Source organism: Electrophorus electricus, chromosome 5, assembly GCF_013358815.1.
Source record: "Electrophorus electricus isolate fEleEle1 chromosome 5, fEleEle1.pri, whole genome shotgun sequence".
Classification (NCBI taxonomy): Eukaryota; Metazoa; Chordata; class Actinopteri; order Gymnotiformes; family Gymnotidae; genus Electrophorus; species Electrophorus electricus.
In genome coordinates this window covers 13,267,982-13,340,070 of record NC_049539.1, presented here as the reverse complement: position 1 = coordinate 13,340,070, position 72,089 = coordinate 13,267,982, and the positions used below count along the sequence as shown (strand labels likewise).

Sequence of the window (72,089 nt, the reverse complement as noted above, 5' to 3'; positions counted from 1 at the left end):
CACACACACACACACACACACACACACACACACACACACACACACACACACACACACACACACACACACACACACACACACACACACACACACACACACACACACACACACCATGAATAAAATATCATACTGATAAAGGCCAAGCTTGTTATTCAGGCATGTATGGTTCTAGAAACAATAACCTCAGTAACCGGTGTCACATTCTCATGGTCTATGGTGATCACTCTCATTTTCATGTTCCTAACAGTAGTGCGTGTCAGGGTCCGGACAGACCGTGTTTTGGTAAAGCCCAGGGGTCGGATGATTTTTATGATGCTGTGCATTGTTTGTGCAGTCTGACTTCACTAAATCATCATTTTCTAAAATTATATCCCTTGTGAGGACTGATTCTTGACTCAAAACACTCCCTTGCTTGGTTCCTGGTAGAGGGGTGGACTTGTGCACACACACACACACACACACACACACACACACACACACACACTTACTACTCGGGCTCGGAGACGAGATCTAAAGCCTTCATCACGTCCTCTAGCAGCGTGTCTGGAATGAAGCCGTTATCTGGGGAAGGGGGGTAGATATTAGTCCCACTGCTGGGGTAGCATGGAGACAGACCTGTAAGGTAACAACCCACGGTCACTCCTAAGCCATGCAGCCGGAGACCACACGCACACGAAGAGCAAACCAAGTGAACTCAAGCACACAATGCATGTTTCATAGCCTCCTGCCTCAAAACATAACCCCTACACCACCTGCCTTCAGTGTACAGAGCACCGTGTTGTCCAGATTGAGAGGCTGATGGAGAGGGAGAGAGAGAGAGAGAGAGAGAGAGGAGAACAGGCACGTGGTCATCCATGTTTTCAGCTGTGAGTGTGTGTAACAATATAACGTAGGCAAGCTTTACATATTTGGCTTCCGAAATTATTTTCGTCTGCCTGCAATATGTGGGCAAAACATCCCCCCCCCCCCCAAACTATGGGCGGCATGTCGTCGAGGTCTGCGTGCGCACGTAGCCCACTCCAGCAGATAAGCACGGCGCCCTAACGCGTTTCCAACAGCCTCTCAGTCACACTGGATCTGCGGCCCTGCCTGGCAGCCTGCCCTGCCTTACAGGCATCACTTGACTACTTGACCTCTAGTTATTACTGTAGTAAATTTGTGGAGTTGGCGGTGGTCCGCACAGACGTATGCGTGAACATTTAATTCCTGCTGGAGGCGTCCTCTGCTGGGTGTGCGTCTGTGCAGTCCGGCTAAATAAATCCTCTTTTACTTAACGTTTCCGGGTAGGAGCGTGTTAAGTGTGTGCATGCGCACAAGAGGGATGCAAGAATGTTGTTTACCATTTGAGACATTCCGTCTTTGACAAGCCGTTGAGACCGAAATCGTTCCGGGTTTAACTCGCAAACGTGCATGCACGCACGCATGCACTTATCGTGATCAGAACGAGCCAAAGGCCCACCGTGGTTTAAGAGTGTGTGTAAGTAGGCAGGGGCAGTGGTTTTAGGAGGAAGGTTAAAGGTCTCTTCCACCCCCATCATTCAGTTCGACTTCTGCCTGTGCACACATCCCTCCACAGGGAGCTCCTGTACCGAGGCCTTTACTACCGCCAGCCATAAATAACCAGAACTACCAGAGAGCGTGCGACCTCCACTCACCAAGATCCCCAAACCAGATACCGACAGGGCATGGCCTGTCCTTCCCAGGAGGCGGGGTAAGACGATCATCGGACCGGACGGAGCGCTTTCCGAGGGACGGGTGGTGAACCATCGGGGGTGGGGGTTTAGCGCTGGAGACCCCACAGCCATTGTTGGTACTCTGTCTGTCTGGACAAGCCATTCCATTTGGCTTGGGAGTTACATGACATGTGAGCTACACGAGGCGCTGGACGACCCCCCCACCACCGCCAAAAGCATGGTACTGTGAAGCTGAGGTACAGGACCTCGCTGAACACAGGCGCCACGCTCGGGAGAAGAGGATCGGGGTGGCTGGAAGGAATGTGTGAAAACTTTGGATGAACACACAGATGATGAAGGACCTGGATGGACCAGCTGTAACGTTTGGGGTGGCAAGAATGTGCAACACTATGTAATTATGTTTAGGGAAAGTGTGTGTGTGTGTGTGTGTGTGTGTGTGTGTGTGTGTGTGTGTGAGAGAGAGAGTAGTAGCAACACACACAGTGCTGGCTCTTCTCTCTATTCAGTACACCACAGAGCAAGCAAACCAATAAGATTCTCCTTCCTGTGTGCTGCTGCCCTCAGGCTGTATCGTCCAACCTCCGCCCATCCAACCGTATGACCTGCCCCCCTGGGCTATCTTGGTTCACTGTCTATTGTTCTTCCTCTCCAAAACACAAACCAACAGTGCAGTGGGGGGGGGTTTGGGGAAATGTCCTTTGCAATAGCATTACCTTCCGGGTCAAAGGTCTGGAACACTCTCCTGGCCTGTTCTGATGGCGATTCGGGGGCTACCAGAGACATCTCCTACACACACAGACAGACAGAGAGACACACATTAAGCTGCAAAACTCAACAATTCAACACTGGCCACTGTCAGCTGGTAAGTGAACTGCTCAGCTCTGTCACTGTTTAATCTTTCTGATTAATGTCATCTGCATGAGACACGAGCCAAGCTTCCCTCCAAAGAGATCTGGTGAGTTACGATGCATTTACGCACAAAAATAACAACATCTTATGAATGGTAGTCAGAGGACCCATGAAACATCTCTCGCACGACAGACACAAGAGGCCGAGTTTTGCGGTCATAGCCGCTCTGGGAGGCAACGGGAAACTGCCGTGGCCCTCCGCGGCCCGACACACACGTTCGTTCATGCGAGCCCTAGCCTCCGTGTGACACACAGGGACGTGTGACAGGAAACAAAGCTTTGAGAGAGTTTCCACATGAACCAACCGATACAAGTCACCATAGGTTGACGTGTAGCAATACACAGAGTAAACTTACAGAACGCACCGTGCGCATGCGCCTGTGTGTGGCGCCAGGGAGCAATAATTAAGTACTGTGTGTGAGCTTGAAATCAACAATAGGAACATATGGAGTTGATGCAGGCACAGTGCATGTACGTGTTTGTTTTTCGGTCTTCAGCAGCTTAGCCGAAGATAAACTGAAGATAATTCGACCAAACTGTTGTCACATCTGCAATCAAGACTCAAAGCACTCAACTCCTCGAAACCAACCCCCCCCCCCCCACCAAAAGAAATCTGATTATTAGCATGCAAGCCACTCGTGCGGTGTGCATGTTCAGAATTACACTGTCCTATCACTGTTCCGTCCACAGCAGTGTGCTGCATGTTCATGTTTATTGCAGGTGGGAGACTGATGTAATTCTGTAGAGATCTGGGTGGAGTGTAATGGGGTTGGCCCTGAACCGTGTGTGTGTGTTTTTATTTTATTTTTTTTAGATAGATAGATAGAGAGAGAGAGAGAGAGAGAGAGAGAGAGAGAGAGAGAGAGAGAGAGAGAGCCTGGTAGGCCTTCCGCAGGCCTGGGTTCAGTTTTGGCCCCCCCGAGCTGCACCGCGCAACCCTCTGCTGGTCTACAATATATTTCTCTGGGTGCTGTGTGTAATGTGATCTCAGTGCAGGAAACAATGCTGACCTCACAACAACCCACCCCGAGTCTCACTTCCCCGCTCCCCAAAACACACACACACGCACACACACAGAGACAAAATTAATTATTAGAGGGAGAGCCTGAAGATTACAGGGTTACTGCATTCCCATGGTCACCAGGGTGACAGTACATGAGGTTGCTCGTAGGCCAGCGGCAAAGGAAAACACTGACGACTCCAACTACTGAATATTACGTCGCGCACGCCATCACTGACCAATCAGGATTGAATCCTCCCCGGCGAGATCGACTCTCCCAGTGGCCAGCCGCAGTTTGTCTAATTACGGCACGTTTCCATCCCCGCGGTCACGTCCTGAAGGCGAGACCCGCGGGGTGAAGGTAGACGGCGGACGCACGAGCGCGCGCACGCGCGAGAACGAAAATAAACAGGGTGCGTGTGTGCTCTCCCAGCATGGGTTCAGTGAGACATTCACAAACAGCTGCTAATGTTTCATAAAGAAAATATACTAATATACAACACAAACTCGGGAGAAGAAAGGAGGAGGAACTGCAAAGTAACGAAAATAAATGAGACGAAAAGAGGAGACTGCGGACCAGCTGGAAGATGTTCCCCAAAAGCGCGCGCGCGCGCGCACACACCTCCCTATACTCAGGAGAACAGCGGGCACTTAAAATGAAATAAATGAATGTCTTGTTTGAGGCCAGCTGTGAAAGTGAACTCTCATTCTCCCGAAAAGATATGTTAGTTTTAAAACGTCCGTAAAATCACGCAGCTCGTGGGTGAACATTCCAAGTGGAATAAAGACGGAGAGAAAGAATGCAAGAAAAGGGGGAAGTAGAGAGGACAAGAAAACCAACAACTTGGATGCATTATGGGTATATGAGTGTGTGACAGACCGACGGTCTCTCTCGACATTTCGGGGAAAGCCTGCTCCACCAGCCGAACTCCATTTGCTCACACTCAGCCTGTGAAACATCGCAGACAGACCGAGCAAATGGTTTAGGTTACCTCTGGATTTCTGTGAAAAACGGGGGATACTAAATCAGGACGCATTCATTTACTTGGAGTTTAGTCAAATCTGCTATGAATGTTTCATAAAAAACAACCCCAAAATTCCGTGGCGCTCTCCCAGGTCTTGTGAGGATGTAGTACCGCAGTGCTCCACGTTGGCTGTAGCGGTGCGGTAATTTAACGTTCGCGTACGCGGCCGCGCTAGGGCGCTTCCTCCCATGCGCCGTCGCAGCGGCGGCGGGGATCGGGGTTGTAAATTCTGCGTTCCCTCCTAAGCGATCGCCTTCACACTTGGCGCTGCCTCGTCTGAACGCGAGAAGCAAGCCTTTATTCAGAACGGACCGGTTGGGAAAACTCCGGTTTATCTTTCCCATTTCATAACCCTCTCAACTGAGCAGCCTGTGGTCGGATCGTGTCCGGCAAACCTGGGAAAAAAGGCTTCAAAACAGCCCATTTCAACCACGAATTAAACGCAGTGTGGAGATACTGAATTCTACCATTCCAGATTAGTTTTTTCTTCAAATCCCCTACAATGTACCATAAAATGACCAACGAAAAGTACTGTTAAAAAAGACACACACACACACACACACACACACACACACACACACACACACACACACACACACAAAAAAAAAAAAAAAAAAAAAAAGTTCTCTTCCACTCCTGTTTACACAAACACTCCAAAACACCACAACCAGACCTTTAATCAACCCTGCAGAGTCAGCATTAACACACACACGAATTACAGAGTGCTGAACCAGGGCCTCAGGGTAGGATGGTGCCAGCCAAGCAGAAAAGTGCCAGATGTGGACAGAGACAGACCTGCAGAGCGGTTGGACTGCGACAGACCTGCAGACAGACTGTGCTATAGGGAAACACAGGCATCCTAGACAGTCAACGCACCATCCTCTACTACACTGAAGAATTTACCATATGCGCACACACCCTGTCTTACACAGAAAGGCCATGTTACCTTGTCATGTTAAAGAGAAAAGCTTTCTGAAGCCTGTAATTAACCTGGTGTAGTCCATTTCTCTCACACACACACACACACACACACACACACAGACAGACTGAGTGAGCACACAGTTGAGTTGACTGTGAAAGGTGATGTATGTCTGAGAACACTAAAAGAGGAGGTTCAGACCAAGATCATAAATCATAAACAGCCTGAAGACAAATAAACAGTGCTGGGGCGGAGCCTTAGGGGTGTCACCAGGGGGAGGCATCCTAGTGGGGCAGGTTTAAGAAGGCACGGGGTAGCCTGTGCTCCGAGAACTGTACGTCTCACCACTTATCGGAAAGGGAGGTTGATGTTCCAAACTAAGAGTCTGGAGTCCATTATTTTACACACACACACACACACACACACACACACACACACACACACACACACACACACACACACACACACACAGGCAATAGGAACCGAGGGGCCACAGAAGCAGATCAGAGAGGTAGGAACCAAAGCCCAGCCAACACAATCTGATGACCGAGCCCCAGAAACACCCCCCCCCCCCAAAGGGTACACATGGTTTTACAAGACAACAACAACAACATGACAGAGGACCAAGAAAATGGAGGACTGGAGACAGACACACACAGACCCCTACCCTTTAATCACCTTGTATTGGGCACCTACGTGCAGAGACTTGAAAAAATAAAGGGAATGTAAAGAGCAAGTCAATAAGGTGGTCAAAGTGGTCACACACACACACACACACACACACACACACACACACACACACACACACACACACACACACGCCTGGCATCCATCAGAGTGGTCACAGACGGACACAGACAGGTCTGGCGTCCTTTACTGCTGTCTTCAGGCTGTCCTCGGCAGGAAATCTCAACAGACTTCAGACAGGCCAATGCAAAGCAGACCCAATACTGGCTTATATTTCCTAATACAAGCGTTCAAAGCAAAGCTCTTTGGTGATGTTTGTGCACAGGCGTGTGCAAGTTAGCCATAAAAGGTTAGTTAAAACAGTATGCATGACAACGCTTGATGCAAGATATGGCGTGTGCGCCCGACGGATTTAGCCTTTTCGACAGGTCTGTCATCCGCACGAGCTCCGGACCGTTTTGACACGATCCAGCGCTCATCATGACACGCTTTGGTTTTTTTTCCCCCCTCACGCCACTCTACCGTGTCGGGAACAGAAATCCTAAATGCGGTCTGGCGGCCAGCTCTGTGCATGCGCTCGACAGGGACGAGCTGAACTGGGCCTTAAGCTGAAAACGTACACGTACACACACACACACACAGCCTGATATTGCAGATCCGGGACAGTTGGACACAACTGTCCCCCACCCTTTGAGATGGTGTGACTCGGTAAGGCTTGATCTCAACGCCTGCCCCGTGGTCTCTGCCTCGGCGGGATCGCTGCCACGGTAACCCGACGCCTGGCCCGCTAACGGGAAAGCCAAACTCCATTATCGAGCGCTCGCTTTAGAACCTGGGACAAAAAGGGGCATCGCGGTCGGTGAGCCGGGCGGGGCGGTTGAGCATGAGAAAGCTCTGCTCCTTCTCGCTTTTGTCTCGCCTGTCCAGACACTGTCTCCCTCCCCTGTGTCACTTTCCGGGTCCGCAGGGACTCCGGCTGGGTTTGTTTGCCTGTTCTCCCAGAGTGCGGACCTGAGCTGAGAGAGGCGGCTGAAGAGACTATTGTTGGCCCTTAAGAGGGGATGTTGGGTGTTACAAGACCCTTGGGTGTAGGGGTGTGTGTGTGTGTGTGTGTGTGTGTGTGTGAGAGAGATGCTAATGCATTACAATGGAGTAAAGAAAGAGGGATCAATATCAATCTGTTACGCTGGGAAAAAGGGATAATACGACACCAACAGATCAGATACAAGCAAAGCAACGACTAATGATATGACAGGGGGCACACTGTCTCCTGGAGACCTGCAGTGCGTGTGAGGACAAGGTGCGCCCGTACACACACACACACACACACACACACACACACACACACACACACACACACACACACACACACACACACACACACACACACACACACACACACACACACACACACACACACACACACAGGGGAACTCTGCATCCATGTCCTGCTCTGCTCTTCAGTGGAGAGTGTGGGACTGCGCTCTCGGACTCTCCTCTCCCACATCCAATCAGGTGTTGACTGATGCGTCTCAGCCACAGAAATCATAGCCAAGATAGTGCTCAGTGTACCCGCCCGCCCGCCAATTTTATTGTGTGGCCTTCTTCTGAACATCCTTAGCTTTGAGCAGGGGACCATACAGCGGAAAAAGTGCTCCCCTTACACTCAGTGCAGTCTTTCTCCCCCGTCTGTGTGTGCGCGCGCGCGCATATACACAAGTGATCGCAGGAAACAGCATAGATCTAAACCTACCAAGAGAGATGAGTGGAGAGATGGTAAACTCATCTGAGAGAGATGGGATGGGAACCTCATCAAGCTTCAAAAGAGCAGATAGCATAAACCCCCAGTGGGGAGAGGAGACCTGGACACAGTGGTGCGGGGACTCAGAGCGGCACCATGACTACAGGCCTGCGTGTGCCCGCAAGCACGCGCGGCTGCGTATGTGCACATCTATGAGTCTGCATTTGCATTTGCACGCGAGTGCATGCATGTATGCAGGTCTGGAGTCTGCTGATAAACAGGAGGCCCCTGGCTCAGGACACACAGATCACATTACCCTGCATTATACGGCTATATTTACAATGCCATTGCGTTAAAAAGACCTATTCCATTACACACTGCCCTCAGGGTTTGTGTGTGTGTGTGTGTGTGTGTGTTTCATTCAGCCTTTGGACCTGCTCCATCTTTTTTCTAGCCAGATCATTCCTTTGGAGTCTAATGTCAGAGTGTGTGTGTGTGTGTGTGTGTCTCTCTCTCTTGGGACGTGTGTGAGAGGTCATTTGCGCATTGTCAGGTGCTTTGTGTGAGTAAATCAGATAAGAGTGGAACACAAGCCCCATTACAGGCTAAAAGCAGGAGGCACAGGAGTGACTGTCCACTAGGAGACTTAAACCCCGCCATTAACGAGGCTCTCGCGCTCTCCCTCACGTCCACATGCTCTCACCCGGTGCTCGTTGCCGTGGAGGCATGCCAGGACACGGCCCTTCCCCCGGCATAACCTGTCCCCCATCCTGGAGCGCCCAGCCGGCCGGTCCCGTCCGCACCCGACGCCCGAGAAGCGACGCGGGGTTCGGTCGTGAAAACCCAAGGCGAACGTTTCAGCCGCTCCTCCACCCGCGGCTCCGCACGGCCTCACGGGCTGGGCGAAGGGAGGTCGGATGTCAAGCCACCTGGTTTTAATTTGCCCCTCGTCCAACTCCTTCTCCTTTTCCACTCTGAAATAAACAGGCTAAAACCCTTAAAGAAAGAAAAAAAAAAAAAAAAAGCTCTTATCTTTTACGCATTCACAGGCAGCCTTTGAGGGGCCCGACACGGCAGTGGTGGGGTCCCAGGGAGGTCAGGGGGTCAGCGGGCGGGGGCTCAGTGGCTGCATCCCGGGGGGGGGGGGAATAACGCTTGCGAGGGCCTGTCTGGGGCCCCGGGACACGCCTGCGGGGGCTGAGGGTGGAGAGAGCCAGGTGGCCGGGGGGGGGGGGGGGGGGGGGTCTCGGAGCTCTCCAGGAAACCTGATCAGCTTTTCTAACGCCACAGTCCCAGAGCGGCTTGGCTAATGCCAAGCCTACACTCGCCAGCCGCTGCGAGTGGGTGTGGTGTGTGCGTCAGGTCTGACTACTTGAACATCAGGGCATGACCCTCAGGGTACAGGAAGCGAGCGAGCGAGACACCAGATGAAGATAAGGCACAGACAGTAATGGCCCACTAGACAGTAATTAACGCTTGCCGTCAATCTCTTTCCTCCAGGTGGAAATCTTTGACAAGAACATTTCCCCCTTTAACAAGGAGCAACACACACACACACACACACACACACACACACACACACACACACACACAGGGGAGAAGCGTGGGCTTGCCATGAACAAGCTGCTAGCTGCCAGCAACCCGCGAGAAGGGGCAGGACTGGTGGGTGAAGGAGGAGGTACAGACGTGCGCATGGACCTGCTCGCCGCTCCCTCAGCACCCGACCCCGCTACCACCACACAAACCAAGTCAGGCACACGCTGTCGTCTGCCTCGTCACATCCATTCCGCACGACCACAGTACAACGTGCCTTATAAGTCCAAAAACTCCCCCAGTCTGCCCTCATCTCCTCCGCTTTCTCTTACAAAAACAACGAGAACGCTGCATCTATTAGCAAGCACATTCCTGTGGCCTTCAGGACCATCACGTAAGGAAATGAGAGAGAGAGAGAGAGAGAGAGAGAGAGAGAGAGAACGCTGTGAATGAAATGAAGCGCTGTGGATGTGAGAGGAGGCGAATGTAAGGGAAAAACAGACTGGCATCTATCCCCCCCCCGACCTCTGTGGGTAGTTCGATAAAGCAGAGGAGAGAGAGAGCGAGAATGCGCACGCGGGTCCTTCTGGCCTCACCTTGCCGAAGAACACAGAGAGATGGGTCTCGCTGCCGAGGATCCATATAGGGAACTTTGGAGATTTGAGTAACGATCCAACCTGCGAAAGGAGAGGGAGAAAGGAGAGTGAGAAGAAGGGGGGGGGGCCCAACCTCCATAGCGATGATATGAGCACGGAGGCGTCTGTGCTCTGGAACAAGAGCTGCCACGACTGTTTCTTTGATTGGTGAGCTTAGTATCGGCCAAATGTTCAGTTGCGCGCACACACACAGACACCTGTATTATGTTGGTCCATGAGTTAATGTTTGGAATATGGAATCCAAGCTAATTTTGTACTGTGTTATATGGGCCCCATGTCCATTTGTGGCCAGTCTGGCGGTATTCTGTACGGAGGGGGGCAGTTTTTCTGGGTGGTTGGGCTTCAGCCCAGCTGGAGTAAGAGGCACCAGGCGAATGGAATGCCAGACTGCTGAACCGTTCAAGGTCGATACCCAGGATGTAGGCGTGAAGAAGAGGAGGAGGAGGAGGAAGATCTCAGTGTGTCCTCTGCGCATTTAAACCGCAAGATATGAACCGTACAAGCACGGAAAGGGCGGGCTCCTGTTTGCAAAAAAAGCAGACCATATAAAACCTGCAGAGTTCTGGGACGACTTCTGACGCAGAGGGAACAGGATTAATGTGGAGAAAGAGGAGGAGCTCTCGATCCACAGCATCCCAGCGGATTCCAAACACTCCAGGTATAAGTGTGTATTAACACTTCTATGCGCCTCGACCAGGGTCATGAACCACACTCAGGCGTCATATCCAAGAACAGCTCCCGGTTCCAAAATCACAATCCCGTTCCAAGGGGTGGCTTTTTTAATTATTATTTATTTTGTTTTCAAGGATTCAGCAGCTTGGGAGATGATATATGAGACACATTCTGCTGAATACTTCCATTTACGACAATCTCTCTGAACCGGGCCCAGGCTCCTGCAGGCTGGAATCCAACATCTCGGAACCACTCCAGTACCTCCATCACTCGACAGCTAGGCATTAAACCCCTTATACACACCCAACCCTCCCCCGGATCTGACCCGCCCCCATTCCACCCCTGTGGTTGATGGGTGAAAGACTTCACGGATATTCCGATGGAAGCTCGGATGCTGCTAAACATGAGGCGGATATTCCGATGGAAGCTCGGATGCTGCTAAACATGAGGCGCTACATTCCAGTGGTCCGGTGGTCCGGACGGAGTGGGGCTGCTTGTGTCCCACCACTGCACTGCAAGAGGTGCCGCTCCAAACAGAAGCAGCTCTCAAAACACACCGCTCTGCTTTCAACTTCCCAACGCTGTCCTCAGGTTATGACAACACGCTCAGGGGAGGGCAGGCAAAACCTGCGTGTGGGCCCCTGGACCCAGGCTCCCCAACCATCTCCTGGCAGAATATGGACAGCACCAAAACGAGACCAACAACGACTGAATGAGCAGAGGACAGCTTCAGCAGTTATATAGACACATTTCTGGTGGGAAAATCGGCGACTACGAGTGGACCGTTCCGGAACAGACTGGAACTAGGGATGTGGGAGTGATCTCTGGGCTATCCTCCAAACAAACAAAAAACAAAAACACGCACCACCCAAATGAACCAAAAGTACTCTTGGGAGCAAGTGTTTACGCTTACAAGACCAAACACTGGCTGTAATTGACATGGCATTGTACACCATTATATTCTACATACTACACTCCACTCTGGACATTACCTGTAGCGTACTACAGTCACTGCAGCGACGTACCTGGTTTACCCATTTGTCGGCTAGCCCTGGACCTTTTGCTTCAAACTTTGAGCAATAAAAGTTCAGCACGAAAGCTTTTTTTTTTTAATTTTTTTAAACCTTGCAGTACTTGAAATGCACATGCATATTCTACCTCACGAGCTATATGCCTTTTTTTGTTGTTGGAAGAAACGTTGGAAGTGGCCACACTGCATTGGGGGATGCCATACACCAAGATGGCTCTAGATGGATACTGGAAATTCTGGCCAGGGTTTTTGTCGCCATCGGGGTGTTTTTGGTATACTGGAAAAATTTGTCTTGGTCACATTTCTGTACACTACATACCAATTTGGCCACAGTGTGTATGAGTAGTTTATAGCATTATGAATTCAGCTACTGTCTCTGAAAGCCTGCCTAAGCTAGTCTGACTGGCAGCCTGGTCAGCACTGCTAATGACACGAAAGAGGGGACTTTTATTATGCTGTTTTTACTCAGTGTCTGCTAAGGAGGAAAAGTCACTTCTACTACAGGCAGTGTTCAGTATATTATGTTGCCATGGGAACGCATCTTTTCCCTCTAAATGTGATTAGGTCTGCCCCAGTCTTCCTCATTCACAAGAGTTTTTTTTATTTTTATTTTTTTAATTTAATATTATTTTTTTTAAAACGCCACTTTAGACAACCCAGAAATGATGGCGGTTTTAGAAGTTCTTTTATAGTAGGAGCGATGGCATGAGTGATTAAATTACTCATTTTTAACTGAGATTCAGCTCCTTCAAAATGACTCCTTTCATCTGGTATTTCCATTACTTTGGCTCTTGTGGTTGGACTACTGTGGAGGAATTTAATGTAATTTCATTTTGCAGTTCATATTGTAAAATTTGAGTTACCAAATTAACTGGAGGGCTTCGGTTCTCCAACACAGACTCTGGCACGCTGGGCTTCTGGGGATACAGTTCAGTTCTGACTGCAGTTTTATGTAAAACCCACAGCAGTTTAAGCGGAACATAATTCGAGAGAGTCCATCATCATCGTTAAGCAAATAAACATCATTATTTTTATTATTAGAACACGATTTGATCACCATCTAGTGGTGTATTTGTGCATGAAGATAAATGCATCATTTCTCCCCCTCTTCCTCTCTCCCTCTCTTCCTCTCCCTCGTGTGTGCTCACAAATGCAGCTCCCAACCACAACAAAGGCATGCAGCATGGAAGTGTGTGCTGGTGTGTACTGTACCGTGCAGTACCGCAGCGACTCCATTAGTGTCAGAAAGCCAACAGAAGCCTGCTCATGGATCCCATGGAGCTCTGGGAGGAATGAGAGCGAAGCAGACAGAGATCACCATCTACAGATGTAATGAAATGCTTGATCCATGTTCATTCAGTCAACAAGATATCACAGACCAACATACAAATAACCACCATTTGACATTTCAATCTGTAGCATAAACCTGCACAATTAACACACTGCAACGCAAACCTGTTCAATTAAGACACCTTAACACAACCACAAACCCAAACAACTAAGACACCTTAAATAATGGAGGTATATTATATGCAATGACAGACATTGGAGCTTGCCATGCACATAATCACATTACAGCCCCCTAGCGGTTAAACCTAAAACAGCAAGAGGAAACAAAAACAAACAAACATCCAGAAGGCAATGACAAAGCTCCACCAGGCGACATGCTTGGTCACGCACTTGCTGAAGGCAAAAAAGGTGGAGCGCGCGCTTACTCATTCCGGAGCATTCCCTGTCCCCGTCCCAGACGTTGGACACGGCATGTCCCGTCACCAGCAGGTTGATCAGGCTTTGACTTCAGGACGGGAGAGAAAGAGCACGATGGAAACAGTACTGTGAACCGGCACTCGTCGTGTGAGGATACAAGGCACGCCAGCAGACGCGGACCCCTCGCGGCTCGGTTACGGAGGGCCAAACGCACTTAACGCTGACCTCTAGTGGATGCGCTCGTGTTTGTACGTGTGCATTAAAATATGCAGACGAGCCCACTAGGGCCATTTCTAAACATATCTACTTATCTAACTATTAGACGTCTTAATTTTTCATTTGTTGTATGACGTGCGACATGATTTAAAGAACTAGTTTTCTTTCGCATTGCTTTGGTGTGCCGTGATGTCTTATATAGCGTGAAATCTCAGCGCCTGGGCGCGCCGTACCTGCCGTGACCGTACACAGGGTCGATGAGGGGCTCGGTCGAGTCCTCGATCTCGTTCTTTATGTTCTCGATACCCTGAGAAGAGTGTCAGACAGTCAGAGCACCATAAGAGCCACCGTAACTCGCTGCGGGTTGCTTCCAGAGAGCAGCTCTGCTTTTGGCGAAAGTGAAAACATGAGTCAGTAATAAGGTGTCAAAGTGTAGAGGGTTGCGTGTCCTGTTCGGGATTCCCTCTTGGAGGCGATTGTGGGACACCACTTTTTTTTTTTTTTTCGACTGATGCTTCAGTGTTATTAAAAGATGATTCAGGTTTTTAAAAGAGCCACGCCCAAGTTAGGTGGACACGTCAAAGTTGTAAGTCGAGGGTACATTTACCTTTGTAAGTATGACAGAGTACAGGAACAGCAGGACGCCAAATTTATTCCTCCAGGTGTCGTACAGCGAGAGCACGGATTCCTTTAGCTCGGCGACAGTCTTCAGCGTCCTTTTACTGGACACAAACATACCGACGCACATACAGAGTTTTGGACTTTACGTTTTTGACCTTCACATCAATGTAACCACAGTTCAAATCCTCAGTATGGTCTTCAACGCTTAAAAGACGCATTATATGAACAAAGACAGGAGACACACAGCATAAAGGTTTGGAAATACTGCTCGTACCCAAGAGATAATTCCTTAAGATGACAAATGTTTCCCTCCTAAAAGACGGCTCAAAGAACGGCCTGTGTGAGGCGTGTCAGCGTGAGGTAAAGCGTGTTAACACCGTTTGTAGCCTGTGGAGTCAGTCATTCTCTGGGTGTAGCTTTGTGCGGTATATTCGTGGTAGAGTTAATAGTGAGCACTTACTGTACCATGCTGTGAAATCTCTCAAAGCCAAGCTCCTCAGCAGCCAAAGCAGCTACACACACACACACACACACACACACACACACACACACACACACACACACACACACACACACACATTACACTGAATTCCATTAGATGACACAAAGTCAGTATATTAAGATTTTGATTTTCTGACTGTTCTTCTGTGAAAGCCTGGTCTTGCACTGTGGGGTTTCTAGACAGCACACAGACTGTGCTGAGCACTTTAGAATCCACGCCATGCAGACTTACATGCACTTACTAGTGATCATTAAGACAAAGAGACCATTTGAGTTATGTTCTCAAGAGGGGTGCTAAATCGTCACTTTACTATGAAATATTACACCAACTGGAACTTTACACAATTACCAACGGTTTTTAAAATCTGCCTTATGTATTTACAGGCAATAACATTACCAAATGTAGGAGATTTTTCCTAGATGGTTTTTATAATACATAAATAACCCAGTCCCATGTCTGGACGCTAAGCTGGTATTTCAGAGGACCACGCCGTAGTGCTTAGGGTGGGTACACTGTGAACGGTGCTGGGAGGCAGGGCATGCTGGGAGCTCAGACCCTCACTAGGCAGCTGCTGCTGGGCGTCGGCGGGCCGGCTGGATTCCGGCTCCGGGGGGCTGTCCGGGATGTCTGTGACGTCCGACGACCCCTTGCCGCGAGCCCACGTGGCCAGGCAGAAGCTGGCGCCCCGGCCTCCGCACGCCGACTCCAGGATCTCGGCGAGAGTGGAGCAGAGGGCTGTGCGCTGCTCCTCCTCTGAGCAGACAGACAGAAGAGTGCACATCATCGCGTGCACCCCACCACTGCTAGAAAGCTAGGCAGCTGAATGTCGTGCTGTTAGTCTTTGTAAGAGGTTCGCACAGGGCAACATTCTATTCCAGTATTAGCCACATACCTTGAGTTGTGATGGCACTGCTCCTTTGCATTTACTGGTAAATGCTCCCTTGCATTTACTGTCAAACTGCATGTCATTGCTCTCTACCAGCACAGTGTAGAGAGCAATGATAAAGTTCCTTCCATCTGTCCATCCATATTTATGGCATTTAGCTGCTGCTTTTATCCAGAGTGACTTAGAATAATGACTGAATACAACTTGAGCAAATGAGGTTTAAGGGTCTTGCTCAGTAGACCAACACTGGCCACTTGACAGTGGTGGGCCTGAAGTGGCAAATCTTCTAATTACAAGTTGAATACCTTAACCACTGAGTGGGTTAGATACATCCATCCATTGGAGAGGTGAGAGAAAAAGAACCACTAAACTCTTCTGTAAGGTGTTGTGTTTTGTAGATATGTGAACAGTGCTGTAGCAAACACCCTATATATTCTTGTTCTTTATATATATGCATTTACACTCTTCCCATTCTCAACACTGCATCGCATGTCGCTGGTCTGAATAGAGCCCCGCCTTCCATTATAGTCACACCTGGAGTGATGTGCAGAAGTACATACCTGAGACATCTCTCCAGTTTGAGCTCTCTCTGTTGAACAAGATGTTTTTGAGCAGGAATGCCTGAGGAGGAAAAACGGTTTTGGAGAAGGAGTGCCAATATGAAACCACAATTCACACTGTAACCATCATCGTATGACATCCTATCCCCACATTTCCTATTGAGGCAAATGAGTGTTAAATAATGTGTATAAAGTCACAATGTTTGGCTGCTATCATCATTTATTACAAAACTTTAACATTAACAACTTTAGCAATAGTAAACCATGAAAATAATCTAAAAATATTGAAGTGATTAATACCATTATTGGATCACTACTCTGCTACATTTGAAGTGATTTTTGTTGAAGACCCATAATCCACCTGGAGGGGACTATGACGAGCTAGATATTTTATTTTATATATATATATATATATATATATATATATATATATATATATATATATATATATATATATATATAGTATGGTGAAATTGTCTTCTGTAGACAATCCCTTATCCCATTAGCTAAATATGATTAAAATTGAATAATGATGGTTCCTTACAGTACATACTCCAAGCAAGAGACAGACACGTTAAATTAAAAGGCATTTGCTATATTCCAGTAAAAACGGCATATGATTTAACGGTAAGCTGACAAGCATAAAAAGTACCTGCACAGGTGCGATGACAGCACATGGTCCCCCTTCAAACTGTTCCAGTGCACTGCGTTCCGTCTCACTGAAAACAAAGCCTGCAAAAAGGAAACACACAGACACACACAAAAACCAAAAACGGTTACTAATCGGTTCACATTGTCACAGTTCGCTTCTAGGTCAATCCCCTCGCTGGTGAGCTACTGACGCTGCAGTTCTAGCGAGGTCCATCACTAAGCACACACACTCTCGCCCAGCTAACCTCCGCGCTAGAGATAACGCTGCAGTGTTTACCCCGAACACCTTGCGTAGTTAGTGAAGTGCGGTCCCACCAATCCGAAACATCTTAAGAGACTGTTTCACGTCTGGTTGCTGAGAAAGTGTCAAGTTTATGGGTCACTGCTGACAACCACAGCGTCGATTAGCCCGGAGCTTGGGGGTGCGTTTACCTTGGGTCCACCTGCGGAAGAGAGATGCCGACACGCCGGTCGACTGTTTCCCCCATACTAGATCCACAACGTCTCTGTTCAAGTCCGACATTTCAGTTTCCCTTGGTTTTCTTCTTGCACAATTTCGATCCGCGCATACATACAAGCAAACTCGTTCCGTGAGCTAGTTAGCTAGCCACCGACCGCAGCTACGACATGCAATGCAGTCCGCACGTTAAGCTAAACAGGCAGCGGCTTTCAGATCCGCCACTCTGGTGACATCGGCCACCGAAATCTCACTTAGCCAGGCGGCTGTTACGCTGAGCCTGATTACTGACAATAAGTGCTCGTAGGTCTGTTTCAGTTTGTCGCACAGCCAGCTAAGCTATGCAAGCTAGAAGACTAGCTGGTTAGCCAGCGTTAGCTGGGTACACGGTTACTGCTGTATAACGCCGCTTGTACGCACAGTCCGATGCTGCTAGCTAGCCTAGCCTTCGCTAACTAAATGAATAATGGCTAACGCAGCTAGCCAGCCTTAGCTAGTTAACTGTGTTTGCGCTCACAGTGCGTCAAACTGTAGCGCAGCTAACGAATTTTCGCTAGGTAGATTCGCGAAGTGCTATTTGTGTAAGATAACCGAACTAATCCATCAATCCGCAGGTAGCGAGCTTAACGCTAAATGAACGAGTCAGCTAAACTGAGCACTGTAGTGCAAAACAAAACCGCCGTGCTAATCGTTTCCTCCTTGTGTAAATAAATCCAATAATATAGATTTGCCGATAGCAAAACATTTGGTTTGCAAACTAGCTAAACCTACCCATATCTAAAAAAAAAATAAAAAGCGAAAACGATTTAGGCAGTTTTTTTGTCCAAAACAAATGTGCCAAGTGTTTGGTTGGCTGGCTAGCTGGCTAGCTAGCTATACCAGTCATTTTAGCTAAGCCACCCGCTCAGTTTATTTACTACGTGCGCTCAGTGACGTCATCGTATACGGGATTGGTTCAAATCCGGAACGTACCGATGACGCTGGCAGTGAGAGACTTTCATTGGCTAATTTAAACATCACTCTCATGCTTTACGTTTTCGCGGTTCACCAGATTGTGTTGCTATAAAAGAGAGAACGGACATGGATATCTAAGAGTGCACCTGTCCAAGGTTGAAAAAAATGAAGGAAATAGATTTCTCATGTTAGATTAAGATAATCGCTATCTGACTGTTTTATATCACGTCGGATAACTGAACATTTAACAGGAATCACACACAATGCACACAAACCTCCAGTTAAAAAAAGCCATACTTGCTGTGAAAGTGCAACATTAGGGTAGTGCCAATGGTAGTTTACATGTCATGATAACAGGCATCTGTTAAGGAAATCTGACAACTCTTGTTTATTAACGGATTTAGTTGTGAGTGGGCCTGTTACAGCAGGGAAACAACGATGTTATATGAAACCTACACACTCGTCACACCTCCACAGTTAGGATTCAAGAACTGTCTTTTAATATATGTGCACAAAGAGGATAACATGTAGGCCTATCATTGAGCAGTTCACTCATCAAGAAGTTCAATGGGACAGTGGTTGATGTACTTTACTAGTAATCAGAAGGTTGCCAATTCCCACCATCGGCACGTTACTACATGTTACTAATACTACTGTTGGGCCCCTGAGCAAGGCCCTTAACCCTCAATTGCTCAAGCTGTATTAAGTCATAATTCTAGGTCGCTTTGCCTCAGCTAAATGCTGTAACTGTAAACTGTTCAATAGAAATACCAGGAGGTGGCGACGTTGCTTAAGTAGTGATGCTCTGAATCACTTTATTGAAAGGAAATGGGACGTCTTGCAGTCACGTTTGTTTGGTCGACAGGGGATGGTTAAGTTAATACCAGAAACAAGCACCAACAGTCCTTATTAAGTTGCATCACGTATTTGAGCACATTTGTATCCGAGGAAGGGTATGAAGACACTGTACGGCTGATTTTAAATCGCCTGTTGAGCAACAACGTTTGTGTGTGCTTCTGCAAACTGTTGTTCGCTCGCTGAGCAGGCCGTCATCGGGGAAATCCGAGTAGTCCTTCAGTGGGATCCATACAACCAACGACCTTTATAATGAAATTGGTTTACGCTCATCGACTTTCTGTCCCGCTGTCAATTCACTTCACTTTTTATTTGCGACTGGGTTCCGCAATGCATCCTGCTAGGAGAAATCCACATGCTCAGAACTGGTAAACTCCATGTGAGTCAACAGTTGGAGAGGCTGAAGACTGGCCTCGAGGCGTAATACTGACCCCTGGCACCAGTGGTTTATATCAAAAGGTCTTCCGCTGCGAAAGCACTACTCTCGGTGTACGTTAGTCCAAGCCTAAGATTATTCTGTGTCTCTGGGTGCCGTAGAATTGAGTACGTAAAATCATGTCAAAATTACCAGGCCTTAATAATATGTCCTTCATTTTTAAAAATATGCTCTTCAGAAGTGACATTACAAACATTTAACACACACTCTTAAATAGCAACATGCTGTTAAAAGCTGTTAAAATGATGCTTCATGAAGTTTTAACCAGTGGCAGTGGTCGCCAAGTTGGTTCTTAACGATCAGCCTTCTTTCAGAGTTCAGCACCAACCCACAGGTGGTGCAGGTCATTTTTGTAGTGTTCAGTTTTGCAGCTGATGATAAGGTTTACAGCGGAACTCTTGTAGGAAGGTGGGTCGTCAAGAATCGTCTAGTAACCTAGGTAGCTAAAATAGCTAATTACATAACGTCATTACAAGTCAGGTTTTCAGAAAGTGAATATTTCGATCATATTTGAATATCAAAGACTTAATACCACTTGCTATGCCTGCATTATTAGAAAACGGCGAGGATAAATAAACGTACGGAACTTTTTTTCTCTCTTTTTTTTACGCGCAAAATTAAGCGCCTTTGACTAGGCATGAATGACGCCCCAGCCGCACAGTTCTGATTCCGTGCACAAATAAGTTTTGCAAAAGGTCTACAGAGATCCGTGTTGCAAACCCGAGGCGGACAGATTTAAAGTTGCGCTGTCTTGTTTTAAGAGGTTCCTGACTCGAATTTGTGGTTGTACGTTCAAAAATGAGTTCGTGCACACATAAATATAATTGTGTTTACTTAATATTCGTTCACACATTGATGACTTTTTCCTCTGAAATCAAGTTTAAAAATACAATTGTGGCAACATTTTTGAGAGTGAAAATTGGAACATTCACGTCAAGTGCACATTGTAGTTTATAAGGTCTTGCATCAAAAGTAGAAGTACAGATTTTGTTTACAAGTTCTCTGATCAGGTCCTCCAGTCTCTCGAGTTTTGCAACATAATGAGACAACCACCCCAAACGAGCTTCTGCTTGTCACACTGCTGTAAGCAGGGATTTGACTGGGCATAGTCAGACCTGCAGCGTACCTACGCTGTTTTAACAAACCTGACATCGACAACATTCCTTTTCTCCTAACAACGATTCTGGGCTTAGGTTCTTTCGGAACAAGTTTGCGAGTAGCGAGACTTTTCATGTCTTTGTAGCGGAATGAGAAATGATTATTGATCAAGCCGTTACGCAAACGCTGTTTTTTTTTTCTCGGTTGCTGGAGGTATATATCTCTTTACGAGAGTCGTTTCTACCAGATCGCCACGTCTTCTCTTTAAGTTTTTAAACGGGGCCTATATGGGCCTCTTTACTTCGTGTTCTTCCGTGAGCTCCGTCCCTGTAGATTGAGTGAGAGAAGTGAGGAAAGGGCGACACGTTTAGCGGAGGAGACCCCCGTCGTGCAAATGTCAAGGCCCTTTCCAGTTTTTATCCGGAGACTTCTCAAAGCTTCGCATCTCTCTCCCAGACCGCACGACGTTAACACGCTTGGCCCTGGCAGTATTTCACTTCTAACAAACGTTCACATAAAATGCTACCGCTAAAGCATGTTGTATCAACCCCTCAGTGTGCCGTACTAAACAAGGACATGCCGGTCATATCGGTCTGTATTTTTGTGAGTCAGCTATATTCGCTTCACACTCGTATTGACTTCGGCATTCATTGTGTAAACCGCTGCATGTAAAGCGTAGAACTTTCCGGCGACAGAAAGGCAAAAATGCAGAACTGCAAAAACATTGCTTCGTCACAAGTTCATAAGCCGCACTTGTCTGTAATTATGGTGACGTTGTGTTCATCACGGTGTACAGTACTGTAAGTACATTGAACTTTTTGTACTTTAGTACTTTTTGCAACGTATGTTGGGATAACTGAATACTGTAATGAACCCTTATTTTCTTTTTCATATTTGTATATATAGGACAGCCTTTTGTATTATTAGCAACATTATATACACAGTCTGTCTGGTTTGAATGCAAATAATTAGTATAAGTGAAAAACAAAAAAACAGATTTACAGTTTTCCCTCAGTGCTTTACACATGTTTCAGAAAAAAACAGCATGTCTGCTTGAAAATGCAGCATCTCGGCTTTGGAAAGGTTCTGAATCTAGTCTGTGTGGACCTTCTCGGCCAGCCCAGGTTTTCGATCTGTCCCAGCTCCTTACACTCTTGAAGCAGGTAATGCAGATCTGCAGACCTCATTTCCTCGCACACGTTCCGCACACGTGGAGAGAGCCAAAACGAAGCACAGAATTCAACACCACAAACAACACAACACTCTCCTCAAAGTGACACATTCAGATCAAAATGTGACACACATGGATTTCTAACCAAACTATGTTTTCAGCACTGCACAGATAAACTGAGAGGTAACTGTCACATTGCAAAGTGCCACCATGTTTATTGAACACAAAGGCTAGAGAAAAATGACATATTTACAAATTTTATGGATTTATTTATCTGCTTAAAGTCAGGTTTGGGTTGGGCCATGCTCTGATCAGAATCGCAGTCTTAGACCTTGAAACTGCAAAAAGGGAAGAACCATCAGTTAGAGTACTGTAAGACATTGTGGAATAACACTTCTGCATTACATCACACATGATTCAACACGTCTAGCTGTTAAAAGAGGCTTCATGAAATGTTTTCATTTCTAAAAGCACCAAATTATAGGCACAAGTGCAGACACTGCACACATTAACTTGCCCCTCATATCCAGATTTTTCCCTCATATTCAGACTTTTGCCTCATATTCAGACCTGCCCCTCATGTTCAGACCTGCCCCTCATGTTCAGACCTGTCCTCATATTCAGACCTGCCCCTCATGTTCTGACCTGTCCTCATGTTTAGACCTGCCCCTCATGTTCAGACCTGTCCTCATATTCAGACCTGCCCCTTATGTTCTGACCTGTCCGCATGTTCAGACCTGTGCCTCATGTTCAGACCTGCCCCTCATGTACAGACCTGTCCTCATATTCAGACCTGCCCCTTATGTTCTGACCTGTCCTCATGTTTAGACCTGCCCCTCATGTTCAGACCTGTCCTCATGTTCAGACCTGCCCCTCATGTTCAGACCTGTCCTCATGTTCAGACCTGTCCTCATGTTCAGACCTGCCCCTCATGTTCAGACCTGTCCTCATGTTCAGACCTGCCCCTCATGTTCAGACCTGTCCTCATGTTCTGACCTGTCCTCATGTTCTGACCTGCTCCTCATGTTCAGACCTGTCCTCATGTTCTGACCTGCCCTTCATGTTCAGACCTGTCCTCATGTTCAGACCTGCCCTTCATGTTCTGACCTGTCCTCATGTTCAGACCTGCCCCTCATGTTCAGACCTGTTCTCATGTTCTGACCTGTCCTCATGTTCTGACCTGCCCCTCATGTTCAGACCTGTCCTCATGTTCAGACCTGTCCTCATGTTCTGACCTGTCCTCATGTTCAGACCTGCCCCTCATGTTCTGACCTGTCCTCATGTTCAGACCTGCCCCTCATGCTGCGATCTACCTCTTACATTCATACCTGCCTCTCATGTTCAGTTCCGTTAGCATTGTGTAACCAGTCGAGAGAAACTGTATAAAATTAAAGAAAGAAGGAAGGAAAGAAAAGCTTTTGAACGTCCGTGTGAAGCTGCATCATAACCTCGGCTCTGCAGGTGACGTGACCTGGAACGATCCTGTCAGAGTGGCTTTACAGATATGAGTTCAGCCATCAGGAAGAGAGAGAGAGAGAGAACTGCTCCCATTACCTGTGACAAAAAAATCACTTATTTACGATGTTACAAAAACCGGGCAGACACCGACTTACTAGTGTTAGGACAGAAAGGCCTAACGGTATCTTGTGATTTTTATGTTTTTATTGTGTGTCCATGAGTTTAACACGTTTAGGGGGTTTGTACAGAACTGAAAATGGATAAAGAGGAAACCTGTTGCCCGTTACGGCCGGTGATGCCGCTGAACAGGGAGAGTAGTGATCTCAGCTGCAGTGGCGGGCAGGGTGATGTCCGCATTGCCTGCCATGATTCATGTGACACTTCGCAGAGAGAGAAACTGTCACTAGGGGAAGGAGGGAGGGAGAGAGAGAGATAGGGAGGGAGAGAGAGAGGGAGAGAGAGAGAGAGAGACAGAGAGAGAGAGAGGGAGTGAGAGAGAGAGAGAGATAGAGAGTGAGCGAGAGAGAGAGGGTGCGAGGGAGAGAGAGAGGGAGAGAGAGAGAGAGAGAGAGAGGGAGAGAGAGGGAGGGAGAGAGAGAGAGAGGGAGGGAGAGAGAGAGAGAGAGAACAAGGAAGAAAATGAGGGAGAAAATGTCACCGATAGACAAGAAGAGAGAAAGAAATTGAAAGAGTCACTAAGAGAGAGAGAGAGAGAGAGAGAGAGTCGCTGAGAGAGAGGAGGGAGATGATTGGAAACAGAAAGACATTACAGTCACTGCTTTAACATTTCATCTGTGATTTATGACTCACTTTTCTCAGCACTCAGTCTTGCCTGGATAGCTGCATAATTTATATTAATCACACAAAATTTAGATCATTACTTTTTTTTTTTTTTTTAAAACACTTTTTCTGAGAGGTCTGGTGCGCTTTGCTTGGACCGGTCATCAGCCTGAGGAATGGCTGAATTTTAAAACTGGTCTATTTTTAGACCCCCACCTCACTCACCGTGTACTTAGAAGCACATCTCGGAGGACTTAATGGGAGTCCCGGACCTTTAAATTCCCCTCCGAGTTCAAACGCGTCCTCCCAAAGAGTCGACTTCCGTAATAACAACCGCTGAATGGACATTAAAAGAGTGGGATGGAACGATACCTAGAAAACAGGTTACGGGAGGTTAAATACCTGCCAGTCACACTCCCTGTGATTCGGCTATGATGAACCTGGATTGCTGGCGAAGCCTTTAAATCATACCCACAAGTCTGGGCGTCCGGTCATCCTAATGGATTTTTATAATGAATTGCTGCTTGGGGAAATTAAGCCGTTGAAGCACTGAGAATTTATTTAGATCAGGGTAGAGCGGAGGGTTTGGAGGCCGGCAGGAGGCCGTTTGACTCGCCTGCGATGACGAGTTGAATCAGTAACGGCTTTAAAAAAACCCCGCTATCAGTAAAGCTCCAAACACTCTTAAGATAATTCCATCCACGAGAAGGCTACCTAATATTAACCTCTGCGACTTCTGCGTCATCTGGCTTCGATTAAATTGCCCCTAGTTTAATTATTTGCGGTGCGCTATGCATGTTTGTGTGTGTGTCTGAGATACAGACGAGAGAGAGAGAGAGAGAGAGAGAGAGAGAGAGAGAGAGAGAGAGAGAGAGAGAGAGAGAGAGAGAGAGAGAGAGAGAGAGAGAGAGAGAGAGAGAGAGAGAGAGAGAGAGAGAGAGAGAGAGAGAGTGGATATTGATTGTGGCATGCTGTGACGACCCTTAAAAACTCAAATGTTGTATGTTATCTATTTATGCTTTTTAAAATTCAAGTCTTTATTAAACAATGCCAAGGATACCAGCCCAACCTGAAAATGGTGATTTACCCTTTACCGCACACCTCATTTACCCGTACTTATCTCTGGCGTATTAAATATTTAAAACACATTCTCCAGCAGTCAACAGTTTAACAATACTGAGGTGGCCTCAGCGGGTTGCAGAGTTCAGTTGTCTTACTGTAGTGTCTGTACAGTCTGTACAGATCTGCAGTTGTACTTTATATTTGGTCACATTTTTCCTTATTTCCTTATAGACTCTGCTGGTTCCAGTGCTGTGTCATTGCGTGTGTGTGTGTGTGTGTGTGTGTATGCCACACTACCGTCTCTGTCATTTTGGCCAGACACCTTCTCGCACGCTCAGATTGCTTTTCTCATGTAATGTTTGTGCGATGTACAGCGAAGTAAATCACAATTTTCCTCCGATTACCTCTTTCCTACGCTTTGTCTAGCTCTCCCTGTGTTGTATATTGTGCTTCTCTTGTCTTGCTAGATATGCCAGAAAGTTCTATCACATCACAACGATGGTGGCGAGGAGCCTGAAAGTGGATCTGGCTCTTGGCCTGAGAGTTCACGTTCTGCTGGAGCCATCGGGAGTGAGTCCAGCCCTCTGGCCCAACGCTCTCGTTGTGTCGGAACCTTCAGGAGTGGATGTGGCCATCGGCCTGAGAGCCCCTGCTCTGTTGAAGCCATCGGGAGAAGGTCCACGGCCCAGAAACCTCTCGTTCTGCTGATGCTTTCGTTTTCAGTCTCACGGATTTTATTTTCGCCCTTTGCCTGTCTTCCTTACCGGACTCCTCACCCGGCTGGCTGAGGTGATGTTGCGGATTAGGGCTTGAATTAGGATTTTGAAGCAAGGCATTTCCTTCAAGCACTAGAGTAAAGAAACTATTCCCAGCAGTGGCTCACAGAGCTAAGTAGAGCTAATTAAACCTGGCCAAACAGTGCCATGGCTTTTGTACACAACGACGCCGACTAAGCTGTTTCCCCTCTTTTGTTTCTGTAGTTTGACCCCCTTGCCCCGTATTCCTTTTCCTGTTGTTAACAGTTCTCAGCAGAAGACCCAGGTTAGGCCACACAGCTGTCTCCGGAAGCAATATGCCTGCACAGCCCCGAGGCTCCCCGCATTCAACGATAAGCCATAAACAGCCTTCGCTCCCTAACCCGGGGGGATCGTGGGGAAGTGTCTCATCTTTGGGTAAAGCATCCTGATAACTTCTATCCCAGGAACAAGAACAGGATAGAATCTTTTCAAGGTGCCTCAAAATCTTTGATACCTCTGGAACCATTTCTCTCTCTCTCTCTCTCTCTCTCTCTCTCTCTCTCTCTCTCTCTCTCTCTCTGTTTTGATAAGTAGTTCTGCAATCTCCGGTTGTGATTCGCAGACAATTAGTATGTTTTGTTAGGCAAAAAGACGTCCTCTCGCGGAGAACGCTGCGTCGGCGAACGTTTTCCTTTGTGTACAATTGCCATTCCGGCGTCGAACAGGCACAAATGTCAGGAGGTCTGTCAGAGGTCTTTGAAGTAGTCACTAATGAGACGTTCAAACTGCAGCTATTTCTGGTGAAGCTGTCTGGAAAGTTCACAGCTACGCTTTCTGACAACAGGAGAGGACGGGTGGAAAAGCTGTGAAGCACTCGACTTTAAGAAATGACGTAAAGTCTGACTTTCGGCTAAGCGAAGCCATCTGTGGGTCACGCGGGCCGATCCGTGCGTACAAACGTAAGCACCGTGTTGGCTGAAATTAATTTATTTAATTTCTTTGAATACAGTTTTTTTTTTTTTTCTTGCTTTGGAGCCTTTCTCAGATCAGAATTGAAACTCACAAAACCGCTTGTTCAATCTAGACATCTAGTCGCTTGTGCGTGTCTTGAAAACGATTTCTGAAAATGCAAATGCTTCAGCAAATTCTTGCAAATAATGATGTACAGTTGTCTGCCGTTCTTACATTATCAGTGGCTTATGCCCTGATGATCAGAATTCATTATGCTTGTCCTCTGTTGAATAGTCTTTCCCCCAAAATATCTAACTGCTAGGCATTAATTCATGAGTCATTACATTCAAAAGTGTTGTACCAGTTGTCACAATCTATCAAATATATTGTGCACTTCTAGGCATCAGCATTGATCCCTGTATTCTACAGTATTCTAGTTCATTGGTATGTTTAATTCTAACCTACTATACTGTACTTGGATATATTCTATGAGTAAATGACAAAGCACTTTTGTAAGTCGCCCTAGATAAGAGCGTCTGCTAAATGCCGTAAATGTAAATATATTGTTTTGTAAATGTATACTTTGGTAAATATTTCTTGAGCTGATGAATCGCTTGTAGGTGAACCTTTAACTTATGAGGGGGAATGTGTGTGTAAAGGGGAATGTGTGTGTGAAGGTGGTCTTGCACAACAGCCTGAACTTTCTTTTCTGTATCGCAATGACACATCTATTAACACTGCAACACAAACAGTAAAAGCATAAATGTGAATTCTGTCCAATCTCTTGCAGTCTCCTACAATAATGTGTAAGTGTATTGTTTAAACTGATAAATTCTTTGTGCATTTTCAATCATTGTCACCCTTTAGCCACCAGTAAATTCCTACACTGGTCCACTGGTATATTATTTTGACCATATTGTCCATAAACAATAACATACATTTGCTTGTGGGATGTTGAGAACGTTACAGGCTTTTGAAGGTAATCCATGTTGTGGTGGTCTTTGTACGAATTGTTTTAAGAGACAATGTTGATTTGAGAAATGTACTAAAGTGACTGAAGAAAAAAAAAAACTGTAATAAGCACAGAGTTTATATTTATCAATTCAAGGCCAGTAAGTTGAGAAGAGATGTGGGATTTTGAGTATGAGAAGCAAAGTGATGGTGTATTTATTTATTTTATTTTTTTAGAGATATACCTAACTGACCTTGAACTTGAAAGTTCCAGACAGAACTCGGAATGATCCGACATTTTCGGATCAAAACAACTGTTCTGCAACCCTCACGGATCCTCCCTTGCCTAGTGTCTTACTTTTGGAAAAGGAAGTGTGGTCAATTAGTGCCCTCTGAGACAACCTCCTCTTTCTCTACACACACACACACACACACACACAGAGTGGTGTTTGAAACTGCTGTGTTGTGCTATCTGAAGACATGAGATGAGAAGATGACGACACTCTCCACTCTCCCTTACACCCCCCCCCCCACACACACACGAACACACACATTCATATCACCATTTAAAGGATGCACAAAGGATTCCTTAAAGGCTCAGTCCTTATCTACTCCACTTTCCAGACACCCTGAACCCAAACTGTAGCCATGGTTGGGTCAAATCCTGATGTTACGTGTTGATGTTCCAGCCTTCCACCAGCCAAACAAGACTGGACCTGCAGTCAGCTGCTTCTGTGATCCGAGACCAGGCGCTGGCCCAGAGACTGGGCCAGCTGGTGTCTCCGAAGCCGAGTATGGAAGATATAGACTTGTTGTGTGGCCACATGTATCTGTTTCTGCCGTGCAGGGGCACAAAGTCATTATATTAAATTTGAACAGAGAAATGGGATATTTTTCAGCTCATACTTCTCAACCTTTATCAACCTTGTTGATAACTTTAGCACTGGCATGTCACTGCCCCAGTGAGGAAATAGTTTAATCTTTCAGAAACTACAAAATCTTGTTTATTCAGAATATGTTTTGAAAAACTGGAGGCTTTAATATTGCTCCATTACATGCCAAACACTTTTGCCCAGTTGAAGTCAATGAAACCTGATCCAAATCTTGGTTTGTGATGACTTCTTTCCCCACAGTAGAACATCGAGAGGATATAGGTGGCTATGCTGTTATTTTCCCATTTTTGAAAAGGAGATTTATCAGGGCTTCTTGACAGCTCAAACGATCATGCCATTGGACGGTGTCTAAGCTCAGTGAGAGGCTCCAGGGACAGAGGTAAGTCTCTCAGTACTAAAGCTATCGGCAAAGCTGTGCTGGGTGTGCTTCTAAATGGTGGGAAACAACAGTCTTAATAAGGTTTGTGTTGGAAAACAGCTCAGCGGGGCAGACGCTTCTGAATACTGTCGTGTGGGTTTGCTTGAATGGATGGAACTCAGGCAACGCTAGATGACATCTGACGCTTTGCTGCCAGGCATTGTCGTTAAAGTAAGGACACTTTTTTGTGCTAAACTATTTGAGAGAAACTATGTTACACAAGAGAGCCTCTTAATTCAAACGACCTTGTCGACAGACATTTTGGATCAAAGCAAAATGCTCTGTGCAAGCAGAGAGGCCACAGTAACAGTTTACTGTAGGGCTCCATTTAGAAGGCCACACGACACTCACGTAAGGCCTTGGTTACGACCAACTTAAACAAACATAAACATTTATAAGCGTTTATTCCACCAAGCGTCCGGTGCCAAAATGCCTGCTTTTGTCAACACTGAAACCAAGTTGACAGACAGCTATGTCACGCTCAGGCTGGCAACCAGCCAGCTCTCACAATCCACGCCCGCCAATCAGAGTGCTTAATTCACCTCTCCGCAATCACCCAGGGACCAATCACTTGCTGATGATCATCTACACCGGTTCCTCCATTGTTCCCACCTTAATGAATCCCCACAGGTGCCCCCTTGCAGAGATGGTGCCGAGCCGGCCGGCTGCAGCTGTTTCTTAAAGACGAGCTTTTTTTTTTTTTTTTTCGTTTGGTCTTCGTGAAAATAAAATGATTTCGAGTTATCACTCGCTCCTGCTTTGTGATGTCACAACAATGACAAGCGATGCAGATTTTTTTCTTTTTTGTGATAGTAGGATGTCAAGACAATGTGTGGAGTGAAATTCGGTTTTTAGAATTTTTTTTGTTCAACTTGAAAGGTTGACTGAGCACAGTTATCATTGTTCACCAACTATAACATTTTATGTTGAAGGGTAAAAAAAATGCACGGTGATTGACAAAACCCATTTTGCTGTTTAGGGGCAATTATTTCCATATCTTATGTTGTGTCAGCATATCTTCTTTTTTTTTTTTTTTTTTACATTTTTAACAGTGAGGGTAAAAACTGTCAAAAGCTTGACTAAAATATCTGTTAGCTGGCAGTATTTCATGTCATTGTTATGACAGTACAGTACTGACTTTTATTCGGTTTCACCTGCAGCCTCACTTGGCAAGTTGTGTTATCAGCATTATGTCATCCTGACATCCCCCAGAATGCTGAACTGCAAAGTCACTTGTCATAACGCGACGTCGTTCTATCCCACTCGGCGTTACGACACGTCCCAACGTCATGAAAGAAAACCCTGTGACTCGGCGTAGTTGTTATATCAACAAAAGCGGCGTTCAAGATAAGCCTTTCGAGATGTTTCTGTCTGCTTGTAATGAAGGGCGTATGTAGGTGTCATCTAGCCTTCTCAACGGTGCCCTTCAGTAAAGTATCACCAAGGACGCGCCGAATAAAACGACAGATAAAGGAGAAAAGTTTCTAACAGTGTTGAGAAGTTTGACACAGTTGGGTACAAGGTCACATGGGCACAAGAGGGAATATCGAACCTCCAGAGGGAGGGAGTTCATTTGTTTCAATTGGTTTATGAGATTGCTTTCGCGCAGCTGGATTCCTCTTATCTGACTTGTTGCAAAATGCAACATGCTGATTTATTCAGGAAGCCCAAACAAACAGAGGGAGCAGTTCCTTTCCGTTCGAGGACAGCCTGAAATTAGGTGTTGTTGTTCCGAGCTGTACAGTTTGCTGCTTTTAGAAGGCTCGCTGCCAGTTTACCTTTCAAGACAGAAAAGCGAGAACAAAGTGTCAGAGAGAAAGACAGAGGGTGAGAGAGGGAAAGAGGAGAAAAAGCCGAAAATGACAGCTGAGTCACAGACTGTGTGTGAGAGTGTACTTCCATGTAACGATAGGGTGAGGGATGGCACTAGAAAGGTATGTGTATATGTCTGAAGAAGCAAGAAACAGGAGGGAGCGCGAACAGGCACACCAAAGACAGAGCGCAGTCTGAATCACAGTTGGAATCACACTGTAATCTTGAATGACCTGTTTAGAAGCCTGGCGACGCACCCCAGAGCAGCGCGGCTAACGGATGGCGTTCCGTCACGGGAGCCGAGTCGATGGCACCCACAGGAGCGGGGCGGCCGAAAGGAAGAGGGGGGGATAAAAGCGGGAGATGTCGTTGGAGACCGGGACGGGATGAGCAAGGGACGTGCTTCAGACACCTCGTCGGACGCCGGCATTCACAGAGGCAGGGCTTTTTCGACAAGGTCAGGGAAGCATGGAGGAGTGACAGCACTGAGAATGAGTGACGGAGGAGAGAGGGAGGAGGGAGGGAGGGAGAGGGACAGACAGACTGAGAGAGAGAGAGAGAGAGAGAGAGAGAGAGAGAGAGAGAGAGAGAGCTATGCTTGTAATAGGTCTAGACACTCCGAGATGTGATATGTCTGGTTCAGCTCCCATGCAGTCACTGTACCTTTGTGTTACTTTTTCCTGCAGTAGATGGAATAAGCTCTATTGCCTTTCACAGAGAAGATGGATTATGAATTGAAATGCATTTTTAATACATCCTTCAACACACACACACACACACACACACACACCCCTTTGCAAAATGCCTAATCACAATGGGGGCGTGGGGCTGGCGGGGAGAGATGGGTAGTGATGTTGGGCAGTAGGCAACGGCCTTGCCTGGAGGGAATGAGGTCTCTGAAATGGATTCAGCCAGTTGCTCCAACGACAGAGGACGGGAGACGGGAGCAGAGGGGAGAGGGTGGGCCGCACGCTGCTCAGAGTGATGGGGCCATGCTGGCTGTAACCTTGACCACCCGACTGAGCAGGAGCGCACCAGAGACATATCACACCGCCACCTTTCTCTGCGTTTGTAAAAGAACGGCACAGAGCTCAAATAGAAAAAAGAAGAAGATTGAAAATATGGCTGGGGAAAAAGTAAGTTATTGGAGGAATCTCTTGGAATTCTAAAGGGCTGTATATCTTCTTCACACCTTATGTGCATGCGCACACACATACACACACACACACACACACACACACACACACACACACATACAGAGTACATATTTAGCATGAAAGAGCATGGGAGAAATGCTTCAGAAAAATTGAATGCATTGTTTTTTTTCCTTGCAGACTCTGCTCACTAAGAAGGTTTCCTGCGAAGAATAGACTTTCTTTGAAAAGATAGTGAAGTTCGGCCCTTGCATTGGTAAGCCTCAGCAAATACCCAGCACCCAGCCCCCAGAAACCCAGTCACCCAGCAACCCAGTCATCCAGACACACAGTCACCCAGCCCGTAGAAACCCAGTCACCCAGCCACCCAACCCCCAGAAACCCAGTCACCTAGCCACCCAGTCACCCAGCAACCCAGTCATCCAGCAACCCAGTCACCCAGCAACCCAGTCATCCAGCCACCCAGTCACCCAGCCCCCAGCAACCCAGTCATCCAGCCACCCAGTCACCCAGCCCCCAGCAACCCAGTCACCAAGCAACCCAGTCACCCAGCAACCCAGTCATCCAGCCACCCAGTCACCCAGCCCCCAGAAACCCAGCCACCCAGCCACCCAGTCACCCAGCCACCCAGTCACCCAGCCCCCAGAAACCCAGCCACCCAGCCACCCAGTCACCCAGCCACCCAATTACCCAGCCACCCAGTCACCCAGCCCCTCACCCATCCCTGAGAAGATCTTTGAATGCCCCTTATGTTCAAATTCATGACCAATTTATATCTCTTTATCCTTTAATGCTAAAGTCACATGGTCTCTTGGACCAGCTTCATTGAACCTTTCCCAGTGGCATCTGCTTCTGCCTTACACCCAGACAGGGCTGGTAACATGTGCGGTTTGTGTGTATGCGTGTGTGAGTGAGGCAGAACGAGAAAGAGATGAGACTGACCGGGTACCTTGTGGATTAGTCTGCGACTGGTTCTTTAAACGCTGCTGGGAATGTTTTAGAACAATGTCTAGCGTGTCAAAGGGGAGAGACACAACAGACACCGTAGGACATCCATGGGGCAGGGGCAGAACACACAGAGAGCTGTTTACTGCTCAATATAGAAAAATGAAACTGGATCAAGAAAAAGCCCCAAGCTTTACTTTCTTGCTCTGTCATTCGGTCTGTCAGTCTGCCTCTCGCGCTCTCCACGGGTCTTTCTCTTTGTCTCTATGGGAGCAGGAAAGTGGCCGAGCGGGGTCTGTGGGACGAACAGGGAAGCCGACTGAACCACACAGTGATTTAAATTGGTTGCACCTGTGCATGATTTGCGACAGCCTACTTATATGTGGATTTCACTCCTAGCAGGTGAGCTGGAGAGAGAGAGAGAGAGAGAGAGAGAGAGAGAGAGAGAGAGAGAGAGAGAGAGAGAGAGAGAGAGAGAGAGAGAGATTTATGTGTGACAAGTATATGTCAAATAGGAGGATGTCTAAACTGCATATCATATTATCATCTGCCACTTTACCCTGACCCACTGGACAACCCCCCCTGCAAGCGCCTTGCAGGTTTACATCAGAATACACGAATACACCACAGAGGCTGCTCTGCTTTCACATACTGTTCTCCTGGTGTTAGTCCCGTGCTGGTCACTTTCCAAAAGAATGACAGGGGTTGTGACAGGGAAACACAGAGCCTGTCACCTAGCACCTTTACTAAGAGACGCATACACAGCAGTTTTCATCTCTTCCAGAGTAGCTTTGTATCCTGTCATCTTGTGTGTGTGTGTGTGTGTGTGTGTGTGTGTGTTTAAAGTTTCATGTTCTACCTTGGCAGATCTGCTCTTTCCTTTCTTTTCAGAACTCAAAACAGATCCATCAAATACTGCCCGCCAGGTGCAGACCTGTGTGATCTCATTAAAATGAGTGTGTGAATGTGCTCTCTCTCTTTCACTCTCTCTCGCTCTCGTCCTCTCATCTCCTCCCCCCCACCTCACACACACAGACACACACACACACACACACACGCTTGCATCCATGCACACGTGCCGCATGCACACATCTAACTTCACAGGTATAACAGCAGCAAACCAGTTCAGCGTAAGATGACTTATTCATCGGGTGAGCGGTTAGCCTTGTGTGTGTGTGTGTGTGTGTGTGTGTGTGTGTGTGCGTGTTATAGAGAGAGACAGATAAAAAGAGGACATTTGAGATAAATAAAACCTCTGACCGGATGAGCACAGGTGGAAAGATGGAAACAAATGGGAGTTCCCTCTCAAGCTGACCACATTTACATGGGGCTGTGCACTACATGCTCATATCAGAGCAGCGCGCTACTTTGATTTGCACTGTGAGTGTGCTTGAAGCTTTGATAACTAAAAAAGCAATTTGTCTATATGAGGAAATTGTCTGCGTGTATGTTAAAAAGGTGTGTGTGTGTGTGTGTGTGTGTGTGTGTGTGTGTGTGTGTGTGTGTGTGTGCGTGCGTGCGTTTGCTTCTTTAAAGCATTTTCTCCTTTGAGTGTAAGCAAAGGTTTTGTCTCCAGTGGTACTCTGTACTAGATTGGCCATTAAGCCTGAATATCGAAGAATATTACTGTTTTAATTTGATTTTAACTATGCTTGTGTGAGCTTTTATACACTTCTGTGGAAAGGTACTTTAGACTTTATGTAAACAAACAAACAAAAACCTCGCAAAATATTACTGAACTGAAGCGGAAATGTATTAGAGGACATTATTATTGTTATTTTGATTTGATTTGACATTTGATTATATGTGCGTATGTGTGTGTGTGTGTGTGTGTGTGTGTGTGTGCGTGTGTGCGTGTGTGTGTTGGTTACACAGCTCAGTCCATTATATCGGAGCTTGATTTTCCAGAGGCTGAAGGCAGATGCAACAGGCGTATGTTGCAGGTTTGCAACTTTTCTGTCCGTGTGTCTGAGGTTGTCCCTCATGCTGAATTTCAGTAATTTGCCTTCATTCCAAGTAATCAACACAGAGGCCAGTAAATGCAGACTGCTGTGGCAGTGGAGAAGGCTCCAAACACTGCCTCGCTGTTAAGCCTCACTGCTCCGGTTAGCCTCACGCTGTCCTGTTGTTTCCCTTGGCTCCTCATTCGATGGCAACCGTCGACTAACCGTCCAGCCGACCAAGTCGTAAACTCCGCGTCCAACTACGTTCTGAAAAGACTCACTCTAGTAAATAACAGCAGGCTTGGCCCAAGGCACTGGAGAATAACCAGAGGCAAACAACAGAATAATGTCGGGGTAAAGTGCGTCTCTCCCACGCTAAACTGTCAAAGAGAAGCCCAGTCGTTTGCATCTATTATGAACGAGCGGTTAATAATGCATTAGGGGTTTTGTTTCGGATGGAAAGAGCGGGAAAGAGTGGAACTGTTAAACGTGGAGATCCGGTTATAATGGTTAAATGGTGGATTGGGGTTCAGTGAGGGACAAATCCTCTTTCATGTTCCTCCATCGCACGCGCACATCGGGGCGAGTCGTAAGGTTGGAGTTATTGCACGGAGGCATGACGGCAAAAAAAAAAAAGAGAAACGCGTGTTGGTGGAGACGAGGCGCAGTCAACCCTGGAAGCTGTGCGTTTAGGGCAGCAGTCTCCGCTTGAATTCTCTATCTCAATATTCGTTTTTTAATGGGATATTCAGTTACGCTACCGCATCCGGTCATTTTCAGCGTGTGTGACGTGAATACGAAATTCAAACAGCGTTCATTTGTTTGAATTTCACATTTACGACATCGAGTGACTTACAGTTATAACTCAGGACAAATTGAGCAATTGAGGGCTAAGGGTCTTGCTCCAGGGGGCCCAACTGCGCTGGCACTGGGGCTTGAACTGGCAACCTTCTGAGCAGGAGTCAAGTAGCTTAATGTTTCAGCTCTCACTGGAGTACCAGGCTGAGATCTCGGAGAGCTGAGGTTGGAGTTCAGACCAGCTTTATCGGTGGAACTCAAGGACGAAGAAAGGGGTAGGGCGCAAAAACGTTATCACCCAGAGGAGCGGAGAAGCTGGGAATATATTGAGGTTTAAATTTAAGTTTCTTACACTGTCAAGGGAAATATCTCCATTGAGAAATCCAGAAAAGGGATGAAATTCATGGGTCGTCCTTTGCCAGTGCTCCGGAGGGAGCGCAGAGGGTAAAATAGGTAAATTACACCCTGCAAGTTACTCAAATTTTATGGTTACAGAGCTACAGAACAACATAAGGGCGAGCTATCAAAGTGTCGTACATCCAAAAAGACGTGAGGAGCATATCAGTGGTGAGACTGCACCAGGGTATTGTGAAGAAGAGGGTACATGCAGAGATCTGTGCTGTACTGGAGGAACTCCTGCGGGAATGAGGGCGCTGACCATATCGAGCTGCACAGTGACAAATATCAGAATAAAGTACACAGATCACATACTCTAGTGAAAGTCCAGACATCCTCAGTAAAACATTACTCAAATTAGGGTAGAAGTCCTCTATTTCTAGTTTAGTTAAAGTTCAAAAGTACTTGGCTTAAAATGTGCTTACCAGAAGAAAATTTACTGGGAGTTATTAGAATTGTTATATTGTTTGATGAAGAGTTTTTTTTATTAAGGAGTCTTTGCGAGGTTTCTGCTTCTTAACTGTATCCTTGATACCAGGCCAAAGACCATACAGTGGTCAGAAGCTCACAGGCAACACGCCGTAGTCCTGCTTGGTGTTTTTCTGAGCTGTTCGTCCATAGCTAGCTTGCTCCATGATTGGCTAGCTTCAGTCTGAACGTCTAGAATATGTTTAGAAACACTCCTCCCACCTCAGGGTTACGAGCCTTGACGAGTGCTGCAGAAAAGTCGTGACAGCAGCACAGTTCACTCTGAAATGTGGTGGAATGAACGAAAAAGCAAAAAGGGAACTATTGTAACATGCAGAAACTCGAAAATGTACTTGGGTGCAGTAACTAACGATAGTGAAATTACAACGTAATCGGAATTTAACCAGAATCGTACCAGCTACCTTGTAATTGTACATCGTAAGATTACATTCCAGCGCCGCTTTACAGTGTTTTCAACTTTATGAAGATGACATAGAAACTGTAACAGTAATGACTGACGTAAAGAAAACGTGTAAGAGAAGAGAAGCTGCAATAGGGCTGATCTAAATTCAGCATTGCGACGGGGAGCGGCGAAACAACGGGCATAACCGACAAGGGCTAACGGTTCAAATTCAAGTGGGTAATTGAAATAATAATAAAAAAAAAAAACCGAACAAAAACAGAGTGAAAACTATCCAAGAACAAGAAAGTGAGACTCCACAGAAATAAGGGTGTAGAATTTTCAAGGAAGCAAAGCGAGATGTATACGGCAAAGATACAGGTAGCAAACTATATATACACTGGCGCTAACGAGTCCGCTCCGTAGTACACAATGGGAGAAGGTGATTATTAGCCGTTAGCGGTGCAGGAAATGGCCAATCATGAGCGGAAGAGTCCATGTAACACTCGTGGGGGCGGGAGTGGAGGGCGGTGGTGGGGAGGGGTGGTCTCTGTGACACTTGCGGTGTCTCTTTGAAACATTTCTCGTCCTTTCATCAGGCAGTGTAATTGAGAACTTGCTCTCTCCCGCGTTGCAGCTTGGGCGAGGAGGGTTCGCTGACACGGTGATAATGAGAGAGTCGTCTTTTCATCCTCTCAGTGGGAGCGGCTGGCCAGAGTTTCTGCTTAGAGAGCTCCCCTACAAAGACTTCACACACAGAGGCTGCTTAAAGGACTGCATTCAGAAATTATGATCATAATGGTTGAGATCTAGTACCCAACAAAGAGCTTTATGCAATTTCAATTATGCTAATATCATTACACAGATTTGATTATGCTAATCAGTAGTGGCTGGTCTTCGTGTGTTTATAGTCCAAGAACAAGATGGCTCTGAAAGCAGATTAAATTATAATGCTTGTCATTTATTGTGATAAATCTTAGTAAAAAGATCGGTGAGAAGGTGAGGTGAGAAAACGGAAGGTCATACCAACATGATATCAAGCTGTTTTTTTTGGTTATTTGGTAAAATGTGCAAAAATCCATGGAAGTGACTCTGGATTTTTACCGCCCCGCTAATGTTATAAACTGTGTTCAGAGGAGTTCATTGCTCATGCAAAGTAGAAAATGGTAAACATGCACATTGGATTAAAAAAATTCACCTCCTTCAGGAGTTTTTTTCAAGTAATTACCAGTTAGTGAACCCTGAAAGAGCAGTGTTGTGGTGTCCGCGGTCAACTGCGTTCTCCTGTTTGCCCGAGGCCGTAGTGGCCGAAGGGGATATCGGAGCTGACCCTGCATAGAAGACCCTGGCTTCACACCCCTGTGGAAATTGGTGCCTCATAGAATCTGACTTAACAGCCCTGGGACAACACATAACCACGTGGCTTTCTCAGAATGAAATTGGAATAAATGAACATGTGGTTGTGCTGGAGTCACCCTGACCCCATTACAAAAACCATCAGGAAAAAAGGAATTGAACTGAATGTTGGGGGGGGGGGGGGGGGGGGGAATCAATGAATCAGGTTTCGTTAGAGTAGAAGGCCTTGAGAAACATTGTGTGCCCCCCAAGGACTGGATTTGTGGAGGGCTACAGGTGTCACGACTCCTACCTCAACTCACCCCACCCCCACCCCCACCCACCTCCACATAAAGTGCCAAAAGGTGCAAGATTTTAAAAAGTCTGCTTCAGGTGACACTACGAGACCAGCAGGAATGCTTGAGCACAGTTCAATTTAGTTGTTTTAAAACTCATTTCCTGCAGTGAACTGCTGTTCAGTCAATGCCCCATGAGGGTGTGCGTGCTTGGAAACAGCTATTTAAACTTGTGCACGGCATGCTTAAAAATATACTTCCCTGTTGTAGAAGTGGATAATATACGTCACTTTGTAGAGAATGAAAGTTATAGGAATAATAATAATAATAATAATAATAATAATAATCTGTCAGATGTTCTGCTAAATCTTTTAGACAAATCTCAGGTAAAGCTACAGCAGTAATATCACTGCTGTGTCATATATATATATTTGCTATTAGAAAGAATTACACAAGTTTGAAGATTTGTGCTTCTGGTGCAATTTTTGACAGACAGATGAAAAATTAGCTCTGCCTTTTCTCCAGTTGTATAGGTCACTATCCTGAAAGTGGAAAGTGACAATGGTAAGGGCGTCTGCCAAGAATTCTTCACTTTGTGTGTGTGTGTGTGTGTGTGTGTGGAAAGGGAAACAGAGTGAGACGGAGAGAGAAAGAAAGAGTGTTGTCGTTTATTTGCATCTCTGAAACGAGGCCAACGGCTTTCTGCTCAAGAAGAATAGTTGGACCTTTTACAAGAAACACATATAACACCTACAAACCTGTACATAGTGCAAGACACACACACACCACACACACACACACAGAATCTGAATTCTCAGCACCAGATCCCCCCTGAGAGAGCAAAGCCAAACAATCTTTCATCATACCTGTGTGATGATGCTTTCTATCACCTGAGAGACTTTTGTGCTGATACCTTAAGAGCCTCTCGCATCTGTGTTTGTATATCACTGGATCTTTGATTAGAATCCCAAGGGACTCTGACTGAATTCTATTCAGAAACCCATACTGCAGTTCAGTGGACCCTGTACAGACTTTCACACGGCTTCATTTTTTAAAACAATAAATCAATTCTAATCTCTCAAAACTATAGATCATAAAATGCAATTAAAACTCTTGCACAAAAATCTTTACTCCTTTCCCTCACAGTTTGCAATGCTAATAGTCTGTTCGATGGTGATATAAACAGTATTTATTTATTTATTTTTGCTTTGTAGTTCTTTAATGTATGTGTGGTCTGTTTGTCAGTCAGCGCGTTAATCTGTGATCGCTGCAGATATGCCGAGCTTGGGTTCACATGCAGAGCTGCTCTACCACCAAGCTTTCCTGAATGTTCGAAAAAACATCGTTTCCCAAGTGCCTGTCGTTGGTATGGATCAGGTCATGTGATCAGTGCCTGAAAGGGCTCCTCCTGGCAGCCTTGTGTATTAGAGTGCGGGTCGTCCCCATTGACTTGGTCTGCTGCTGGTGCGATCAGCCCCAATTATTTAAATTCAAGTTCGCCTTAACCTTGAAGGAGGGAGAGAAAAAGATGTATTCCAGCTCAGCAGTCTCCTGACACTTACACCTGTCATTGTATTACATTTCTTTGTATTAGCATTCAGCGTTCAGACACCCAACAGCTGTCAGAGAGAGAGAGAGAGAGAGAGAGAGAGAGAGAGTTCATAAATCTCTTTTACAGCATATCAATTATTTTCTGCACTGGGACCTGGATCTGTGTCTGTGTATGATGCTTTGTGGGGCACAGATTGTTTGAATAAGGTCAGATACGTCTGTCAGATATGCACATTTATTAACAGAGAAATAAGAAATTCATAGAAGATGCCTCTTGGAAAGAAGGGAAGTTGCTTTTTTGACATAAATTGACAGAAAGGTTCAATGGCCTATAGTGCATGAACAAAATACAAAAACATAAAGATATAAAAAGTCCACAGAGCTGTATAGTGTTGTTTCACAACGACGCAAGACGACAAACAGAACACCCTTGTGTTTTGAGTCAGCAATCCTGTGGCCAGATCAAAAAAGTTCAGAACCTCTGCCTGAGGCTCAGCATTGCGTCCAATTTTAGAAGAGTGTGCAGTGATCTATATACACCGCGAAGTAACATCTGTCAGTCAGGCAGCCCATCCACAGTCAGTGTGACTTCAGTGGTGCTGTGTCTATATGAGCCACAGGAGGACTACCTGCTAAGCCAATGAGCTCCACTTTTGACTCACTCAGAACTTCTGTAATAGAGAAATCTGAAACTGAAGGAAAAAAACAAAACAAAAACAAACCCCCCCCTCCACCAACAAGAAAAACTGGCCAACGAGGTGGCGGAGGGGGAGCTTTGGTGTCTTTTTTTAATGTCACGGCATTTCTCCAAATACAATATCCAACAGGGTTCAGGGAATTTGATAAATTGCACTTTCTACTCAAAAATGCCATGTAACCGAGTTAAAATAATAGTGAATATTCCTGCACGGCACAGTAAGGCATAGCAATGCAAAACTCCTGCAATGCACAGTCAGTCACAACAATTTGCGAAATTTGGCATGTCGTAAATCACATGATAGAAGCGATGTCAAATCTTAGCTGAAGCCAAAGCCCTGAGAGACTGTCATGCGTGCACGCTTTTTGACCCTGAAAAGATCTCAACAGTCCCATTATGTCACATGTTATTACATGTTATTAAACACAGTGTTATTATTAAATGTTAATTATAAAAATAATAATTGGTTACATTAACATCCGCTGCATTACATGCCAGACTCCCCATATTAGTAGAAGGTGAAGCAATGAACCGAATTTTTTATTATGGGAATATTTTACTACTGCAAAATAACTTTCGTTTCAGTGGTTGTATTGCTACTCACTTCTCTTCTTAATCTAAAGAGGATAAAGAGGATAACAGCACCACTGAATTCTGGAAAGGACTACTAGGCGAAATGTTCGCTGGAAGAAATTTTAACTAGAAGACAAATTCACAAACAATAAGACGTAAGGTTTTCATGAGAAAAATCTTTGGCTCACAAGATTATTGTTATCAGTATTTCAGTAACGTTTGCTTCAAACAGTAAATTTAAAAAATGAACTCTATTTTCTTGACCTTCTTATTAACCGTATTCTTCTTGACCTATGCCCTTTTCTAATCCGCAGAGCAAGGAAAATAGACAGGAGGTAGACGCAGAGACATGCAGAGTGGGAAGATACTGCCCACTTCTGGGTCGAAGAAATCGCAAGAGGACGATCCGCCGGGGAGGAGCAGCTCAGGAACAGTGGGACTCAAGAAGATATCGTTAAACGCCTTATCCGCTACAGAGACCCGTGCCATAAAAAAAGAGTAACAGTTACAGAAGACCCTGCCAAATCCTTTAGACTGTCAAAAGCGGCGAATATTGTTATTCACGAATATTCTGCACGACTCCTTTACCAGCGCGAATCAATGTCCGGATATCAAAAAAGGCTTAAACCTGCATGCGTTTTCATTTTTGCGTGCAATACTGCCTAGCTATAACAAGAGGACATACGAGACCGAAGCAACGTGGTGACTTTAAAGTAATCAACAGGAGAGAAGAACCTGTGTCAGACTCTTATTTTAATAAGTGGGGAGAGATTATCGGGGTTTTTTTCTCCACTGGAGGACCGCTGGGTTCCACTAAGCGCACCGTCGTCACCACGAAGTTCTCACAACGTCTACAGAATGAGTGGTAGGTGGTTGTTGGCGTTGTCTTCAGGGGCACGACCTTTGCCCTCCCTCTCCCAGCCCTGCCGTATGCGGCCGACGGCACGGTCGACGCACGGCGTGATCAGCACCGCCTTCAGCGCTAACACTACGCAGGGCACCACCAGGGCCAGCATGTAGCTCCTTGGCGTCAACCACTTGTAGGCGGACGGCTGCAGGAAATTGTCCCAGCCGTACAGGAAGGTGTGAGCCGTGCACAGTAGCAACGTCGTATGACCTAGTTTAGACTGGGCAGACACGGGACAGGAGGGAGCTTTTTAGTCACAAATGCTAACGAGTTAAAATCTATTTGCATAAAACCCCCATTTAGCGTTATGCTAATTTTGTTATTCTAATTGGTGGGTACTAGCTTCAGTTCATCGCTATCCACACTGCTGTCATTGGTTGAGCTATTACTTTAAGGCTAAAACAGAAACCAAAAGCATTCCGCCCAGCGACAAGAACACATTGTGTAATCACTACAGCTTTCCTACATTTGCATACACTGAATCTCACTGTATAATTGCTAATTTCACCACTAGTCATGGTTTATGGAATAGCGATAAAACGTTGGTCTAGATACCTGTATGAAGCCGAATTCTCTCCAGTTGAGAGAGTTGCTGACGGATGGGAGGGACGTGATTCCCAGTAAGACAAACAGAGCGAATCCCAGCATTCCCATGGACAGGTAGGCGTCGGAACGCCATGCCATCACGTTGTTGAACTCTAAGGTCTTATTCTCTTGCATCTAAAACAGAGTAATTTACCAGTTTAAGTCTGGCAATTATCAGTCACATTAGAAGTAATGTGTATGGGAATGCCCATGCATACCCATGTGAAAAACCCATGTTTAAAACTGGTATCTGATTCTCAATAAAACCATCTACAGTAAATCATGACACTTGCATTCACAATACCTTCTTTGTCTCAGTTAAACCTCTGACAATCAAAAACTGTTGACAAGTACCAACTGTGGTTGACTTTTACGTTATCAGTTTCAGTCACAGCTTTATATTTATTTAGCTGTATTTATTTAGCTGTATTTTTGCACTGCATTTTCAGTCATGTATTATTAAGTTGTTTTAGGGTAAGGTCCCAGATGAGTGTTTTTAAGTGATAGCACATGAGGAGCATTTTGGTTCATCCAAAGTCATTATGTGCTAATTGTAAAAAAATAAAATGGAACAAAAGACCTCCTACAACAATAAGCAGCACAGTTTCATTCACAGCTAAAAGCCTCTTGATGCCCTTCCACGCACACACCCCTTCTTTCCTCAGGCTGTCATCGCTTGAATTGCTTTGGAGGCGTTTTGGAGCTAACGGAGCCTCAGCGATACGACAAATGTGTTACAAAAGTGCCGCACCGTAAATAAAACAAAATAAAATAAAATACGGAGCCTCTCGTGACGGCACGCAAAACCCTGCATTCACCGCGGCGCTTTGCTACCGGCCGACCGTGACGGGATCCTTCCGCCCGTGCCGGGCGCGTCCTCACCAGGCCGACGTAGATGGTAGCCCTGCGGTAGAAGACGTAGTATCTGATGGGAATGACCAGTGTGTAGAGCACGTGCAGAACGGCGAAGGCCAGCGCCAGCAGGCCCAGCTGCTTCCTGCACAGCATCCAGCGGTCCAGCCAATCGGGGAAGCGGCGGTACTTGGTGCTGTTGCGCAGCTGCAGCACGGCCGCCATGGCGCCCGGCAGGTAGCACAGCGACAGCATCACCAGGGCGACGTCGGGGAAGGCCTTGTTGGCCAGGGAGATCATGATGCGGAAGGACCTGTCCTTGCCGTCGGTGACGCGGGCGTGCACGACGTCGCGGATGACGTTGTAGGTGAAGAAAGCGGCAAGCAGGCCGGCGCCGAGGCGGAGGGGCAGTCGCCACAGCGGGAACAGCTGCAGGGGGATGTCCTCCAGCTCGGACGCCGCACGCAGGGAGCCCCGGTCCAGCGGGGCGAGCCCCAGGCCGTGGGCGATGTCGGCCACGGCCTGCTTAGCACTGGCGCAGTCGCCGCAGATTAACACCTGAGAAGGGATGGATATATGCAGATATCAAGATACGGAGATACATGGATGGATGACAGGACAGACAGACAGACAGATAAGCTCAGAAATCAGCACTGTTCTTCTAAATAGCAGAGCAGTGAACATGAGAGAAATAGAAGTCTGGCCATGTTATCTGTTTTCCTTTCCTTCAGGCATTCAGTCCGTCCACCTTTATTGCGTTCGGAACAGCGGACATTTGGATTTGGATTTCTAATGTGATGACCTAGATTGTTCCTCTCTGCTTCCTGATCAGCCTCAACTAATGTCCAAATCTATTTGTGATAGAGAGACTGTGCAGGCATGGTAACTGGGTAACTGTTACCCAGTTACCCAGTAACCATGCCTGCACAGTCTCTCTATCACAAATAGATTTGGACATTAGTTAATTTACTACAGATAAACTAGTCAAGCTAGTCTTTGTTTTCCTTCATCCTTCACATAAACTAGTCTAGCTAGTCTTTGATTTCATTCATCATTCACGCACACACACACAAACACACGCACACACACACAGAGTGATAACAGACTTTGGTCAGTGACTCAAAGACTCATAATTGCTTGCTTGGGTTAAGACTTCATGAACCTTATTCTCTGAGCCCCCCTAAAGATGAGTGTGATTGTTCCATCACGTTGACCTCATTTCACAGATTTAACAGCACGCAGCTACAACAGTAACACACACGCACACACATGCACACACACACACACACACACACGTCCATGTTGCCCTGGCATTGCGAGTGCTTCTTTGTTCTGCTCGGGGGTTCTATGCTGTATTTCTGCTCTGCTCACTGCGGTGATGTGATAGTACTTGAAGCATGAAGGCTGAATCTTTGGTGGCTCCATGACAGCTGAGAACAAAATTTGGGTCTCACGTTCACTCTCGGCAGATACGGCCAAAGGTAATTTAACATGCGTGACAGCGTGCGCCATGCTCAGACAAGAGCTCCTCCATAAATACAGGAGTAGACAATACCAGTGGACTATGTCATTCCGGGAGAGCAGTCTAAAACCCAGGGGTGTCAGTCTTTCATTAATTATTACACCAGTCTGGCCTGTGAGTTCGTTTTGGGCTGGTTATATTTTTAGATACTTTGCACTTTGACCCATGAACGACTGGCAAAGTTTTTGGATGGAATAAATGAGTGTTTTTATTTGATATTTGAAAAAAAAAAAAGTATTTATTTGTTAAAGTCTTTGCAGTGCATTTTCCACTGACAGTAACATTGTAAGTAGGTATAGGCAAGGCAAGGCTATTTGTGTAGCGCTTTTCATAAACTGTGGCAGTTCCAAGAGCTTAAGTAGTTAAAGCATGACATTTAGCCTGATAATCGAGTTTGTGTAATAGCTAGTCTGTGCCTGACACCAGCATGTGCACACAGCTGTGTGTGTGTGTGTATTGTGTGTACACCGCTGTAAGACTGTGTGTGCATTGTGTGTTGTGTTTATTGTGTGCGCACTGCTGTATGAATGCGTGTGTATTGAATGTGTGTGTGTGTGTATTGTGTGCACGCCACTGTATGGGTTTGTACCTGTCGGTTGGCATCCAGCCCCCCTGCCTGCAGTGCCCAAGCTGAGATGGTGTTGAAGGCTTTGATGACCACAGCTCCTGGGACCAGCTTCCTCAGGTATTCAGCATTGGACTCTGGGTACTGACCCCTCCTCACATTATTACTGATATCCACCAAGACTTTGCCCTCCAAAGCGGGGCTCAGCGATGCCAGGAAACCGTACTGCTCCCGGTGGACTGCCAGGAATATCACCTGTGCCTCCTGCAGTGCCTCCTCATGGGTCGTGACCTTTGCTCCCTTGGGCAGCAACGCTGATTTGCCTGGGTGGCGGGAGCCGTAGGTGACCTCGTAACCCGCTTGGAGCAAACGGAACCCCAGCGAGCGGCCGAAGTTGCCCGTGCCAAAGATGCACACGGCACCTTGCTTATGCAGGCCACTTAGCTCCATCATGGCAACCGAGTCTGGCTTCATAGCTGCACATATAAACAGAGGTTTTTTAATTAGGACTTCATGAACCATGAGCCATCCCACTTTAATGCTACGGAATAAGCGCCTGTTCTACCTGCCAACATTTAGCACAACTACAAAGGCTGAGAGGTTATTGTCGAGTAACCAGTTTATCACTTAGTTATATGCATGCGGCCAAGCTGAATTATCAGTCGTCACTGCCTTCTAATGAAAAGAGAAAAAGATTTTGAAATAATCTGGAGCCGCATTCATACACAGTCAGCCAGGTGAAGAAACCAGACTCCCTAATCCTTTCTCCATACTCAACACTCCGTACTCCGTACTCCATACCTTAAGAAGTTTATCCGAGGCACTCAGTTTGGGTTGGAGTGCTCCAACAGGTTTCTTCTAAGGCTCTAAAAAATGTTTCAGAAAAAGTTTCCCACTGCTTCCCTGGCAGAGCTCTTCGTGCTGGAAGTTGTCGGCTGGCTGCTTTGTTTTATTGCGCTGCCTCTGAGTTACAGTTGGCATTCATTTCCTTCAGCGGTCTGTCGTGCTGGCGCTGTGGTTCCCAGGGCCTCTGAGCTAGTTCCTGCTCTCCTGCACACAGTGATTCTCAACTGGGTGTGTTTTTCCTCCTGCGTCAGCAGTTTGCCCTACACACGCGCACGCACACACATCTGTGGGTTCCCTTAAAAAGCTTTGGGCATGACTGAAGGTTGCTTTCCTCCCCCCTCAATGTTCGTGTGTGTCTATATCTGCCTGGGGTGTTTGTTTTTGACTTTTGGTACTGCCCAAATGGGACGGGTTTAGGGGCGGTATTTGGGAGCATGTTAAAATGGCTTGGCTGGGTCCTTGGCTGCTGACCAATGTGGGAAACTCCAGATCTGTGTGCGTGTGTGTGTGTGTAGGTGTGTGTGTTGAGGAGAACACTGTGTCTGTTCTCTCGTGTTTTTAGCCAATGCTCTACTGGAAGTGGCATTGTGCAACAGTAGAATGTCAGCAGTACTAAAACCTGCCAAAACACAACAGTGCTCAGGAAGGTTACGTACACAGATTCTCTTCGGCTTGCATCATTTCCTACAAATTCCTTTCAGTCATAACCATCGTTTTTAATCATCTTAGCCCTCCGTGTCTGGCAGACATGGCGTGACCGGGCATTTATCCACCCGTCCTCCATCCAAACCCACAAAAAAAAAAAAAAGTTCTTCTACAAGAACCCGTCAGTGACAAAGAATAGAATCCTTTTATTTCTGCTCTGGATCCACAATGCACTGCACCCCTCAGCCGGCATGACCGGCCAACCAGCCGCGAGAAGAGGCCATGTTTTGACAGATAATTGTAGACTTAAGTTCACTTCACGGTTTCCTACAAAGGATCCTCACGTGTGTGGTACAGTCAGCCTTTTTTGGTGTATTACGGAGCCTGTCCTGGTCTAGCCACAAATTTGAGCACGTGTGCGAGCCTATTCAGGTGTTTAAGCTGGTAATAGCAGGCTGGATCAACCTCAGGTCAACCTCACCTGTAATCACGGATGCTCACACCCCATCTTCTTGCACACCATAAATGTGTTTAAGAGTGTTACAATGCATTCATGTGTAACGAGAGCACCAGCATGTGTGTGTGTGCTTGTGTGCGTGCTATGTAGTTGTACTACATAGCACACACATTTTTTCCCCCTCCTATGTGTATATTCCATACACACACACACACGCAAACACAACCTTTCTTTGCATGAAAATCTGTTTGGAAAAGCAAAAGTGTCTCCACCGACGTGTGCAACAAAATGTCAGGATTGTATCGATCTTTACGAGTCCAGCTTTCATATCCAAACTTGTGGCACACTGATGCCTAGAAAAGAAGGAATTAACCGCAACAGTGACATTTGGGGGCTGTTATTAAGGAGTGACACTGAATCACTGCCGTGAGCAATATTGACTGAGCTGTCATATGGAAATATGACTCGTGTTGCCGGCACCTTTAATCCTCAAACTTTCCCTTCCATAGTAATGCTACAGTAACGCCATCAAGGTACTGCATCCAGACTGACCCCCAAAACCACATTTCCTTAATACCATTTGTGTATGTCCCAGTAAAGCTGTTTGATCAGACTATGCTGCGTGTTACATGTCGTGCAAATGGGACAAAGTGTTTTTAGATAAACCTGAAGAAATAGAAGAGGTGAAGATGGATTGTTATTCATGCCATGTAACAAACTCCTTGGCAAAGCCTGCCATTCATCCATGTTCATTAGTTCCATATTAATCTGTGTGCGGTTGCCTGGAGCTAGCAAGCTCCGCCTCTGCCTGAATATTCACCGATATAAACACAGAAGATTTGCATAAAGCTCTGGAGTTAACTGGTGTGTTTACACATATTTGCATTCTGATACCCAGGCCTTTATGATCTAATCACGAAAACAAAAATGCATGTCAGTGTCTCTTTAATCTTAACCATGAAAAGGAGAAACTTCAGCAGGGGGCCCGCACTTAAACTCAAGCGCGCACACACACACACACACACACACACACACACACTCACACACTCACGCACGCACGCATGCACGCACACATGTGCACACACATCTAAAAGCCTTTTCTAATAATCACATTGCATTATTATCCATGATACAAAAACTTTCCTCCCTTAAGATGAAACATGTGCCGCACAAACAAAAGTCTTTTTTCTTTCTTGTTTGTACACGTAGCATTCATTTGCTGGACAGTGTGAGGTAATGTTATCCTCATTCTACTCACACACACACACACACACACACACACACACACACACACACACACACACACATGCATACACACTTAACTAACCCCTCTTCCAGGGTTTTCCTTCTGCCAAAATTCGCCACGTTCCAGAATCCTACGTGCCCTGTGGAATATTATACAACAGGCGGCAGCAGCTCCTCCCTTCCAACGCCCCCTCTGGGATGTTGTCACTCTCACTGCATCGTGTGCGACAGCAGGAGCTAACCATGACAGAAGTGCCACATGGTGCCGTAATCGCATGGCACCTGCAAAAAGACTCACTTGAAATTATGACACAGACACACACACACACACACTCAAAAACATACAAACATATGCCAGAATAACGTTGTGAAAGACCAGCTGGGATATTATCTCCCAGCTTGACTGACGGGTTGCTTGTTTGTTTGTTGTTTGTTATCCTCGTGCTTCTTCCCAGTCGTATGTATCTGGGGTGGGTATGTGGAGGATGGCTTGTTATGTTCCCGTGCCCAGCAGCCCTATGTGCGAGTAGCAGCAGTCCCATCCTTGGATAATTAGTACACTTACAGATAAAAGGGAACAATCACAAAGTCTGCGGTCCAAGTCACATAAGACTCAGGGCAGTGTTCGCCCTCACGAGCACACGCTGCTCTGTTCTGAACACATCGTACCGTATCATGGCTCAGAGCTGTCATACAGCTCTCCTCTGTAGCATATAGGATGAAAAAAATAAGACTTTGCTTTAAAAACAAATAGCAAGTCATCGGAAAGTTTTGAGTCCGAAGAACACGGCTAGTCCAAGTGCAGAAGAGGGTAGTGGAAATTCCTTTCCTGGCGGAATTCCTAACATCTGTTTTTGTACAGAACTGCTGGGAAAATATAACAAATTTACACATGGGTGTCCAGACCGTCCTGCAAACACGGACTAGAGTGAACACCATCCCATTTTCCCGGGGCTGATTCATTTGAGCAGGGGGCGTTAAAGGTCAGGTGAACCCTGCATGTCATATTTACAGTCCCTCACCACAAGGCTTTCCAAGACACATGCTGACCTATGACCTTTCTCCACATATACACGTTTATAGTCATAGAATGGGAAGAAACTGAACCTGGCATGGATTATTTGAGAATGTTGGAAGTTCTGCACAATTGAGTAGATTTGTTTTTGAGCTGTGCAGAATTTCTATGTGTCTGAACGGTGCACGTGTGTACATATGTGCGTGTGTGTGGATGTGTGTGTGCGTGTGTGTAACCGTGACACGACTCTTACTTCGGATTCTTACTCCAGCACAGTCGATCTGACACCAAACAATGATCATTAGGTTCAAATGTGGCACAGCAGGCTGAGGATGTTTAAAGCTGAGTGAGTTGAAGCCAGTAGGAGCTACAGCCTGTATTACACACCACACCATAACATCAGAGAACAAGAAAGCAACGGATGATGAGCATGACTCAGGAACAGGGTATTGTTTAATAGCTGGTTTTAAATCCTTTTCCGATCATTGACTGGTAGGAATGTGCAAGCCACAGACATTCTAATGTGTTAATACTCCATGGGGGGGAGTCCCTGCTTCAGGAAGTGCAATAGCTGGTCTCTGGGCACTGCGTTCAGGACCAAACACCACAGTCATTTTGTTGCATCTGCCTGTACAGAACAGAACATTCTGGCACAACATGTGCTTACAATGAAACAATAAGGGCAGTTGGAGATATTTATTTTCTGAAATATCAGAAAAAAAAAACATTGTTTATGTGACGGACGAAGGTTAAGCAGGATGCGGGGACGAGGCACGTTGAACACAAACATACATTTTTATTCAACACAGGAATCACACACAGACTACTTAGATCAAACACCGACGACTTTTACGATAGGAAATGAGACTTATATACACGCATGATATTTACACACAACAAGGATCAGGTGCACAACACAAGAGGGCGTGGCAATACGAACACACACACACACACAAACGCACCTGCACGCAGACTCAAGGGGGGAGGAGCCGTACCGTGACAGAGCCCCTCCTCAAGGGCGCGACTCCCGGCGCACCAGCCTACCGGGCTGCGGCCTCGAGACCCACGCCAAAAGGTGACATTGAAGGACCGGACAACCCGCCGCGGGCCAGCGCAAACAGGCTAGCCGGGGGAAGGACAGTGACCAAGACGATGCCAGACAAAGGGACGCACACACTAACGGGCATGGGCACACAGGGGGACAAAGTGACCGGTACATTTATTGTAATCGGGACAGACACGGTGACCGGGACAGACACATGAACGACACCACACACATTCAATAGTCCGGGGAAGGGGGAAGGAACTCCAGCCAGTCCCCCAGTCGTCGGCTGAGTCAAAGACTGACCATCCTGGCAGGAAGTGTCCCTCGCCAGCCTAGGTAGCGGCGACTGTCCCAGTTCTGGTACTGGTGCCACTGCCTTTTTGCCTGTACGAGGCTTGGGCGTAGGCGCATACGCTCTAGAGCTCCTCGCCTCAGGCGGGGGAGTGTCCATATTTGACAACAGTGCTTCCCTGATAGCCGCCTGCGTTCGCCAGCTCACGCCTGGCCGGCGTTCCCTGGGCGGTGCCTTGGGTGCTGGAGGCTCCTTGCTGTCTGAGCTTTTGGCGTAGCCTTGGGAGGGAAAATCCCTATGAGGATACTCTTATACCTCCATAGGAGCTTCCTCCTTACCATCGGAACCCCTTTCCGACTGCAGACAGACGTCGCTGCACTCCTCTGTCTCTCCATACTCTGTGTCTCCCATATGATCATCCAGGTAGGGATCGTACGACCCAGCAGAGTCCATCTCCGAGTACCGGTCCTCTTGGTCCGGCTGTTCTCCGCAGGACTCTGTACCGTTCGATCCCGGACCATACACAGGGCCCCCCCAAAATTGTTCAGCGGGTTCCTCCCTCCCGGTAGTTCCTTGGAGGGAGGCCAGGATGAGGGAAGGCCTCTCCGCTGGACAGTATGAGTCTACAGAGTCAGACTCCGAGTACTGGAAGTGGTTGTACCAGTCGATGTCACCCAGCGGGGTTCTGTACGCCTCCCCTGCTTCCGCACCTGGATCTGTAGCTGGAATCAGGAGGGTTCCCACGACTACGGGAGACCTCCCTACACGTGCTGTGGGAGTGTGTTGACTTCCCTTCTTCCCCTTCTCCTTTTAACCTTTCCCAGGCATCCTTGGTTAGTCGGTGTTTCCGTGACGGATGAGGGTTAAGCAGGATGCAGGGACGAGGCACGTCGAACATAAACATACACGTCTTAACACAGACTATTTGGATCAAACGCCAACAACTCTGACGATACGAAACGAGACTTATATACACTCATGACATTTACACACAACCAGGATCAGGTGAACGACACAAGAGGGCGTGGCAATACGAACACACAGACACGCACACGCACCTGCACGCAGACTCGAGGGGGGAGGGGCCGTACCGTGACAGTTTAAAAATCTTTATACTCTCTTGTTCTTTGTACCAATTGATTTTAACCAATTAATTGATTTTAGTCTTGAGCTAAATCATAGTGCTGAAGGTGGAGTATTAGTGGAAAGTCATTCTAGTCTGGTCTGGTTGCCACATTTATCTAAAAATAAATATTTCTGGGCATAAAAACAAACAAACAAATAAACAACCTCCCCTCCCCCATTGTAATTTCATCAGAAACTATTAAACACACACACACACACACACACACACACACACACACACACACACACACACACACTCACACTCACCCTTTTCTGAGTTTTGCATTGTTTAAATTTAAGAAAGAGATAGATAGCCTTGGTTTGCCCAAGTGGTTTTAAACTGGTTGCCAGATTTATCAAAAATAAATATTTCTGGACCTAAAAACAAACATTATTCATTAGAATAATAATTCATTGTCCCGAATTTCATTAAGTGACTGTTAATGCAGTAATGCAGAACACACACATACACACCTACCTGCAAAATGTACACACACACCACACTATGAAAGACTGCATAATTGTTATGCTAATTCAGAAATTGATTGATTTTAAACAAAAATAGCAGTGAAAGTGCTGATTGTTTCTGACCAGGTTTGAACCAGCACTGCTTCTCCTCCGAGAATTCTGTCACTGCAGGAACGGTTCTCCTAAAATCCTGGATTTCATAAATCACTGCTGCAAAACTAAAACCCATGAGCAATTTTACTGGCAATACCATAAACAAGCGTACATTTATTTCATATAAGCAATATATATATATATATATATATATATATATATATATATATATATATATATATATATATATATATATATTCATTCATAAATATTTATAAGGCTTCACTGAGAACACAGTGATGGGGACAGACTTATTTTAGCAAATATATGCAACTGCTAGAATGTCAGCGGGATTGACAATTAAAATGGAAGAGTCAGAAAATGATAAAAGCATATTATAATATAAATATAAATAAATGCCCAACTCACTATCCTGCAGGCGGCCTCTGTTTCATTCAAGCTCGGGTACCAGAGGCCTGGGAGCTTGAGGGTCCTCGCCTGTTCCCAGGCTTGCACTCTTCTGGATGGAGATCGCAGATGTTGTTCCTGGGATCGGCTGGAGCCACTCTCCCAGTTTGTTGCAATCTGATGTTGGAATATAATTATATATGCTTTTATAATATGTCTATATATATATATATATATATGTGTGTGTGTGTGTGTGTGTGTGTGTGTGTGTGTGTTTGCTTAGTAATTGAAGAAAAATGCCCACGCAGGTATATATACACAAACCTGTAAATGAGGATTAATATTAGAATGTGTTGGGCTAAACATAGTCTTCCCATGATGCAACATGATGCTCTCCCATGCACTGCTTGAGAGTTCTGCATGGGAGAGACACGACCATGGAGCAACGGAAGCTGGAGACAGAACGGCATTCTGCATGTCAGACACGTAATGAATATTCATGAACCAAGACAAACACACAGAATACCAGCGGGCTTTCCTGTTGGTATGGAACATGTGTGCTTATATGTGTATGTGTGTGTGTGTATGTGTGCGTGTGTTTGTCTGCGTGGCAGAGAGACAAACAGGAATGCAATGTAGAGGTCCGAAAACAACAGAGGCTGTTTTGAATGATGGAATCCAGCCACTATGGCATTCTGGGAAAGAACACTCTAGATAGCCTTCTCTGCTTGCAGATGCACTATGGGTTTTCAAACATTCCTGCCACCTAAAATGAACAAACCATACGAAGGACATACAAGCAGCAGGTATTAAAACTATACAAGGTGCAGGTGCTCCGACTCTGTGAGTGACGGTCTGTGTATTGTAGCTGCACCCAACCCAAAACTCTTCTTTCTGTGTGGTGCTGAACTGAATAGCCCTGGCAGGAGAACCAGAACTGGATGCCTGTGGTTGACACATTACAAACCCAGTGATTCAAGCCCTCTTACATAGTTTTGGTTGGTATGTGTGAGTGTGTGTGTTTGAGAGAGAGACAGTGTGTAGACAAGGAGTAAGAATGAGCGATAATTTAATATTTAACAAATTAGAATAACCATTCTTCCATAATTGTCAAAATGATGTAATGATTATTGTTGATTACCGATTGATTACTTCCAGTAAACAGGCATGTGGCACGTTAAGCACAATCAGAGGTTCGGCTGAACAGCTGAGCGGTTTCGGAGCAGGAAGGTTAAATTAGGCACCACAATATATTCGATGAGTAAATTGCTGGAATAATAGAGGAATTATTCCAAATCCAGTTAGTGCAATCACTCAGCTTCCCTTTCAAAACACTGCAGATCAAAATCCTTTTCATTAGCTTCATTAGAGAGTCTAGTCCTCAGTTCCTCTTCTTTCCATTTTGCTTTTTTCTTTTTTGATCGCAATAAACATTTTGCGGTTATTCTGCGGTTATTGCGGTTATTCTCTCAATCATTTGCGCTTTATGCCACTTTCAAGTGGAGTCTGGGGTTAATTGGACCCTCCGAGGGATTTAGTCTGGTGACCTCTCACCTGACTGCAACGTTGAAGGGTTAAGCAGGATGCGGGGACAGGGCATGTTAAACATAGACATACATTTTGTTTTCAAATATAACACTCACGACTCAACAAACACACTACGGGGGTCAAACATGGACAACTTCAATGATACGACACGAGACTTATATACATGCATGACAATTACACACAATAAGGATCAGGTGCACAACACAAGAGGGCGTGGCAATACAGACACACACACACACACACACACAAACACTTGAGGGAGGAGGGGCCGTACCGTGACACTGACCCTTTGGGATCCGGCCTCGGAAGAGTGTGTGTTCCGAGCTCCATCCAGTGAGGTTACATTTACAATTCCTTCATTCCACCTGACCCTCAATCACAGCGTTGGTCATCCGAGCCTGACTCTTTGTCTCAGAGCACCCAGGCCACCCATCCGCGATCACAGGATACGGACCTGCCTGCTTTTTCTCCCGCCCCGAAATATTAGAACTAACAAAAGCGACCATGCCCCTTGTTAGCTCTGTTCAGCCCAGATAGAACATCCACCAAGATTCATGCTCTCCAAAGCCCAAACTGTTTGATCCGGGGACAGGGGTTGTGGTGGGATGCGTATCCGGTCCGACGCTGTGCCCAGCCTCTGCTAAACACGCCGATATTTAGTGAGCTTCCTAGAATGATCTCCTCCACGTTTATGGACTGTTTAGCATAACAGAGCCTTTAGCCTATAGCCTGATGACCTGTAACTGAGAAAGTGTGTCTCATTCTATCAGCACACGCTGCTGTGCTGCACTGGTGTCATGGCAGTTAACCCCAGCTGTGGGTTGTTATTGAATCTCATCGTTTGCCAAAACACAAATCCAATTATGGTAAGGAGCAGCTGAAACAGAGGTCCTATGTTTCTGCTGGCTTGAATCTTTAGTGTTTAGCATGCTGGCTTGAATCTGTAGCGTCTCTTCTGTTTGCATGCCATGAAAGTAGCTGGACTGGACAGATGTACAGTTCAGGTCTGGGGGTCGTGTACCAGAAACATGGTACACACACACACACACACACACACACACACAAACACACACACAAACACACATCTAATTTTTCCAAGTGGGATACCTGCCTGGAATAATTTCTGCTTATATGGACTTTGACAGCAACTTCCTGTCATACCAATGTCCTACCTGTATCATACATCACACGCAATTCAGTCCTATCTTAACCTCATTAACACCTGTAAGTCATGCCAATCATGCCAGTGTCATGGGCATCACTCATTGCCCATGCCACACCCACAACACCGTCCATGCCACACCCACAACACCATCTGTGCCGCACCCACCACACTGCCCGTGCCACACCCACAACACCATCCGTGCCACACCCACAACACCATCTGTGCCGCACCCACAACACCGCCCGTGCCACACCCACAACACCGTCCGTACCACACCCACAACACCGTCCGTGCCGCACCCACAACACCGTCCGTGCCGCACCCACAACACCGTCCGTGCCGCACCCACCACACTGCCCGTGCCACACCCACAACACCATCCGTGCCGCACCCACCACACCGCCCGTGCCGCACCCACCACACTGCCCGTGCCACACCCACCACACTGCCCGTGCCACACCCACACCATCCGTGCCGCACCCACCACACTGCCCGTGCCACACCCACAACACCATCCGTGCCGCACCCACCACACTGCCCGTGCCACACCCACAACACCATCCGTGCCACACCCACCACACTGCCCGTGCCACACGCACACCATCCGTGCCGCACCCACCACACTGCCCGTGCCACACCCACACCATCCGTGCCGCACCCACCACACTGCCCGTGCCACACCCACACCATCCGTGCCGCACCCACCACACCATCCTTGCCTCTCCTCCAGACCTCATCTCTCTGTCCACCGTTCATTGGGCTCCGCAGTCTCCTGGACAAATGGATGAAAGCAGTGAATCGCTGCCTCTTTTAGCCGTTGTGGAATTACCCACAATGCCTTTCTCCATCTATCCGCCCACTCTGGAAACCTCAAGGTCTATTAACCAACTCAGATTTTCCTCACTTAACTGATACTCTTACCGATAGCTTCACCGTTCAGTCACCTTATTGTCCAGAACAATCTCAGCACTAGCTGCCACACTTTTTGAAATTCTCTATATAAGTATGATGTCCACCAGGCCTGCAGTCGTACAACTATGAGCAGGTCTCCGGCTAAAGGTGGTGGTCCGGTTGCTGTTTCCACTAAAACAATGACATCTCCGTGAAGTGGCATCATTTGAACTGGTTCGTGTTCACATGGGAGATTAGCGTAGAGAGGTGAGATCTGAATCATTTTACAGGCCTCCGTGTTTGACTCTACCTTACCAAAGCTGAGACAACAAAACAACTAAAGCTGAAAATGAAGATGTGTTAGATCAGACTTGCACTGGAAGTCACTAAAATGCACTGGCTAAATGTCTCTTTCGTGTTCATTCTCTCTTAGCACACGCAGTCTTATTGAGTGCAGCATCTGTGTAAAATTTACCTAATTTGCCCCCAACTCAGCACCTCAAGTTAATGATTCTATCCAGCTGTGTGTTGCTTTCTGCAGACGAGAGATTCGCAGCAGGAAACTCGCATTCCTCGTGTGCTCCCTGTGGGAAATGTGGGGACCTGCATTTCCTAGTGTATGCCAGGGGGATAATTATAAGCCTACCCTCGTGGGGGTTTCGCCGCTTCACCCCGATTCCCCCCTGATGGCCCAAGTGGAAAATGGCTCATTTTGCCCTGGAATGGCTTTCACCATGAAATGCAGGGATGAGGTTTGGGTTGCTGCGGCGATGGTGAGGCTGTGCAGAACGTGTGGCAGTAGCTTGGAGTCAGACCAAGTTTGTGGAGTCCTGGTCTGAAATAACAGCCAACAGTTACACACACACACACACACACACACACACACACACACAGTCTTTACATTTATTCAAAAGAATGGCCTGCACTGCAGTGCTAATAGTGAGTAAATGACTATGACCTGTGAACTGAAGTGAATTTAAAATAACATATTACCTCCTATGTGTGGTGAATCACCGGTGAACTTCCCCTCCTGGGCGTCTGTCTCTCACCTTTTCACTCTCTTTTTTTCTATCTGCCTCTCGTATGATAATCTGATGAATCAGAGGCATAACGATCCCTGTGGGAGGTTGTTAGAGACGGGTCCCAGACGAGAGAGGAAAAAAACGTAATTTGATGTGTCTTTTGACCTGTAAATGGTAGTTTGGAATATAGCTGGTTGGCCTTCTGCTAGTTGTGGAAGAAAGTACAAAAATATAATGGAATTTAAATGAGTGTGCATGTGGGAGAGGAACCTGTAGAGACAGAGAGAAATATTATAAATATAACAAAATTGTTTAATTTCTGCCCTTTGAGCTGGATCTGAAGCCTTGATTCTGCTCCTTTAAACACATAATATTCACATGCGCACGCGCGCGCACACACACACACACACACACACACACACACACACAAAACATCATACCTTTTATACAAATAAAATGCAACACACACACACACATGTATTCCTGTAATGTACACAGAGAAAAACAAAATGATACGAATTGAATGCAAATTACTCAAATGTATGCTTAGTAAGCACACATGCTTTTGAATAGAAACATACAAAGGGGAAAAAAAGTGAGATGTTTTAGCATATAAATTACTCAAATGCATCTTAAGTCTCGCTCTCTTTCTCTCTCTCTCATACTCACACACACACACACACACACACACACACACACACACACACACACACACACACACACACACACCGAAGTGGCACATGCTCAAGCGACTGAGACTCGTGCCAGAAAGATTTCTGTACGTCCGAATCCATCAGAGCCAGCCAGCTTGTCTCGTGGTCTCCCGGGCCCCCGAGCGTCTCGTTTGGCACAGCGAGCCAAGCCCCACTTCTCACGCGCTCGCCCGGGCCCCTCGCGCTGGCTTCCGTGCGCTGTTAGTCGCGGTTAAAACGAAACGGGACGTCGCGTGGTTTGCACGAAACGCCGTTTTATGCCAGCTTCTCAAATACGTGCGGCCAAGCAGTCTGAAATGCTCACGCTGTCGTGTCCTTGCTGACTGTACGTTACAACATAGCCGTAAAGGTTCCTTTAACCTTTTGGACAAAACTCTCCACCCAAATCTGTGCGTAAAGTATACGAGCACCGTGTTCGTTTAGCTAGCTCATCTGATTAAGTCGCAACATTAACATGTGGACGGCACTGGAATATGGTTTTTTATTTGTTTATCGGCCTTGCAGAGCAAACACAGACTGGTTTCGTGTTAACTGTGTTAATGCGAGACCGCACCCACTTCAGCCATCAATCACCAACACCCCCGTAAATGCATTTACATTAAAATATGTTTTTATTTGAAGAATTTGAAGTAAATTGACGTTTTGTTGGTGACTGGTACTGAAGATAGGCGAAGTGGTTGTGTTATCGCAATAAACGCAATTTAGTGGCCTGGTGTCATTAACAAGCGGAGGAAGGCGGTGTGCGCCTCTGTTTGCTCTGTGTGACGAATGAGCAAATAAAAAGCAATTATACCACTACAGTCCACATTTTAGATGCAAACAGAATTTTGAATTCAGCACGTATGGAACCTTTTTCATTCTACGTCATTATAAGTCTTTATAACTTTATCAAAAACCTGAACAAAAGAAAAATACCCACAGAAGCAGTATCAGAATTGGCCCCCAGTCAAGAATAAAGCAGGCCGCAGGTGTGCTCACGTGCGTTGTAAGAATGGTGCTCAACACTGCTGTGGGATGATCAAGGACTGCGTTTGAGCTGCGCTGTGGTTGCCTCTGTAGTCTGGACCTTCAGACAAGAAAACAGGCACTCTACTGCCTTCTGCTCCATGATGCCACAGCTGGAGTGATGTGTCTGCTGTTCATACTGTTTGATTCTCAATGTACTTGGTTGTGCAGTATTGCGTTGGAGCTAGACGAGAGAAGACGTTACTGTATAGCTGATCACAATACTGCACTTGCCCTTGGGCTTTGTGTTGCTTGTGTGTGTGTGTATGTTTGCGTGTGTGTGTGTGTGTGTGACTAAGACCATAACCTCTCAGATATGAGCCATAGCTCTTCTCAAATGCGAACTGCCACTAACACGACCATTGCCAACAACGTCACACGAGAAGGTTCCTACCTCGGCTCAGGGCTAGCACGCCCCAGCGGGAGCAGGAAGAGCCTTAGCAGTCACATCTCACGTAGCCTTATCCTGTGTGATGGGGTAATGTCACTCTCTGGCGTTCTGCTATAGTGCACTGCTGGCTCACTGACAACCGTACATTCTCCAGTGTGTTCCTGACAGGATGTTCCCCATTCCTCGACCCCAACAGAAGAGTTCCTCTCCACTTGCCGGTGGAGGAGATACGAGTGAAACCTTTATGAGGAAGGTTGCCTCACTGGAGCCTGTGTAGGGGTGGATAATGCACCGGGGTGGGGGTGGGGGGGTACAGCGTCTACAGTCTAGCCAGAGAAGATGTTACTTCATATGCTGTGGGTGAAGTGAATTCCTGCCTTAACAACAACAGTGAGATATGGGTATGTGTGTGTGTGTGTACATTGTACGATTCCAGGAAGTAACTACAGTGCACTGTAGTGAAAGGTGTGGAGGTAATAAAAACTGAGTGTACAGTACACAAGGAAGCTGTATCAGACTAAAGGATCTCTGTCCAAAATGTTCTGTTTCTCACTACGCTGCAGTTTTTACTACCTATACACTGTACATTGTGTGTGTCTACATTTATCTGTATATATTTAGGGAAGTTATACTAACCAAACATTGTTCCTGAAACAATTTTTCAGTTTATCATAGAGGTAACGTGAGAGATCGTTTAAGTTTGATATTTGCGAGTGATTCCAAAATGGAAAGATATTCACATTTCTGCAGGTTTTTTTTTTTGCCAAATGACTTTGGCTCCATGTACATTTTCATTCCAGGACTTAAGAATCATTAGTTCTACTAGTAAAGTAGATATGCAAAATTCTAGAAATGTTTTGTTTATAGCATATAGTTTAAGTACCTTTATGGAATAGATTTCCCTTTCAATAGGCATGACAGTCTTGTAAAAGAGAAAGAAACTGCCAATTGCCTGACCCTGAATAAATGGAGGTTAATAAAACAATGTCAGTGTGACCTCCACAAGTGCACGCAGGTCTCTATGTGCTCACGCTGACAGCCACAGAATAATCATGCACAGGGCACAGTCTCAGTGGCAAAAGACAAAACACGCAATGCCTCAGTTTAAGAGGCGGTGTAGGAGGCTCTCTCTCTCTCTCTCTCTCTCTCTCTCTCTCTCTCTCTCTCTCTCTCTCTCTCTCTCTCTGTCCTGCTCCCTCCACACTAATTGCAGTAATAGTCTACGATCATTATCTCAACTGTGAATGTAGCTTAATGACTTTATTCAGATGGATACAAAGCGATAATGAACAGAAGACTTCCTAATGCTGGACATCTGAATGACATGTTTGGAAGACTTCATCAGTTTGCAAATGGTCAGCACAAACACCGAACGCTCATACATCGTTGAACCTTGAAATGGCTTTAGAACATCCTAAAGCACAACAGTTCTACACACCATTTTCCATGAATGGGTAACACACACACACACACACACACACACACACACACACACACACACACACACACACACATATATACACCCTCTGAGCTTTGTACTTCCACCATCACTAGGGAACTGAAGATCCACAGTTGCAGAGATTATGACAAATGGTGGTGATTAGAGGAAGAGCCTAAACGGATTCATATGCTTTTAAAATTATGCAGAACACAGTGACACACGCTTTTTCTTTCTGTCTGCACACACACACACACACACACACACACACACACACACACACTTGCATCCATGCACACATGCACTGCACACACACTCACAAAAGCTTGCAGGCATGCATGCACGTGCACAGGCATTACACAAATGCGCACCAACAAATTCGTGCCAAGTTCTCTGCAAAACACCTCACAGTCAACAGGACATCCCAGAGACTAACAGTTAGTGTAATGATCTTTGACAGAAAGTCATTAGTGATGTATTTCAGATTCACTGTGCGTCCTGGTAATTAAAGCAAAGCTGCTCTCGTTCGTGGGCTGAAGGCCTTGCCCTGGCCTCACCTTGACACAAACTGTTCCTGTCTACATACATTTACTTTACACAGAGTCCATCAATATCTGAGTTTAGTTAGCCCAATAAAAATTGGGAAAAAACCCCCTGATTTTACGGAGGGCAATTTGAGTGAGGAGTGAGTCACTGATTACACTGCAGCCTACAAACACTTACAAACAAGTAGAATGCATATAATTCATGTAAATAATTACTATTCTTGTTCTATAAATATTTTAGCTGTTTTATGTGGAAATAAGCAAATTAAAATATCTTTGCATTGTGAGACGATGCAGTCACTTTTCACATCTTGTAACCTTACCGTTATACTGCAGATTACGGTAAGATTACAAGATGTGAAAAGTGATTATTCATAAACAATCAACTCAACATATGGCACCACTGCCATGTCGCAAAAAGAGGTCGACTGATCGCTTGTTTGTTTTTACTCTATAGGATATGAAACAAGATAAAAATCAATAATGACCTTAGTGTATCCTGCCTTCTGTCGTAATCTCAGGGTGGCGAGGACCTCGGCAGATGCTGATCCTGATGTATCTCCACTGTCTGACCAGGTCATCGTGAGCTGTGGCCTTTTGTGGTTCACATCGGTTTGCAGGGTTAAAGCTAACCGGTAGTATGGTGAGAGTCTGTTTCAGAAGAGTGTAACCTTACTGCTGGTGTTCACCAGGGATCTCCTCTCAGCCGGTTGATATTCTGTACAAATACTATCACTGAGCTCTCTGATCAGTTTGAATAGCCTTTGCTACTAAAACTTTTGTCGTTTCCACATCTTTCTCTCCCCATTTCTACCTCCCAAATTTGCTGAATGATTGCCTGTCTGTTATCACAGATGGATGCACATGACCTGAAGTTCCTACGAAGGACTTAGCAAATCTCGTGATCATTATTGATAGCTTCATTGTTCAACTAGGTTACAAAGAAACAGGCTATGGGTTTATTTTAGATGCCATTCAAAAGTTCTTTGAGCCAACTGCATATATCTCAAAAGCACGCAGGATTTTTAAAATGTATTATTTAAAACTGAGGCAAATCATTAAAAAAAAAATTTCTCTGAAAAATCAGTCTGAAATTAAAATATGTCTGAATGTTCTTTTTTAATAAAGTTGCCGCAACAAATTATACACCATATACTTGCAGTGGATTAAGACTTGACATGGACGTGGACTTCTGCAAGGTTGGGAATAGACTCCAAATGCTAATATTACATAATCCCACAAGCTTGTAGGTAGGAGGAGAGAAGATGAATGCGATGATAGAATAAGAACCTTAAGCTGGGTTAATGGAGTGGAGAAGCTCAGCAAGGCAAGCCAAAGCAAGGACATGCAAATCTTAAGACACAAGCAGGAGTTGGTAGTGAATGTGGGATGATAACAGTGGAACTGAACTCTGTAAAGCAAGTTTTTGAAAATACTGCAGATTATGTAAGATTTTAGCACGGACGGAGTGAATAGGGAATTGCAGTAATTCAGTGAAGAGCCTGTAAATGCATGGGCCAATGTCTTCAGCAAAGGTGAGCAATATTACAGAGATGGGAAAGCTTTTTTTTTTAAGTTTTTTTTTTTTGTGAACACCCCAATGTAGGTCTCAAAAGTAAGTAGTGGTGGGTGTTCAAATGTTACATTTAGATCTTTAACTATAGAGAGGATATGGACAGATTTCTTACTACACTGTATGCACAATTATTAGGCAAGAGAGTATTTTGACCATTTTTATGCATATTTTCCCACTCTAAGATGTATAAACGTGAATGCTTATTGGATTTATGCATATCAGATGGTGTGTATTTGTGTAATGAGGGAGGGTGTGGCCTAAGGAGGTCAACACGCTATATCAAGGTGTGCATAATTATTAGGCAGCTTCTTTTCCTCAGGCAAAATGGGCCAAAAAATGAGATTTAACTGATTCTGAAAGGTCAAAAATTGTAAAAAATAAAAATAAAAAAATCTTTCAGAGGGATGCAGCACTCTTAAAATTGCTAAACGTTTTGTTGCAAATAGTAAACAGGGTCGCAAGAAACGTGTTGAAAAAAAATTCACAAATTAACTTCCAAAGATTTGAGAGGAATCAAATGTGAAGCGTCCAGAACCCATTATCCTCCAGTGCTGTCATATTCTAGAACTGCAATCTACCGGTGTGCCCAGAAGTACAAGGTGTTCAGTACTCAGAGACATGGCCAAGGTAGGGAAGACTGAAACCTGACCACCACTGAACAAGACACATAAAGTGAACCATCAAGACTGCACCTAGAAATATCTGAAGACAGATTTTTCTAAGGTTTTATGGACTGATGAGACGAGAGTGAATCTTGATGGACCAGATGTATGGGCCTGTGGCTTGGTCAGTAACGGACACAGAGCTTCACTTCGACTCAGATGCCAGCAAGGCAGAGGTGGGGTATTGCTATGGGCAGGAATTATTAAGGATAAGATAACTGGACCTTTTCGGGTTGAAGATGGATTCAAAATCAAATCCCAAACCTACTGCCAGTTTTTAGAAGACACTTTCTTCAAGCAGTGGTACAGTAAAAAGTCTCTATCTTTCACGAAGACCATGATTTTTATGCAGGACAATGCTCCATCGCATGCATTGAAGTAATCCACTGTGTGGCTAGCCAGTAAAGGCCTTAAATATAAAAGAATAATGACATGACCCCCTGCCTCACCTGAATTAAACCCTATTGAGAACTTGTGGGCACTTCTTAAATGGGAAATTTACGGTGAAGGAAAACAGTATAGTTCTCTGAACCGTGTCTGGGAGGCTGGGATTGCTATTGCACATAAAGTTGATTATTAACAGATTGTCAACAGAAACTGACAGACTGAATTGAAGCCTTATGTTATTGAAAAGAAGTGTGGCTATATTGGTCACCGATCTATTTATTTATTTATTTTTAAATGTCAGAAATGTTTATTGGTAAATTTTGAGCTGTTTGTTTATTATTTTCACATTCAATTTCCATGTAGTTCCATTAAGTTGCATAATAATTCTGCACATTAATAGTTGCCCAATAATTATGCACACACAGATATTCTCCTAAGAAAGCCAAAACCTCACTTTTACTATCTTAAATATTCAGTTTTGAGGTTTATTAATTTTTTGGATTGACTAAGAGCACCGTAATTGTTCAATGATAAAATTAATCCTCAAAAATGCAACTTGCCTAATAATTGTGCACACAGTGTATAAAGACGTTTTTGTCAAAAACCTGGTTATTGATCCCTGGGGAACACTGTGTAACAGTAGCAATGTTCACCAGTGGCCACAAAATAATCTGTTAATGAGCTAATACGTGTACCAGGTAAGAGTTGAGACTGTAATATCAATAGCTGAGAGATTACAAATGAATATCATAGTTTACTATATCAAAGTCAATCCTGGGATCTAGAAAGAGAGGAATGTTGAAGGCCAAAAGGTCAGCGAGGAGGACATAGTTTAGGACATGTAAAAGAACCGCCTCAGTGCTGTTTCATGTAAAGATGTCAGACGGAAAAGATTCGGAAAGTTTGCTGTTACCAGGGAAGTGGTGATAGGACTGCAATTCTTTAAAGCTGATTACTAGATCTCAAAATGGATCAATAATTTACCAGTAAGGCAACGCCAAGACCAAGTTTCTTTAAATCAGGGAACATCAACAGCTTCCAGTGTTAATGAGATAACAGACAGAGGCACACACCTCCTCAAAAGTGTGGCGGTGGAAAGCATCAGTCTGGCAAGAAGATGCATTAGATTCAGAGATTATTTGAGAGATTCAAAGACTCTGGCTCAGTGGGAGAAAAAGCTGTCGGAAACATGTCAGGAACTCCTAGGAGGCTATCACTGTAGTTGAGTGAAGGAGCCGCTGTGTGGAAATGTGGGTGTTCTTTGATTTTGTTTCTAAAGAAGTTAAGAAATGTATTTTGTTGCTTAGCAGAATCTGGAAGCACAATAAAGGGAGGCTGGGTTTTACACTTGAAACTGGTTTTATTATTACAGGTGGACGTCATGACGAGCAGGCAGTAATTACGGACGCCGTATAGTTAGGCATATGATTCGGGCAGGGTAGGGCGGTTTTTCTTGTCTAGGTGTTTAGGAAGCCTACTAGTGCACAAAAAACAGGAGCAGACCTAGGAAAAATGATCATCTCTGAAGAGATAACCTTTGAAAAACAGGCAGATGCCTGAACTTGTCTTCTGCAGCAAAGGCAGATGAAAAAATAAAGGTACCACATGCAAATGTTGGGAATGCCAACAACTGAAATAGTGACGCCTGCTTGATAAAAACCATGAACAAAAGAAGAGCTTCTATTGCTAATCAGGACCCTTCTTCTTAATGAAAATATTGTGAGGATGAAAACAAATGAATCTTCACCTCCGAGAATGTCACATTTTGACACATCTAGAGCATACATCCAGTTTCGTATTCTTCTCATTACTGGAGTCACATAGAAACCCCCACAACCTGCACCCCTGGCGACGATTCTGCCCACCTGCGCTTTGGTAAATTGCAGTGGACGGACAGATCTGGTAAATACTGGAAATGCTCATTTACTAAAGATGATTACATAAAAAAATAAAGCAGTATTTTGGTGTGCGGTAAGGTGGCAGGTTGTAGTTAATCGCTCCTCTTTAAAATATCACAGCTCGTTTGTGATTTCCAGTCAACATAGTCAAACGGCAAGGACACATAAATACATGGAACGATACACACATGCTGGTTAATAGGCTGGTGAAGCCTATTGCTAAGTGGTCAGGGTTAAGGAGGTTACATGGACAACCTGAAGGGTAGGGTGAAAAAAGGTCTACTTTATTTCCATAAAGCATTTCCATAAAGACCTGCAAGGCTTAACCACCAGCTAGCTGTTAGCCACTTTAGCTCTCACCAATAATGTATGTTTCCCTGGTCCTACAAATTCAGCTGGCAGAAACTCAGACGGGAGAATATCTAACATTTTATAGTGGTGAAAATTTCAGAGAGGGAAAAGCTTTTGGAGGGGTAGGGAAAAAAACCACTTTGGGGGAAGAATTCAGAGGAGGGAATTAATTTTTTAAGGATAAAGAAACGTCCGCGGGTAACACATAGCAAAGTGATGCGGGACATAAGCACAGGTGAGCATGTTTTACTTGAAGCTTTACCTAAATCTGCATAAAGCTCCATTGCCCCTGTGGTCAAATTCATAATGACACACACACACACAAATAAATAGAAAAACTCTGGAGACTCCTGATCATGAGGAGACAAGGAAATGAGGAGACCGTTCCCGTAGAAATTCTTATACATACTGTAGAATCGGCATGGAATAAGAGACAGAAGACATTTCTGCTTCAATTTTATTGCTCATGCACAGAGTTAAGATCTAAATGGAGGGATGGCAAGGGGAAACTAAAATCTGTTGTCCGCAGCAGCGTCGATGTTGGCGACGGCGTGCTGGCAGTGATGGACTTGAGTCAGACCGCCATCGTTGAATCCCTCCATGCACTGTGAGGCGTTTCCTTGTCTTGATATCAGTGGCTTCTAGCTCCTCCTTTGGCCAGATGATTATGCCAGCAGGGTATCTGACGACTGGTAGGGCGCAGGTGTTGATAGCCCGGTTCTTGTTCTTTCTATTCCCATTCGTTCCTGCTCGTACATCTTTGTCTGTGGCTGCTTTCCTTGTGGCTTCTTCATGGTTCTTGCTGTGGGATTCCAAGGTACTTGTAGCTGCTGGTACGATTCCCTCAGTTCTAACTACATTTCCTCTCCTTGTAACCATCCGACCACACTTATCCAGTCTGAATGACATTCCAGTGCCATTGCTGTATATCCTGGAGAGATGGATTAGTGAGTCAATGTCTCATTCACTCCTGGCATACAGCTTGATGTCATCCAGGAGGAGGTGGCTGACAGTTGCACCATTTCACTGACGGGGTTTCCGAACAGTAGTGGGGACAGGACATCTCCTTGGTAAATCCTGCACTTAATGGTGACTTGTACTATTCGTCTGATGTTGGTCTCTAGGTTTGTCTCCCACAGCCCCACTGAGTTCTCAATCTTCAGCTTGTAGAGTCCTGTTGATGTTATACAGCCTCAAGCATTTCAGGATCCATGTGTGGGGCATAGACTCATATTCTTTCTTGTAGTCAAGCCATGGGGATATGTTGGCCTGTCTGGTTTTACAGTCTTGAATGACTGGTGCTTGTCTCCTCTGGTGTTCTTGCCCACTGCATTTCTGAGCCCCGCTCATGTGTTGCGTTATGTGCCTACTCATCTTAGCTGCAATGATGCCTGACAGGAGCCTCCATGTTGTGCAGAGGCAGGTTATCGGCCAGCATTTGGATGGAACAGTCCCTTTTTGGGGTCCTTCAAGATCAGAACTGTCCAGCCTTCAGTTAACCATTCAAAGTGGGTTTCACCCATTAGCAGCTTGTTCATTTGTGCTGCCAGGCATTCAAGGAGTGCAGTTAGCTTCGTCAGCCAGTAGGCATGGACCATGTCCGGGCTTGGAGCTGGCCTTCATCACTTGAGACCCGATCTTGGATATCTGCTAGCATGATGATACTGGTTCCTGTTCAGGTAGGTTGCTGTGGTCTACTCTTTGGTTTAACAACCCTGGGCATTGTTGTTTTGCTATGCCTGCAACTCCTATATGCTTTTCCAGTATTGTTCAGTTTCCAGTTTTGGTGGGTCTGTTCTCAGGCTGTTACCCTGCTACCGAGAATACGCGTTGGAGTACTCACGAGAGAACATCCTGTTTATTCTCCTGGCTTCTACTTCTATTGTGTACCTCCTCAGTTGGACAGCCAGGACTGTTAATTTTTGCTTGGCAGTCTGCAAGGCCTCAGATATGGACAGCTTGTTGTATTTCTCAGGTACCTTCCTCACATTCAACGCGCCTTTCTGCAGTTCTGATAGCTGGCTGACTTCTCCATGTTGTCCTGATCTTGGCCTCCAACCTCCTTCTCCATGGAGCATTCTGCGCCTTGATGCTGTTTATCTCGTAGCCAAGCATCTCAAATATCACTGTTCCTGTGGCATATATCAGCTGGTTGGTCTCAGTGATAGTCACAGTAGTGATTATTCATAGTGCTGCATCTTCCAGCACATCTTCACGTTCTTCACTTGGTCTTGGTAGTATGCAGTGACTTCATAGCCATGATCTTCCACCTCAGGTCAGTAGCTTTACTGTTGAGTTTGGCGTCTGGGTCTGTTTGGTCTTGGTTCTCGACGTCTGCGTGTGGGGACGCTGCTGATGATATCCCGCTTCTGTCCCGTTGTCCTGGCTCCCCCTGGCTGTAGCATTCATATTGTACCTGGTCAATCTCGAGTCGTGACACCAGTTGTCGTTTGTGGTTGTTAGAACACCGCGGTAGTCTACGTTTAGGTTTTGAAGCATCCATAGTTCTCAACATCCTCTGTATACACCCTCTCGCATTGGGGTTGCTTGTGTAGTATCATTCCAACAGTCCTCTATTCTCCACTCTCATCTGAGAATGAGGAGCAACAGGAACCATCATAGGAGGATAAACCCTGCACAGTATGTACCACCAGCAAGAGTGGAAGTGGCTGCTAGAGAAATCCTACTAATAGTGGGATAGGGCTCGGAAGAAAGACACCACGAAGGCACTAATCATGGCAGCACAAGAAAAAGCTGGGATCTACCACATCAGACAGGACCCAAGACCAACAGAGGCTGGGATCTACCACATCAGACAGGACCCAAGACCAATAGAAGCTAGGATCTACCACATCAGACAGGACCCAAGACCAACAGAGGCTGGGATCTACCACATCAGACAGGACCCAAGACCAATAGAAGCTAGGATCTACCACATCAGACAGGACCCAAGACCAATAGAGGCTGGGATCTACTACATCAGACAGGACCCAAGACCAATAGAGGCTGGCATCTACCACATCAGACAGGACCCAAGACCAATAGAAGCTAGGATCTACCACATCAGACAGGACCCAAGACCAATAGAGGCTGGGATCTACTACATCAGACAGGACCCAAGACCAATAGAGGCTGGGATCTACCACATCAGACAGGACCCAAGACCAATAGAGGCTGGGATCTACCACATCAGACAGGACCCAAGACCAATAGAGGCTGGGATCTACCACATCAGACAGGACCCAAGACCAATAGAGGCTGGGATCTACCACATCAGACAGGACCCAAGACCAATAGAGGCTGGGATCTACCACATCAGACAGGACCCAAGACCAATAGAAGCTGGGATCTACCACATCAGACAGGACCCAAGATATAGGCTGTGCAAAGATGCCCCTGTGACAATCCAGCACATAACAGTGGTATGCAAGACCATACGTGGAACACCATAACTAAGTGACTGGCTGGATGTTCTGGCATCAAAGTGGGATACACCCCCAAAGGTGGCAGAAAATGACTCAGCTGATGAGCTGACATGCCATGGGACTTCCAGATCAAGACTGACAAAATGGTAATGGATAAACAACCGGGCAGTGATGGACAAACAAGGGAGCAGAAGGGCCGCTGTGAGCAATGTAGCAATCCCAAGTGGCAGCAACATCCGGACTAAGGAACACAAAATGCGTGAGAAATATCAAGAGCCGAAAGTAGATCTGGAAAAGATGTGGGAGGTGAGAGCAACAGTGGTTCCAGTTGTAATCGGAACACTAGGGAACAACATCCAAGATCTCCGTCCAGAAGATTGCAGTCCTGGGAATGGGATAACTTGAAGCTTGAAGGTAAAAGACCATGTGGAGGAAGGTCTATTATGTTTATATATATATATATATATATATATATATATATATATATTTTTTTTTTTTTTTTTTGTTGCAAAGTTATTCAATGCTCAAAGTCTATGTAAGGTGTAATTCAATGTTGCCATTCTTTTAATAAAATCATAAGTGCATTCAAATGCATTCAAATTTTGATGAATTCCAGCATGGCTCTGCCCAGGATTTAGCAAAGCAGTAGTGCAGCAGTGCTGGGGAGTTTCTGGCTGACTGTATTGTCAGATTTAGGGTGGCTTATTTATTTGCCTTATGGTCAGGTCACACTACAGCGCAATAATGCAAAGTTAAGCACCGATGGAATGTGTGTGGGTAATCTTTAAATTACCAGAGCTGAACTGCTCTGGGGCAGCAATCTGAACACTTGACCTTTGATGCACACAAAGGCCAAACACAATTATAAGACCCTTAGCTTGACCTTGCTCTTTGTGTGTGTATGTGTGTGTGTGTGTTTGTGTGTGTTTGCAGGGGAGGGGGTCAGGGTGTGTATATGTGTTTGTTCTACATTACCACATTAACAGATTCTGACCACTGTGTTTCATATTATTATATGTGTCTCCAGTATTTTTTATTTAGGTCCAGAAAATTTTATTTTAGATTAATTTTCATGCTTTGTCCTGTGATTATTTTCCAACCAATTTCAACCACTTATGCAAAGCAAGAGCTAACATAGATGTGATGGTTAGAAGTATTTTTACTACTATTTTATGTGACTTAAGGAGTCACATAAAGGGTCACAAATTGCAAAACTAATTTTGTATGATAAATCACCTGCAACACTGTGACACTCTAACTACCCACTATGTAGAAATTACATCTATAAACATTTTTGAATAATTAAGTGAGAGTGAATACAAAACTGAGGTCAGATTTCTTCTTGATTTTCTCGCTGCCGAAACTTACACTAGCAAAACCACCACTGTTATTTTCATGGATATGG

At 45.8% G+C, this 72,089-nt stretch overlaps 2 protein-coding genes across 5 annotated transcripts in view; both read right to left on the bottom strand.

The window, feature by feature from the left end:
- mindy3 (MINDY lysine 48 deubiquitinase 3) overlaps positions 1 to 18,378 on the bottom strand; it is a 24,305-nt gene extending 5,927 nt beyond the window's left edge. For 2 of the 4 annotated variants that reach the window (XM_027010801.2, XM_027010802.2), the window contains exons 1-12: positions 17,441 to 18,378; positions 17,010 to 17,089; positions 16,358 to 16,418; positions 15,467 to 15,664; positions 14,870 to 14,921; positions 14,396 to 14,510; positions 14,022 to 14,095; positions 13,581 to 13,660; positions 13,078 to 13,148; positions 10,104 to 10,184; positions 2,408 to 2,480; positions 489 to 561 (exon numbers count right to left, since the gene is read on the bottom strand). In XM_027010801.2, coding sequence (XP_026866602.2) covers positions 489 to 561; positions 2,408 to 2,480; positions 10,104 to 10,184; positions 13,078 to 13,148; positions 13,581 to 13,660; positions 14,022 to 14,095; positions 14,396 to 14,510; positions 14,870 to 14,921; positions 15,467 to 15,664; positions 16,358 to 16,418; positions 17,010 to 17,089; positions 17,441 to 17,531 — 1,049 coding nt within the window. In that variant the 5' untranslated portion in view covers positions 17,532 to 18,378. The remainder of the gene's footprint in view (positions 1 to 488; positions 562 to 2,407; positions 2,481 to 10,103; positions 10,185 to 13,077; positions 13,149 to 13,580; positions 13,661 to 14,021; positions 14,096 to 14,395; positions 14,511 to 14,869; positions 14,922 to 15,466; positions 15,665 to 16,357; positions 16,419 to 17,009; positions 17,090 to 17,440) is intronic. The other 2 variants (XM_027010800.2, XM_035526385.1) reach the window with 2 other exon arrangements.
- Positions 18,379 to 40,546: 22,168 nt separating this feature from the next.
- steap4 (STEAP family member 4) lies at positions 40,547 to 47,235 on the bottom strand. Its single transcript, XM_027010810.2, has 5 exons — positions 46,830 to 47,235; positions 46,053 to 46,504; positions 43,972 to 44,499; positions 43,060 to 43,224; positions 40,547 to 42,724 (listed from the first exon to the last, which is right to left on the bottom strand). The coding sequence occupies exons 2-5, from the start codon at positions 46,500 to 46,502 to the stop codon at positions 42,449 to 42,451; spliced, it is 1,419 nt and encodes a 472-aa protein (XP_026866611.2). The 5' UTR covers positions 46,503 to 46,504; positions 46,830 to 47,235; the 3' UTR covers positions 40,547 to 42,448.
- Positions 47,236 to 72,089: the final 24,854 nt, after the last annotated feature.

Coding starts and splice junctions, on each gene's coding strand:
- steap4 (XM_027010810.2), bottom strand. CDS start 46,502: ATGAAGCCAGACTCGGTTGCCATGATGGAGCTAAGTGGCCTGCATAAG. Junction 44,500..46,052: donor GGCTGGATGCCAACCGACAG/GTACAAACCCAT, acceptor ATCCCTTCTCAG/GTGTTAATCTGCGGCGACTG. Junction 42,725..43,059: donor GAGAATTCGGCTTCATACAG/GTATCTAGACCA, acceptor GTGTCTGCCCAG/TCTAAACTAGGTCATACGAC.